General features: G+C 47.0%; 1 protein-coding gene across 3 annotated transcripts; it reads right to left on the reverse strand.

Annotated features, from left to right (window-relative positions):
- Positions 1-25913: 25913 nt before the first annotated feature.
- COLGALT1 (collagen beta(1-O)galactosyltransferase 1) lies at positions 25914-59752 on the reverse strand. Of its 3 annotated transcripts, XR_008328007.1 has the most exons (13): positions 59233-59752; positions 56036-56146; positions 54834-54951; positions 51658-51792; positions 50343-50547; positions 48423-48542; positions 40717-40793; positions 39881-39987; positions 38629-38761; positions 29303-29430; positions 28541-28747; positions 27569-27873; positions 26575-26679 (listed from the first exon to the last, which is right to left on the reverse strand). XR_008328007.1 is itself a non-coding variant. In XM_053368878.1 (12 exons), the coding sequence occupies exons 1-12, from the start codon at positions 59466-59468 to the stop codon at positions 26412-26414; spliced, it is 1845 nt and encodes a 614-aa protein (XP_053224853.1). In that variant the 5' UTR covers positions 59469-59483; the 3' UTR covers positions 25914-26411. The 3 variants fall into 3 exon arrangements, 2 of the variants coding, with proteins under 2 accessions (XP_053224853.1, XP_053224862.1); XM_053368878.1 differs by lacking the exon at positions 27569-27873 and having other exon boundaries at positions 25914-26679; positions 59233-59483; XM_053368887.1 differs by lacking the exons at positions 27569-27873; positions 51658-51792 and having other exon boundaries at positions 25914-26679; positions 59233-59483.
- Positions 59753-60948: the final 1196 nt, after the last annotated feature.

Consider the following 60948-nt stretch of genomic DNA (forward strand, 5'->3'; position numbering starts at 1 on the left):
ATCGGCTCCCTTTCTTGAATAAAGGGATGATGATTGCTAGTCCCCAGTCCTCAGGGAAAGTGGCCGATTGATCTATGCTGGTAAATAGGGCAGCTAGCACAGGGGCCCACCATTCAACATTAGCCTTAAGGAGTTCCGGTGTAATATTGTCTACGCCGGGTGCTTTTCCAGGTTTAAGGGACTGGATGAGCCTATAGATCTCTTCTGTTGCTACTGGGGGCCATTTGGTGCCAATATCACTCGGAGCTGGGGGCATGGCCTGCAGATGTTGATTTGATGTATATAAGGATAGAAAGTAAGCCTCCCAAATCCCAACTGGTATAGTATAATCAATTTCAATCGGGGAGTCTTGCCAACTTTTCGCGACTATTTTCCAAAAAGTGGCTGAGTCTTTCCTTCGAGAGGCCTCTAATAAACGTTGCCACTCCCCCCTTTGGGCCTGAAGCTTTTTCTTTTTAATCAGATCTTTATATTTACGTTCGGCTTCGAACCATTCCGCAGGAAGCAAGGGTAGGTTCGCTGCTTTGTAATTCCTGTACTTATCCAGCAAAGAACGCTTCGTAGCAATACATTCCTGATCAAACCAGGGTTTGGATTTGTTGGGGAATAAAGGTTGGCGTGATGTCTTTTTTTGGGTCAGGTGGGGTTGCAAAAGTGAGATCAGATCCTGGAACAAGATTATTCTGGAATCAGAACATGGTGAGTTTAAGAGATTATCTCTTCTCATGAGGAATATGTCCGAGTATAGCCTTTCAGATCTTTCGGCATTCAGCTTTTCGGACCATCTAATACGTGAGTATCTCAACTCCAAGTTGGAGGACCTGGGGGCTTCAAGTTTATCGTTGCAAAATAAATCTTTTCTTGCATCCAGGAGGAGGCAGAGCGGTAAGTGATCACTATCAACCCTCTCCTCCACTTTGCACTCAAGGGCTCTATTTAAGAGATTAAATGATACCATAACATAGTCAATAGTGGAAGCTCCTGCGTTTGATATAAAAGTAAATTCCCCACAAGTCTCCCCATTCTTGCGCCCATTTAGTATGACCAGGTCCAGCTTGTTAGAAAGATGCAATAGGCACAGACCTGCATAATTACAACCCTTATCTTTTGAGAGTCTGGTAGGTATAAGATGGTTTTCTTCCACGATGGGTGGCGAGTCGTGGAAGTGTGCATATAGTGCTTCGTCAGACTGGCCAATTCTGGCATTAAGATCACCAGCCACTAGCACTGAAGCTGCAGGGGTTTGAGTTATCAAACCATCAATGTATGTTTCCAGCCCATGCCAGGTGTTTTTAATCAGCTGCTTGCCTCTTTGGGGGGGAAGATAGCCATGTCTCCTGTAAAAATACTATGTCGTAGCCTTGGATAAATTTAGCAAAGGATGGATCAGCTGCCTTTTTTTGCCATCCTGCGATATTCCATGATAAAAAGCTAAGGTTGGCTTTACCAAGATCCACTCCTTGTCAATTATCTTCCAAGGTACTGTTGGAGTTTACCATTCCACATGGCAGCCGACTATCATCTTTACATGGAGAGCTGCCCAGGTATTCTATGGTGTCAGATGGTAAATATAGAGTGCTCACATTGGTAGAGACTGGGCCTTTGCTATACAAGGCCTCCTCCTGGGGGTACTCTACCTGGTTGTAGCCTAATTCCGCTTCATCTAAATATCTCATTTTGGACCAGAAGCCTGGTGAGGTTTCCTTAGGCATGTTTTTCCTTATAGGGAGCGATGCATTGTTCTCCTTTGTGAGTTGTACTTTCTTAATTGCAGGTAGATTAATCTCTGCCTTTATCTGAAGGTTACGTGGTCGACGAGCCGCTGAATCGGGTTCTTGTGAGATGATCGTTTTGGGAGGGCTCTTGCTCTTTCTTTGGACATCCACCTTAGTTTCCTTATATAAGTCTCTCCCGGCCAGCTTATTTCTTAGCGTTTCTAATCTTTCTAGGATTTCAGCTTGTATTAAAGGTGGGAATGTCCAGAATTGACTAATTAAGGTATTTTCTTCAAAGGAGAAGTTGTGTGGGGGTGTCCAGTTCGTGAGGCGACTGGTGGTTATTCTGATATTCAGCTTTATTGTTTTCCACCACCTTTGAGTAGATGTCTTTCTTATTTAATTTGATGAGTTGCGAGAGGGGGCCGGGCACTTCGAATAGGCGAGTCACTGTCAGGCCCACCCTTTGCAGCTTCTCCTTGTTAATTAATATTTGTTTTGCGGTCGAGTCATCTTTAAATGTCAGCATCACTCGATTATACTTATTGTCATTTGGAAGAAAATCTACATTGATAACTTTACCTTGTAGTAGGAGGCCTCTGAGTACTAAGTCAATTTTTTAAAATATATACGTTCTTTGTTGGTCCAGTGAATGTAATTCTGTACGGTTGTACATAGGGCAAATAACCAATCTGCTTCTGTTGAGGATCAGTGTTTGATTGTTCTGGGTTATCTTATTGCGAATGGGGGTAATAGTCTCCACAGTAGCGGAGGAGGTTTGCCGGTCTTTATCTAGTTGTTCGTTCCGATCTTTCGTTGATTGAGGGTTAGGGGATTGTGATGCGCTTGTCACTTTAGGTTGCTGGATAATGCTGTGTTTTGGGGTCACGGGTTTAGTATTCTTTGTATTTGATTCCTTTATTGTGAGATTCTCCAGGAGCTTGAATAGCTTGGAAAAATTCAATTTCTTAATTCGTGTATGACTCTTAGTCTGCCTTCCCACTTTTATGTTTTTAGACTTCTTCATGTGAAGTGGGTGTATTCTCTGGTGGCGATGCTTCTTTTTAGGTGAGGGGTGTGTGACTCGACTGTTGGTAGACATGGGAATGGCTCTCTTTGGGACCTTCTCTGGGCTACTGGGCTCTGTTGGAATTTCAGCCGCTGGAGTGGGGGTGCGTGAGATTGCTCCCTTCCTGATGAACTCAGTCAGGCTTACTAGCAAACCCACACATTCCGTAAGAAAGTTCCTAATTGGTCCTAATTCTTTACTTATGTGCATTTGGCATTCTTTCATCATTTCATTGAAAAGCCCAATCAGGATATAGATATTGCTATCTGTGTCCCAGCAGGCTCCTTTTAGCTGACTTGGATTTTCCTCTGTTCTCGTCGCACTTGAGGGTTCCATCCTAGCCTTTTCGCTGGGGCTGGCTGCATTGACTGATCCATCTAGTGTGACTTCCAGACGTATCAAATTTCGTTCTTGCTCATGTTCTACGAGAGTGTCGATGGCACTAGATTGGGAGACTATCTGAGCCATCTCCATTGCCAGACTGATCCCCTCTCTCTCCTCACCAATAACAGGTTCCTTCCCATACCATGTTCGGTCAATAGACCAATCGTGGCGAAGTGGGGACTCGGAGCATATGGGCATTTTTGTTTTAGGCTTAAAATAATGCCAAATTTTCGTCTGCGAGGTTACTGGTGGTGATTCAACTCTCTGCGTTGGGGAGATCCCCAAAGCTTTACATTTCTGTCTGGTGAGCACCATCTCCGTAGAGTATATGGAGCTATGTGGGAAATGTGGATGTGAAAATAGCACCGCTTAGTCCCAGTTAGACAAGCTGGAATTAGCACTCCTCTCGTTAAATAACGCTCTCCCCCAGAAGCTCCACGTCTAGTTAATTAATTAGAAGTGGCTGTGGTCCACTGCGTGCCAGACTTTCCAACAGTTCACGATCTAGCGGTCAGAGATAGAGGGGGATAGATGAAATAAATTTTTACAGCGGCATTACTTACAACGACCGTGGCAGATGAAACGTTGAGGGGAGGAGGGCGATGAAATCCTATCTGGCTTGAACCGCCATCTTACTTGCCGAAGAGACTATGTAGTGATACTTCCCGACGGCGTTGAAAGCCCTCCAGTGATGTTAACATTAATTTACTGCCCCCGCTGTGCCCTGCCAGCTGCGTGAAGTTCCGAAGTGTAAGTAAAGCTCAGTACTCTCTCTTCCTCCCTTCCTCTCTCTTCCTCTCTCCTCTATTATAGTTGCACTTGGAAAGATGTTTCGTTGTGGTAGGCAAACCTCCAGCAGCCAAATGCCAATAAGATAAGGAGGTAATAAATCACTCAGGCTGGAGTCGAAGTCGGTGTTAGCTAAAGCGTGGGGCTGCTGCTCCCTATGTTAGTCCAAGTTTTTAGCCAGGAATCAAAGCAGGCAATCAATCACAGAAGCCGCTCCTTTAGGCATTTGTTGATGGGGGTGCAGCTTGGTCAGTAGCACAGCAACAAGCCAATAAAACAATAAAACGTTAACTCGGAGAAACAGGGGCAGTGGTGAGGTGATAAAGCAGCCAATAAATCATTAAAACTGTAAAATTAGAGTCCAGGAAGGCTAAAAAACCTACTTAAAATCTTAATTGAAGGCAGACGAACCTGACTATGCTGCTATCTCCGACGCCATCTTACTGGAAGACCCTTCAATCGGAATGCACTTTGCACAGATTTTGTCACCTCTTCTATATCCATCTCCATCCATTGTGCAATTTCTTTTATTAATTTCTCTTTAATATTTTCTCCTTGCACCTCTGGGACAAGTTTCAATCTTAAATTCACTTCTCCTTGCCTGAGTTCATTCATAGAAATCACGTCCCAGACCTCCTCTTGAGTTTTATTAATTTCTGACATTCCCGCCCATATTCTCTCTTCTTCCTTCTTCATCTCCCTCATTTCCACTCTTGTCTTTTTCATTCCCTCTTCCAAGTTCTGTGTCCTCTTGCTCACGTCCTTCAGTTGCCCTTTCAGCTCATTAACTGTAACATCAATTTTTTTGTCCATTTGGCCCATTCTCTTATCCATTTGTTCCAATTTCGCTTCTATATTCTTTTCGCTCTGCTTGATGTTGGCGTTAACCTCTGGAAACATTTTCATAATCTCTCCTTTGAGATCCGATTCTTGTTTTGAACCTCTCCTCTCTGCCGGTGTTCCCCCATCACCCCCTTTCTTTTGTGTATGAGACATTATAATCAAAATCCAAACGCCTAATATGCAGTCAATAATAATAAAGTGTTCAATCCAAACATGCAATCATTAAGACATTTTTCCATAAATGATATGTAAGATAAAGAAAGACATAAAAAGATCCCCCTCCCAGATTCTCATACACTTAAGTTTATATATCAATTAACTTATATAAGCAAATTTTTACTGAGTAAATTTTTCCAATATAATTTCTACTTGTATGGCGGAACACCTATTAACCTATAAATTTAAACTTTGAAGAGGCCACTCGCACACCAAAGCTTTTCTTCCTTTCTTCCTTCTTCTTGCCACCACTTAGGCTAAATCCATATCGGTTTGTTATGAACAAATAAATCTCCCAATTATAGTGTTGCCCAAATTATTGTAATCCAATATCTGTATATTATCTGTATGCAATAAAATCCAATAGCTGTATATTGTAATGCAATAAAAATAATCCAATTAAATGGCCAAAATTACTGAGGGTATTGATAAGAGGATCCAAAAGTACCCAATATATCCAAAGAGAGGAAATAAGAGGAGATGTCCAGAAGAATCTATCCAAAAATAAATCCAAAAGTTGCCAAGGGCTCCCTGTTTAAAAATATCAAATTTAAGTTCAACTGTACAAAACAAGTAGAGGAGAGAAGAGAACAAAATATTTTTTTAATAGTCCAGACTGTTCCCCTATCAAAATAAAAATAAAAATGACGAGTAAAAATAGCAGGGAGTAGTTTGTTAGTTCAAATCCTGGTTCACTTAGCTCCAAATAAAAAGTCCTTCGTACAGCAGCTCTTTCTCATTTCCTTCCGCAGATACACATAAAAAGGAACCAATTACGAAGGTAAAACCTTCATTCAAACACAGTCCTTTCCCGTTGTGTTTAAACAGTTAAATTTGTTTGAAAGCAGGGGTAAAAAATAGTGAGACAGTAATTTATGCTGCCTAATATTGACTTTCCAAATTTTACTTATAGCTGGGTAACTCTATCTTTCCGTTAAAATGGAGGCACAAAAGTTCTACTTTGTTGCGCAGTTTTTTTGAAAGTGAAAGTACCGAGAAGTATCCTTTCTTTTTACTTCCTTCAGACCCTTCGTTATATCAAGAGCCTTTTAAAGTCATAAAATAGTTACCCTCTGCTCCCTCTTTTAGTTATTCCCTTCTTCTGCAACTCTTTGTTACTTTTTGCAACAGTTTATATCACTTTTAGCAAGTTTTTTAAGAGGGGGAAGTTCTAGCCGCTTGCTGCGTTACCAACCTCCTCTCCACGCTCCGCTCGTAGTCTTGCGTCATTCTCCGATTTCAGATAAGAACTGACCTCTTTTTCCACCTTCTTTCCCAAAGCCTTCCTTTTGCATGCTCCAATTATATTCCAAAGTCCAAATTTGGCTTTGATTCTTTATTTTTGAGAATCGATCACTCGCCCTGCAAGCCTGGGGCTGCGTTCTCGAGGGTGAGACAATGGCTTCCCCGGTGCCTGCTTTCTCCGCCCGCCGTTCTCTTCACTCCTGTTACGGAGTTACCTGACGGCCAGGCGATTTGCAGATGGCTCCGCTGGGCTCCTGACCCTCTGGTTTCCCTCCAGAGGGGTTTTGGGGGGCTACCGTGCCCTGTAGCACCCCCATTTACCCTCGAGAACCCGGACTTTCTCTCTCCTGAGAAAGTCCCGCTTGCGTCGGGTCCGTGGCTCAACCAGAAGTACTCCTTGCCTTTCTCAGGGCAGCAAGCGTCCTGAGAACAATTGTAATTCACAATTGTAATTCATAAGAGCCTCACACTTTGCAGCAATAACACATGACATCAAGCTTGCATGAATATATTAAGGGGATGCTCATTAAATTTGCAGATGACACCAAACTGGAAGGGGTAGTCAATGCCACAGAAAACAGAATTGGGATTCATAATGACCTTAACAGATTGGAGAACTGGACCCAAACTAACAAAATGAATCTCAATGGGGCAAATATAAGGTTCTACATTTAGGCAGGAAGAACCAGCTAAATAAATACAAGATGTGGGACACATGACTTGCCAGTAGTACATTGGAAAAGGATTTAGGGATTTTAGTTGACCACAAGCTGAACATGAGCCAACAGTGTGATGCAGTAGCAAAAAAAGCTAATGCTATTCTAGGCTACATCAGCAGAAGCTGTGGAATGCCCTCCCATCCCTTGTCAAAGAGAGAACCAAATACATGCCTTTTTGGAAAAAAATGAAGGTAGTTTTGGAAAGTTTTTAATGCGTTATGTTTTTTATGTTATGTTGGAAGGCTGGGGGTGGCTGGGGCAACCCAGTTCAATGGGTGGGGTTGTTGTTGTTGTTCCTGATCAAGGGAAATCATAGTCCCACTCTATTCTGCCTTGGTCAGACCACACCTGGAGTACCGTGTCCACTTCTAGGCACCACAAATTAAGAAGAACCTTGACAAGCTGGAACATGTGCAGAGGAGGGCGACCAGAATCATCAAGGGTCTAGGAACCAAACCTTATGAGGAACAGTTGAGGGAGCTGGATATGTTTAGCTTGGAGAAGACTGAGAGGAGATATGAGAGCCATCTTCCAATATCTCAAAGGCTGCCCCATGGAAGATACAGCAAGCTTGTTTTCTTCTGCTCTGAAGAGTAAGACTGAAACCAATGTCTTCAAGTTACAAGAAAGGAGATTTTGATTCAACATCAGGAAGAACTTTCTGACAGTAAGAGCTGTTTGATTGACTCCCATGAGAGGTGATCGACTCTCCTTCCTTGGAGGTTTTAAGTAGAGGTTGAATGGTCATCTGTCATGTATGATCTAGTTGAGATTCCTGCATTGCAGGAGGTTGGACTGGATGACTCTTGGGGTCCCTTCCAACTCTATAATTCTATTGAATGAATGAATGAATGAATGAACTTTATTAACGTCTCAGACCAGGATTAAAAAAGCATATAGATAAAATAGCAGTTAGGATTTTTTTAACCGATAATTGTTAGAGCAAATGAGGACAAGGAAACAGACATAGGATAAAACATATGGTTAAAATAAGATTAAACACGGATAATGGATGGATAAAAAACTGATAATTAAAACAGATAAGAACTAAAAACAAACAAGGACACGCAGTTAAAACAACTGTAAGAGCATAAGAACTAAAAGACTCGCAGTTAATTTTTTTTTTTATAAGATATTTATTAAGGTTTTACAAAAAAAACCAGAGTTTTACAGAATGAAAAAACAACAGAAAAGAATGAAAAAATAATAAAAGAATAGAAAAAATACAAAAATTCATAGAAAAAAATACAAAATACAAAAAACAAATAGATAAGAAAAAATTAAAAAGCAAATCCATTCTTTAGTATCTTTAAATTCATTTGCTTGTTTCCTTGACCTCCTCACACCTCCCCCTTTTGTGTTCCCGTTTACATAATCAATTCAGCAAATCCTTACCCTTTTTCATTTATCTTAATTCCATATCATAACATATTATAACTCCATATTTTCATCCATTTATCAATTCATTTTTTACATATTCTTGTTAACTTTTGTTGCTAATTACCACTTATTGCCAATCCAAACATAATTTTAACATTCATTAATTTTACAATATTTCTGAAGATAAACTTTGAATTTCTTCCAGTCTTCCTCCACCGCCTCTTCTCCCAGGTCTCGGATTCTGCCAGTCATTTCCGCCAGTTCCATATAGTCCATCATCTTCATCTGCCACTCTTCCAGGGTGGGTAGCTCTTGTGTCTTCCAATACTTTGCTATAAGTATTCTTGCTGCTGTTGTTGCATACATAAAGAAAGTTCTGTCCTTCTTTGGCACCAATTGGCCGACTATGCCCAAGAGAAAGGCCTCTGGCTTCTTCAAGAAGGTATATTTAAATACTTTTTTCATTTCATTATATATCATCTCCCAGAAAGCCTTAATCTTAGGGCACGTCCACCAAAGGTGAAAGAATGTACCTTCATTTTCTTTACATTTCCAACATTTGTTATCGGGCAAATGATATATTTTTGCAAGCTTGACTGGTGTCATGTACCACCTGTATATCATTTTCATAATATTCTAAAAGACTCGCAGTTAAAACAACTATAAGAGGCTGCAGAGTAGAAGCCTCTGAAATAGAGGACACTCAGAACATTAGAAACTGCTGTGCAGATGTGGTTAAAACAGACAATTAAAACAATGTACAACACTAAATTTAGCAACAATGTACAACAATAAACTGTCCCAGGGAGTTGACTCAGAATCACCCATGGATCCGTGTTTGGGGCTTTCCATGCCGGACTATTTTGAGTTGGGCGATGGTCTGCGCCTACAGATCTGTACACAGAATCTGGCGACCATCTAGGTCATCTTCTGATCTTTGCCTAAGAGCAAAAGGTCAAATTTTTGCTTTCGTGGGAGGTTGGCGAGCCTCACCAGTAGGGGATCCAATATCTTACTACGTGCCTCTTCATAAAAGGGACATCTAAAGAACAAGTGTTCTTGGCTTCCTATCTCTCCCAATGGGCAGGTGCAAAGTCTCTGAGCATACGGGACCCTTCTAAAGGCTCCATCCAGGACCAGCGAGGGAAGAGCCAAGCTTCTGGCGAGTGTAAAGGCCCTTCTTGCATCCCTAGATACGAGAAAGAAGAGATATACTGCCAGTGCGGCTATATATCTCTCGATTTCTCCAATTCTAAAGTTGAGGCACCTTGCACAGTCCTGCTGACTCTCGGTGTCTAATATTATTTGCCTGACCATAGCTTTTGCCTGGCCCAAGCCCCGACTTAGAAGGGCTTGAGGGGCAAAATCTAGTTTCTGGAGGGTGTTCAGGACTGCAGTCTGCCAGCCCAACTGGAATTGGTCACAGAGGATCAATGGGGGAGCAGGTTCAATGTCAGCCATTTGTTGATTGATGTTAGGCAGATGCTAGCCTCCACTCTCATCATCCCCGTTTCCAATCTCACCCATGCGTTTGAGACACATCTGGGGACTTGGAGAAGAGCTCTAAGAAATCTAGATTGAACTCTCTCAAGTGGGGAGAAAGCAGAGGAAGGCGGGCCCAAAAAGGAACCATAGAGGAGTTGTGCCAAAGATTTGGCCTTGTATAATTTTAGAGCTGCAGGGACGAAGAAGCCCCCTTGTGCTCTGAAGAATTTGAGGATACAATTTGCGTTTTTCCCCGCTGAACTCCCGATGGAGTTTATTTGTAGTTTGTTGGTTCCTGAGCCCTGTACCACCATTCCTAGATACTTGTAGTTTGTGACTTGTTCTAATTTATGGCCTTGGAGTTCCCAGCTTCTAAGCTTTGGTTTTTTCCCAAAAGCAAGTATCTTGGTCTTTTGATAGTTGATTTTGAGACATTCAGATTCACAGTATGTTGCAAGCTTTCTTAGTGCTCTTTTGAGTCCAATGGGGGTTCTGGATAGAATTACCGCATCATCGGCACATAGCAGGACCGAAATATGCTGATTTGTAAGCTTCGGCGGGTGGAGATCTGAGTCATTGAGTGCAGATACTAAGTTATTTAGATAGAAATTAAATAGTAGAGGGGCCAATAGGCACCCTTGCCTGACTCCTTTGAAGGTTTTAATAGGGTCCGTTAGGTGTCCTAGGCAGCTGCACCTGACTCTAAGAGCCGTGTTTGCATGCAGTACCTGAATTAAGAGCAGTAGCCTTCTATCTATATTGGTACCCTGTAGTCTGTCCCAGAGTCTGGTTCTGGAGACCGTATCAAAAGCTGCTTTTAGGTCGACAAAGGCAGCATATAGTGAGGCCTGCCCTCTAGATTTGTATTTGTCAATGAGATGTTGTAGCGTTAGGCAGTGATCTGTCGTGGACCTTCTGGGTCTAAAGCCCGCTTGTTCTATTGCCAGAATATCTTCATTCTCTAGCCATTCTGTAAACTTATTAAGGAGGTGCTTTGAGTAGAGTTTACTAATCACACTTAATAAGCTAATTGGCCTATAATTCATTGGGTCCCCTCTGTTGCCCTTTTCATTGATTGGGACTATTATGGCTGTTCCCCATTCCCTTGGGATGCGGCCAGTGTCATCTATGTAAGTGAAGAGGGTGGCTAAGAAAGGGTCCCACCAATCCGCCTGTGCTTTTATCATTTCTGGCGTAATGCCGTCTGAGCCTGGGGCTTTGGCCGTTTTCAGTTGGTTTATATATGCTTTCACTTCAGTTACTGAAACAGGCGGCCATTTAGCCAGTTGTTCTATATTATAATTCCGTAGTGGAGGTTCAGCGTCCTCGTACAAAGATTGGAAGAATGAGACCCACAGGCTAGGGGGAATTTGTAAGGTTAAGGGGGAAATAGCTTTATGGGTGCCAGAAGTTACCAGTTTCCAGAATAGTGTCTGATCTTTTGCTTTTGCCGCACTAATTAATTCTAGCCAACATTTTCTGGTATAGGCATTCTTTTGGTGGCGTATTAGGTCTTTATATTCTTTTTTTAGGGCACGGACGGCAAGATAGGCTTGGTGTCTGACAGAATTTTCGGCTGTCAGGGTGGCTTTGTAAGTATTTTGCAGGGCTTTCTTTGCCTCAGAGCAGGTGTGATCAAACCAGGGTTTGTTTGATGTTATTGGTTTAGTTGGCCTTTTCTCTGTGGTATTAAAAAGATGGGGTTTTAATTGTTGGAGCAGGCTCTCATACTTGGAAACTGGGTCCTCAGGCCTAGGATTATTCCCAAAGCCAGTTAAAATTGTACGGAGTTTTTCAGAGGTTAGAATCTTCTTCAGTTTGGGGTCAAGTGCAGGGGTCCATTTGACTCGGCAACCAGGTCGCTCTAATGCGGTGATCTCTGCAGGGTATACTGTTCTCAGGAAGGGTGACTCGTTTAACGAAGATACCTGGAGGTGCAAAGGGAAATGGTCCCCCTCTATGAATAGGAGCACTTTTAAATTCACTATTTTTGTTAGCAATTCACTGTCCGCCAACATATAATCAATTGTGCTGGATGTATATACATGAATGAATGTATATTCCCCAGGGATGTCGCCCCTGGTGCGACCATTTAGGATATGAAGACTTAGCTGCCTAGAGAATTTGAGGAGGCAGGCTCCAGCAAAATTTGAATGTTGATCCTTTGACTGCCTTGGTAGTTGCAAGGCCTCCGTGCCAAAGTCGCCAGGGTACCCTATTTTTGGCCTGTATTTGGTTTCTAAACTGGGGTCGTCAGGACCTAACCTTGCGTTTAGGTCGCCCACCAGCAGGACCTTTGCTCCTGACATAAGAGTCCAGTCTATTCCAGATACCCTCAATATCGTTTTTTTTATTATTATTATTATTTTGCTTGTTGGGGGGATATAAGCGTTGATAATTAGTAAACTGCAGTTTCCCCAGGATATGAGTAGGCCCATTGCTAGATGCTCTAGGGAGGACAGTTCCTTACAGGTGGTGTTTAGGCAGAGTGAGATTAGGATGCATAACCCTCGCCTGAGCCTCCTTGGTCCTCTGCCTGCAACTGCTCTCACTGCATATGTATAGTATCCTTCCAGTGATGGATTTTCAGCCGCCCACGTCTGCTGGAGAGCAATAATATTAAAGTTTTGACGGTAGAAGGGAATGTCTGTAGAATGGGAGAGGCATCTGGACCAGCCGGCAACATTCCAGGAGATGATGTTTAGGGCAGTAGTTGATTCTTGGGTTTTTAGATTCCAGGCACTCATAGCTGTTTTCTGCCGCTGATTCCTCGGGTCCTTTGAGTTTGGCTTGATTGAGCTGCGATGCGGAGGAATGGGGGAGCCTTTTGAGGGAAAGACTAATTTGGGGGTATTAATTTGTCTGTCCAGGCAGTCACCCGCTAAGACCTTATTTCATTCCTCTGCATGAATAGCTTCTAGGATTCCCCGGCAGTCCATGAAGATTGAGCCAATTCCTGGCCCTGGCACTACTAGTTCGACTTGTTGCGATTTGGACTGGGCTGTTGTAGGATGTAGGAAGGCCCATTTCTTCTGGAGACAGATATCGACAAGTTGTCCATTCCTCGTTGGTTAAAGGCTTTGATTTACAATTAAATTCCATGGGGGAAGGCGGGGCTAGAGGTGGAAGGGAGTTCCTTATGGTCGATAGTCTTTCAATTAGTGCATCCTGGGAAAGTAGAATCTGCTTGAGGTAGGTTGTTAGGAGTTGTTCATCCTTTGAGGAGAAATCCTTTTCTAGCTTATTTGGTGAGGGCCGGGTTTTGTACAGCCTGCCAGATTGTTTAAGATTGCCAGCCTCTGGGTAGAGCAGCTTACCATTTCCGGCACTGTTGGATTCTGCAGTGCTGGTTTTGGTTTTTGGTCTGGCTGGCCTATGTGCTCCTAGAAGTGGTAAAGGGTCTTCGATGTTTTCGAAGAAACGGTGCACAAGCAAGCCAGCCCTCAGGAAATTGTCTTTATTAGAAAGGGTCTGCTTAGTTGAGAGCCCGTCCTTAAAAGTCACTATAGCCCTATTTTGGGCCGTATCATGAGGGACGAATTTTACCTTGATGATATTTTCTGCTGTCACGAGGCCCCTGGTGACTATTCCGATTTTTTCGGGAATATTTACTTTTCTTTGAGCATATGATGGATGACCTCTGTTTGTGGGAAGTATTGTGAAGGCAAGTTTGTGTTTGTTTAGCGTTAGCTTCCAACAAGTCTGTGTTGTTTCATCTCGATCCTTTTTTGTTATATTGGGGTACACAGGATTTATTTGTGATGTCAAGAGAAGGGTTGGTTGCTTGGGAGCTGAAATTTCCTTTGGTTTTCCTATTTCCCCACTAGAGGGCGGTGTGTGATCTGCTGGGGCGTGGGGCTTTTCCTTAGTTTGTGATTTTCTTTTGGGTTGTAGAAGCAGAGTTCTTTGTTGTTATATTCTCCAGCACCTTAAAGAGCTTCTGGAAATTCATTTTTTTAGTCTGGCAGGTCGGCACTCCTTTTTGACCTCTCAATTTGATGTTTTTGGTCTTCTTCATTTTTTGTGTTGAGCATTTTCTCTTTAAGGTTGGTTTCTTGGGAGCAAGGGACCCTCCCTCCTGCACTGAATTGTTTCTGGGGTTTTTTTGTAATCGAGTCCTGGCTTGGTTTCACCTCCATTAGTCCTAGTCCCAGATGTCATGTGAGGGAAAGCGACCTCATGGCTCTTAATCAATTCAGTTAGGGTGGTAAGCAGGTTCAAGCTTTCCGAAAGGAAATTTTTAATTGGCTCAAGTTCTTTGCTTATCTGTGTGAAATGAGTTTTGAGTAACTCTTCAAACATCCCTGACAAGTAGAAGATAAAGTTGTCCGGGTACTGTAACCTTAAGCTGTTTGGCCATTTGTCTGTCTCAATCGGTTCAGTCAGGGAAGGGCACCTTAAATTCTCTCCTGATAGGGAGGAGAGGGGAGGCTTGTTTAACATGGCTTCTGGGTTTTCCAGGAATAGCTCCTGTTCTAAACTTGCTTCATGTCCCTCTTTGGCTAGCTCAGCTTGTTTTAGTTCTGTTGCCAGGTCCACTCCCTCACCTCCAACGTTAGTTTTTTCCTCCCTTCTAATCCAGGTGTGGTCAATAGACCACTCATGAGAATGGAGATTTCCTGGATTATTTGCTTCATCAGCCTTGGGATGGAAGTAGGTTGAAATTTTGACCTGTTTTTTCTTTGGGGGAGTTGTTGCAGGTTGTAAAGGTGAAATCCCCAGTTCTTTGCAACATTGTCTTGTAAGTACCATCTTTGTACTCGGAGATAAATAGGGCTATTTTATCCAGCCCACAGCTTTATGGGCTTTTCAATGGAGGCAGTTCAAAGTTGATTTAAGTAGCTTTGAAGGGGGGGTTAAAAGTTCACCCGACAGCTCCCAGAGTCTTTTACTGAGTCTTTTTACTGTTGTGGGTCCACACCATTTGGTAAGCAGAGATATGTTGCCTCTAAAGACAGAGGTTCTGTTCTTAGGTGTGGGTATTAGCCATTACAGATCTTCTCCAGCAATGCACTGCAACATTTTGAGTATCTTCCTTGAGGTGTCTTCTAAACTGATTACCAACCAGCTGTCATTATATGCTGTAATGGGTGGTATTCATCAGTGGAGTCCTCGCGCAAGGTCTTTTTATCCCCCTCCTCCCCAAAGTGTCTTCTGCACCCAAAATTGGCTGGGGGGGGGGAGACAGCTTGCAGGGGGAGCAGAGGGCTGACAGAACAATCAACTTTGCACAGCATTGAATTATCCCCAGTATCTCTCAGACTTGCTATGATGCTGAGTTCCTAATGCCACATTTAATCATTCATATTCAGTTCTACTGAGGATGGGGTTCTAAATTACTTTATACTTTGTACTCTGTTTAATAGTCCGTTGACCCTAGTAAACACTTGATTGATTGAGCTTCTCTAATCTAACACTTCCTTCCACCATCACACAGTGCCATGATTGCAGTTTGTAGGATGTATTCTTGGCAACATCCTGTTCATTGGGCGAACAGGTTGGCATATGTGTGCCTCGGGAGACAATGGAGGAGTGCGCCTTTGGCAATGAAGTCAAGCCTTGAAGTGTTACAGTGCCTGCTGTGGCTGTAGAGACCATTACGGGAGAGAAACATATTTTGTTGCAGCTGGGGCAGATGAAGGCAGCTGGTTTTGCTGCTACAGATGCCCCATGGTGTTTCTTCTCTCTGTGCTCCCCTCCCCCCATGGTCATTCTTCCACTGTTGTGAATATACAACCTGACTGTCTCTAGGAACTGTGGACATCGGCAAGGGATTCCCACATGGCAGGGTTGATGTTTTCAGTCTTCATGTCTTACTTGCAGACATCTTTGTAAGACAGAGTTGGTCTGCCAATGGGCCTAGTGCCTGAAGCCAGCTCCCTATAGAGCAGGTCCTTGAGTGAACACACTAACTGTTTTCAGTGAAGCCAAATAATCATGCAACAATGTTGGTGTCCAATAGCCATGGGTAGGCTCCAGATTTTAGTGCGTTCCTGAGAAAGAGGCCCTTGGAGGCTGCCTCCCCAAGCAGTCCCACGTCCATGTCCATGTCATCACTGTCACTCTGCTTTTCTGCCCACTTGACACCCGAATGGCACCGTTATCCAGGGAGAAGGCAGGTGAAAAGGCAGCCAGAGCAAATAGGAGCAAGAGCAGGGCCAGGAGGCTGTGCAGTTAGCCCCCTGCTGGACCATGGGCCTTTAAAGTGCCAGATGCTACTAAGTCCTGATGTTGACCCTACCAGTTCCTCACCCATGGCACCACTATCTGAGGTGGTTTTATGTGAAGTGTCCCTTAGTAAAAGACATCAGGGAGCTGTGGCTTTAGAGCAGGGATGGAGAACCAGATGTTGTTGGTTTACAACTCGCATCAGGTCCAGCCAGAATGGCCCATGGTGATGCGAGTTGTAGTCCAGCAACATCTGAAGGGCCACAGGTTCCCCACTCCTGCCAATGTGGTGCTCTCCAGATGTTTTGGACCACAACTCCCATCTGCCCCAGCCACTGTGGTCATCGGCTGGAGGGCAGTACATTGACTGCTCTTGGTTTATTCAGCCATAACTCTCCAACCAGCTCCATCAGAAAGCAGTAGTGTGTGGAAGTTTCTTGCACTTCATAACAAAAATAATTGCCTATCTAGGGTATTGCCGTTTGCAAAGTTTGCTAATGACAAGTTGCTTTAAAAAATATACTTTGCACAACAGCATATAGGGGCCTTATTAAAAGTCTGCAAAAGTTTATAATGCAGTGGGGACAGGGAGAAACCTATTTGCCAACTTATTTGTAGACTCCCTTACTGCAACGGAAGCTCGCGGGAGAGAGATGTGTTTTGGAAATAGGCAGCCAAGCCCCACAGGACACTAGAAAGGAGGCTAATTTAATGAGCTGGAAGAGTCACAATCCAAGAAACTTTTCTTTTTAGTAACAAAGATCTCTCATTTGCATTGACAAGAATGCAATTGCAAATAAATGAAACCAGTTCTCAAATTGGCACCCCAATCTGAAGTATCAAATTTCACTGATCTGCAGGTTAATAGGTTCCCAAAGAGCAACCACCTCCGGTTACTACTAACTCTATTAAACTGTAAACTTTTATTTGGTCCAGTATATATATATTTTAATAGGGAGTCTAATGCTGATATATTTGGAAAACACTGGGAATTAATTTCTTTCATCGGAAGCCAATCCCAATGGTTAATTCCCTTCCCCATTCCACATAGAGAGTTCATTTTATTTGTATTTTTTTTAAGAAACCCCACTGCCACATTTAATCATGTTCTTCTACCTCCTTCTGCTGGATTGAACAACCATATATAGCAAATTCTCTGGAAACAGACATCCCTGAGAAAATATGTAGAATAGCATTTGGTGTTATAGAATTTTTCAGGAAATTCTAATTCAATCAATTGTATAAATAATGGTCCACAGCTGAAAATAGCCAGAGGTCCACAGCCAGAGGGAGGAACCTCATGTCGGGGGTTGCCAAATGTGGCCCTCTAGGGTTCTCTATCCAGCCCTCTGGACTCTTCTGGTGCCACATCTCTTCCCCAGGGCAAAACCCTCGCCAGCCTCTTAATTATCACTGCTTTCCTGGTGCTGGAGGTTAAAGGTTAAATTGGAGAATGGAGACTGCATGGCTGGGACAGAGCTTATCAATACTTAGACCAATAAGAGTCACATCCATTGCAGTCAGCCCACCCAAAGCAGCATGAGGCCCCCGATCTCCACAAGGGAATGTGGCCTTGGGCTGGAAAAAAGGTTCCTCCCATCTGATATAAATAATGGAACCAATGCTAACCATTCCAGCTCCAGATTGGCCCATCGTTCCACTCTTAAATGGCAGCTTCTTAGAGGCACTAGAAGTCATGTCTGAGGCTTCATGGGGACATCAGAGGTGGTATCTGAATAAATAAATTATTATTATTATTATTATTATTATTATTATTATTATTATTATTATTTTCTACTCTGCCCATCTGGCTGGGTTTCCCTAGCCACTCTGGGCGGCTTCCAACAGAAGGTTAAAAATACATTAAAACATCAGTCATTAAAAACTTCTCTAAACAGATGTCTTCTAAATGTCCAAGGCCTTGTGGGGCCTCGTGTGCAACTTCATGATTTCATGATGTTATATTAGGTTGTGTGCCACTGGGCATCCATAATCTGGGGCCCAAGTCAGCACCCCTGTGTCCTGTTCTGGGTGCCATATTTTAAGGAGAAGATTTACTACTTTTAATACATCCAGAGGAAGTTGACCAAGAAGGTGAGTGGTCTTAAAACCAAGTCGTGTGATGATGAACAGTTCAAAGAGATAGATATGCTTAGCCGAGCGAAGTTTAAGGAAAAACTTGATAGCTTTCTTCACATATATGAAGGATTGAACATAGTTCCATGCGAGAGCAGAGCTAGAAACAATGAGTAGAAACAATGAGTAGAAACAGCAGGTTCATGGATGCTGTAGAAGCAGCCTGCATTGCCAATCCTACATTCAGGATGACCTCCCAAATCTCCTCCAGCTGTAAGATTTTACCATTCTTTTTCTCAGCATGGGCAACCAAATGGTTCAAGGATGACTGCAAGCAAGGCTTGTAGGGCAACGCCCCTCTCCTGCTGCTCCTCAACAACTGATATTCAGTGGCTTAGTGCCAATAATGTGTCTGGTAGCCACTTATAGACCTGCCCTTTGTGAATTTAGCTTATCATCAGATAGTGAACTCAATTCTCTGAGTGCCAGGTACTAAGCACAAGATGGTGGTAGCAGATTCAGGGGCAACTCCAAGGTGGGAAAGTCCTAAGAAGCAAAAGAAAAAAACAAAATACCACCTCATCACTCAAAAAAAGTCCAATGAGGACTCAGCATGTTCAGTGGGCAGGGAATGCTGTCTGATGGGGGAAAATATGATGGAATATCCTGCAAAAGAGCAGGAGAGACTATCTGGAAGCATGAACAGTCCGAGCATGAACATACCACTGTGGCGGGAAGGTAAACAGCATTTCCGTGCACTCTAGCACTCGTCACGATGTCCCGTTGTACCAGAAGTGGCTTAGTCAAGCTGGCCACATGACCCAGAAAAGCTCTGCAGACAAACACCAGCTCCCTTGGACTGCAAGTGAAGATGAGTGCTGCACTCCCTAGTTGATTTTGACAGGACTTAACTGCCCAGGGGTCCTTTACCTTTACCTAGTAGGTGTATGTCTAATTGCAAGACATGAGAGGAGCATGATGGAAAGGAAGCAGCAGTCACTGGTAATCTTATTGTCTTTCCTTCTTCCTACTGTTAGTCATGAAACAGCTGTTTCTTTATCATTTCCATCATGCTTTCTCCTTTGTTTGTCTTACAGTTAATCATAAATGAGCCAAGTCTTGGCCTCCCATAATGAAGCCCTTGCTCCAGGACTATACTAGAAGGCTATTACACATCATGGGGTGTGGGTGGCACTGTGGGTTAAACCACAGAGACCAGGGCTTGCTGATCAGAAGGTCGGCGGTTCGAATCCCTGCAACGGGGTGAGCTCCCGTTGCTCGGTCCCAGCTCCTGCCAACCTAGCAGTTTGAAGCACACCAAAGTGCAAGTAGATAAATAGGTACCGCTCTGGCGGGAAGGTAAATGGCATTTCCGTGCGCTGCTCTGGTTCACCAGAAGAGGCTTAGTCATGCTGGCCACATGACCCGGAAGCTGTACGCTGGCTCCCTCGGCCAATAAAGCAAGATGAGTGCCGCAACCCCAGAGTTGGTCACGACTGGACCTAATGGTCAGGGGTCCCTTTACCTTTACTCCTATTGTCTCGCTTCATTCAGGAGGGATGGTGGGGCAGTGAGGAATTATGCTCCAGTGTCCAAGGAGGAGAAACTCAAGCATCTCCTGCCCCTCTGCCACCATCTACCATGATAATAGAGTTTGGATTTGATATCCTGCTTTATCACTACCCTAAGGAGTCTCAAAGCAGCTAACATTCTCCTTTCCCTTCCGCCCCCACAACAAACTCTCTGTGAGGTAAGTGAGGCTGAGAGACTTCAGAGAAGTGTGACTAGCCCAAGGTCACCCAGCAGCTGCATGTGGAGGAGCGGGGAAGCGAACCCGGTTCACCAGATTACGAATCTACCGCTCTTAACCACTACAGCACACTGGCTCTAATGAGCTGTTGGCATCTGGGCACATAATACTGATAGCAAAATCCTTGAAAGGATAAATACAAATCTGCCTCTCACCATTCTATAATCCTTCTCCATTATTATTATAAACATTTAACTACAATACTAAGAATGATAGAACTTCTTTCTTCTTTGGTGATCACTCATAGCCGAATAAGATTGTCTTCCATAAACACGGTTTTAACAGTGAGTCCGTGAGTGACTGTGGAGGCCAATTCTGGATCCACACGTCCTTCCACAGTGGGGACATTGGTTACCAGGTGGGAGTTGATCAGGGTGAGGGTTTGCCAAGCGTGCCTTCCACTTGTGTCCTGAGTTCGAGCGTCTTCAAAGTTTGAGTGTCATGACACCTTTGGTAAAGGCTGTTCTCCAACTGGGGCGCTCGCAGGCCAGTGTTTCCCAGTTGTCAGTTTTAGATTTTTTTAGATTTCCCTTGAGACAGTCTTTAAACCTCTTTTGTTGACCACCAGCATGACGCTTTCCATTTTTAAGTTCGGAATAGAGTAGTTGCTTTGGAAGACGATCATCAGGCGTGACCAGTCCAACAAAGTTGATGTTGAAGAATCATTGCTTCAACACTGGTGATCTTTGCTTCTTCCAGTACACTGATATTAGTTCATCTGTCTTCCCAAGTGAAGTGTAAAATTTTTCGGAGACACCGTTGATGGAATCTTTCAAGGAGTTGGAGATGGCATTTATAAGTGGTCCACGTTTCACAAGCATATAGTAAGGTTGGCAGTACAATAGCTTTGTAAACAAGCATTTTGGTTTCCCTATGAATCCCTCAAACACTCTGCACTTCAATTGGGAGAAAGCTGCACTCGCACAGCTCAGGCGATGCTGGATTTCGGCATCAAAGTTGGCCCTTGTGGAAAGATAACTGCCTAGGTAGGAGAAGTGATCGACATTTTCCAACGTTACAACATTGAGTTGGATTTGTGGTGCTGCAGAGGGGTTATTTTGTACTTGTTGGTGCAGCACTTTGGTTTTTTGGATGTTGAGTGATAGGCCAAGCTTTTCGTAAGCCTCTGCAAAGATATTTAGGATGGTTTGGAGGTCATCCTCTGAGCGTGCACACACTACGTTGTGTGTTCTATGAAGTTCTATGACGGAAGTTACGGTAACCGTACTCTTTGCTTTCAGCCTGCTCAGATTGAAGAGCTTTCCATCTGTTTGATATATGATTTCTACTCCGATGGGGAGTTTGCCTTTGACAAAGTGTAGGATCATGGCAATGAAAATAATGAATAGAGTTGGGGCAATAACACAACCCTGTTTAACACCTGATCCCACTGTGAATGGTTCACTTTGAGAGCTATTGTTATCTGCAATGTTGCTGTCATGTTATCAGGGAGGAGCCGAATGATGTTTACAAATTTAACTACATTTAACAACAATACTAAGAATGATAGAATTTACTATAAGAAGGGGTAAACTTAGTGTGTGCTTGACTAGGACTAGGGGGAGATGGCTTTGAAATCACACACAGCCATAAGTTTCACTGATGTGGCTCAGTAACACAAACTCTCTCTACCTCAGCCTTGTAAGGATGTTATGGGGAAGGGAGGAAAAACCATGCAGAGCACCATGAGTTTCTTGGAAGAAAGAATATTAATTAAGATTAGAAAACAGAGTGTCAAAAAGGTGCTTATATGTTCTCAAATTACACCCTCTAACAAAAAACATTTAATATTGTACAATTTTCAGTCTCCTGTAAACAAAACATCACAAATCTCACTGAGTTTTTGAAGCACTAAAAAGGCTTTAGATGGTGCAATTTCTTTTAGATTGTCTTAAGAGCTTCAACTTTGGGGAAGCTTAATTAATACAGATTTTCTGAATGACAATTACCAAAACAAAACTAAGAATTAATGGACATGAATCAGGCTGTATCAAATGGGGAAGAAGTACCAGCCAGCCCCTTGTCACTTCTGAAATCTGCTTTGGGACTGGACCTTTTAGGCATTTTATGAGGCAAAATAGCAAGACACAAGATTTATGAATTAAGGAACAATGTTGCAAAATTAGTTGGTGTGTAGATGAAATAGTCATATATGAGCTGGAAAGCTTATGGAGCTTTAGGGAGACATAAAAGAGAAGCCATGAGAATAAATATGATGGCAAGAAAAGCAGCTGGTAGGAAACAGGTCAAGCATGCATATACCCTGGCTCCCAATTTCCCTCTCCCAGTTGCTGTTCCTAAGGCAAGCAGCCACCAGCGTGTTTGTTATCTCCATTTGTGCTGAAAATGCAGAAAAGTTCTGACTCAGCACCCAAAAAGAAGCAGCCTCAGGGGGTGGAGCGTGCAAAACAGGAAAGGGATGTATAAACTGCTCTGCACCAACACGTTATGAAAAGTTCGTGACACACATTTCTGCTCTAGACCAGCAGGGATTTATATTTGTGTAATAAATTTAGACACCCTCCGCCATCCGTAGCAGGAGTGACTCATAAGATGGCTATCTGCAGATGTTTTTGAAACGTGGGCTTATTTTTCACTTCCTTTTCTTTTTTGACTCTCTCAGCATGACAGTGGAACGGACTTCCTCAGAAGGTGGTGGACTCTCCTTCGTTGGAGGTTTTTAAGCAGAGGTTGGATGGCCATCTCTCATGGATGCTTTAGTTGAGACTCCTGCATTGCAGGGGGTTGGACTGGATGACCCTTGGGGTCCCTTCCCGCTCTACGATTCTATGAAAGAGCTTTCCATACTTTCCATGTTGATGACACACTTTTTAGACATGCATCATTTCACAACACAGTAATTCAGTTTTACTAGCTAACTGGAGGTAAACTAACCCTTTTCCAGTCCCAGGAGTGCAGGGAGTGTTTTTACAACACACCTGCACACTGCAACCAACACGCTAACATGTTGCAACACAGAGTTTGGAAAGCTCTGTTTTATGATATATGCTTAGCTCATGCAACAGACCAGCTTTCAATAATCTAGTGCTTTCCAGATACTTTGGACTAAAACTCTCCATCAGCCCCAGGCAGCATGGCCTGTGATCAGGGATGATAGGAGCTGAATACCAGCCACATCTGGATTGCACCAGATTGGGAAAGGCTTCAACACATGGTGGAGGCAGAGGTGACAATATTGAAATCCTTGCCTCTACATATGGGAAAGTGGGGCTTTTGCCTGCAGAGATCACCCAGGTTCAATCTCCAGCATCTGTCAAAAAGGATCTCAGGAAGCAGGGCTGGCAAAGAGCTCAGCCTGAAACCTAGGAGAGTCTCTGTTAACTGGGACTGCTCAAGCCACTGATCACTGTATGGCCCTTCTTCTTTCTAATGGAGCTAAAAATGTAGCATCGAAGGCAAAAATGAAAAACATAGGTCATGGCACGTGTGCATCTAATACAGCATTTTCAAACCTTTTACCTTCAATTAACTCTTTCCAAATTCCATTGTTTGTGAATCGAAACTAAGCCAATGACAGGGAACCTATGGCCCTCCTGACACCACAGTCAGCCTGGTCAATGGTCAGGGATGGGCACTGTGGTCCAGCAACATCCAGAAGGCCACTAGTCCTCATCCCTGCTCTAGGCAAACACTTCATTCATGCTGAGCAATGCTGATGCACCTCACTGGTGCCATGAACTAAGCATGCACCCTAAAACATATCCAATACTTTCCTGTGGCAACAGACTGCTAGAGAAGACCAATGATGCTGGACAAACTGACTTTCAAATAAGTACAGTATATAATGACCCCCCCCAAAAAAAAATCTCATCACCATCACAGACATATAATGAAGAAAAGGCAGATAGGGACTACACAACAGCCAAATCATTTTAGTGTACTGATTGCTCAAAGGAGATGAAACAAATAACATACAGCTCTATTTTAGTTGTATTAATATAACTTGTGCATCATTTCATGGTCACAAAAATAAAACCCTAATGTGTTAGTTCTTTTGCTTCAAGGTTCTGCACCTCAAACATGAGAACTTGAAAAAAAGCTTTGGTATACAGGTGTCATTAAGATGAACAGCAAAATGGAAGCGATGATTTCTTTACTTATGCCTATTTTTTTTGCCCTCATAAGTGTGTTGGTACAATCCAATTTGCAAACCCACCTCAGCCGTCATTGGCTGAGGTGGGTTTGCAAATTCACCCAGAAGTTCACCCAGGAAAGCTGATTCTAATAAGGCTTAAACAGGTACCAACAATATTGATCACTCTGGGCTGGTGCTGCTCTTGGACCTGTAGGAACTGGGTTCAAATCTCTGCTTGGCCAGCTTCATTTCTGCTTTTGCTTAACAGACATAATAGTCACTTGCATCTTTGAGGGTTTATTACTATTATTTAAGGGTACCATCTACTGTATTGCTAATCTTCTGTTTAAGCCCTACTGAAATTAATGGGAGCTTCAAACAAGCTTATGGCCCACTTGCTGGTGGATTGCAACCCAATTGTGCATCCAGAAGGGGGGGTGTGCTTTCTCACTGCATTTGATCCCCACAAGCCACATTCTACCTCTGGGCTGGTTCCATTTTTTGGCCTCCCTGTGCAACAGGGACAAGGGTGAGGTCAGCACATACTGCCCCATCCAAAATGACTCAAGAGGAAAGACCAGTATGAGGTTCTTCTCCACTCCATCACTGCCTTCCTCTCCAAGCAACATCTGTAGCATTTTGCTACACACCACATCCTAAATTATGTGTGTCCTATATACAACATCACACCAATCACAAGTCTGCCTATGGATATTAAATAAAGCTGCTCAAATTGCAACACAGGTGTAGTTCTGCCAATCCAACTCCAATCAGCAGAAGAAATGTGTAGTTCAAGGTTGTTCCAAGTACCATGTGCTGAAGAATATACACCTCTGAAAGAGGAGAGTATCAGATGCAAAATGCCTGCTGAGAAGTGGAGGGTGCAGTGAGAGAAATGCAGCTAACTATAGGGCTGTGCAGGAAATTCTCATGTAGTATAATCTCATGTAGCAAGAAGTAGCAAGGCACTTGATTTTGTGAATTGTTTTGATTTTGTGCATCTTGTGAGTGAATACACAGAGGTCTGGGGGCAGAACTTCCACAGTCTCGCCATCCTGATGTGATGGAAGAGCTCTGCTGGGGATCTCCCATCCCATCCAGCTGCAACCCCTCCACCTGGTGACATGATGCATCACACACCATCTGCTTCAGAGTTGGATGATGCTTGCTAGCATGCCACAACCATGCTTTCTGAGGCACCTCTGCTGTCACCAGAAGGGGCATCATGGTGGTATGTCCTTCCAGGATGGGTGAAACTGCAACAAGGCTGACACTGAGCTGTGTCTTTTAGAACCTTCCAATGTTCCTTACAGGATCGCTAACACTACCTTGCAAGCCTCTCCCTCCTCTCCCCTTTCTTCACCCCATTGACCTGTTCCAATGTTTCAGCAGAGAGTTCTCCAAACTTCAGGAGCCCTTGGACTAATAGTCTTTAGCATGCAGATCTGGGGCCCACCTTTTTAACTCTGATCTGCAACATGAGGCTCATTTTAATTAACTATATCTTACCCTCTCTTCCCCAGCCCCACATTTTTTATTTTGAAAACGAACAAAAATAATAATAATGGTGGAGTGCTGCAGGCACAACCCGCCTTGAAATGCTGCCCCACAAGTTGAAGGGCAATGCTTTATATTTGCTTGTCACAATGTATGAAGGGAAATGTGGTTCCAACTATGCCTCCCACGATGCATCTCTGACCACTGGGGAGTGAAAGCTACAACCTACCAAGGCACTTTGTGTCTCTACAGAGCAAATCAAGAGACATGGTAGGAAAAACATTCATCAGCCCAAGGGAAACAAGGACATTTCTGACTTTCCACATCGAAACTGGGCATTGCAATCTCAGCACAGACAAGGCACAAAGAAAGGGGAGGGGAGGGGAATCAGGATTCCACAAAAATGAGATCTGAAACTGTCACCAGTAAAAAAATTATATAAAAATAACTGGAAAGGTCTGAAACGTACACCAAGATAAATGGTTTGTCTGACACAGAGAATCATTGTGCTGTAGTCTGCAAGTCTGGCCTGCATTTTTTCAAGGACTAACCACTCTTGCTTCTTCCAGAACATATAGGGCTCCCTGTAGGAGCCAGTACCAATTCTTCAAAGAATAAAACTTCTCTTACACAACTGAGTATGGAAAGATCTCACCCACACCACTTCCAAAACAGAGGGTGGGAGAGGTGGGGGATGGCACAGCTATGTAAACCAAACGATTTCTGTTGCAGGCTCTGCATGGCAGAGGGAGTGGAGCTTGCCATTATTGCTTTGCCACAAGGTGTGATGAAAGATGTGGACCCCACAGTGAAAAGCGAGGGAAGCAACCCATAAACCCTGAGAAAGGGAAAAGCCCTCCCCGCCTCATGCCACACCATGCCCTCCTGCTCAGCCCCCTTCATCTGTGCCCCAGCAGGGTCATAGTTCATCACGGGCTGTGCTGTCCAGAGGGGACTGGAGCACATTAGAGTTCTTGGCTTCACTGCTCAGCTCCTGCTGCTCCTTCATCTTCTGGGACTTGGCCCGGTCCCAGTCAGTTTTGATGTTCTCATTGTTCCACACCACAGAGGTTTCCGTGTCACTGATGTAACCATCGTCTCCTGTGTAGTGCGTTGGGAAGACTAGCAGCGGTTCTACAGAGAAGGCCAGCAAGTTCCGGTTCTCAAAGTGCTCCATATACTCAGAACTGTAGGAGAACAAACATCACATGAAAAGAGCTGCTTCTGGAGATACATCTCTGCCACACGTGTAAATCCGTCAAACAACTAACTGCACAAAAGTATGACTCCTGGAGTTACATGAGGCAAACCATGAACCCCCTTTGAAGAGAAGGAATGCCTTCTCCTCACTAGCTAAGTTTGTCTTAGGTTTCTGACGAGCTAGAAAGATGAAACTTCATAATTTCACTTCTCGGTGTATACAAGGGTCTACTGTACAAATATCTTCTGCTAATATAACTTTCTCCACTCATCTTGCTTATTTGGACCAGGTTTCCTCAGTGTTAGATATTTTTTCACATTCTTGTCTTCCTGTGAGAGAATCAGCTCCTTGGGCAGCTGTTATGTTCTAGAACACTCTAGATTCTTCCAGCAGAAACATATTAGAAGCTGTGATATGAAAGCTAAGAGCTAAATTGCACCTTAAAGGTCAGTTATGAGCACAACAATGGAATGTCTAGGTGTGCTTTTTTATAACAAGAATACATAGCTGAAAATGAATGAACTGCAACTAAAATATTATGTTCATTTTTCACATGGTCTAGTCCTTCCCCTGCCCGCCCCCGCCCCCAATATTCTTAAGAGGGTCTCTTCGCCAGTGTTCAGAGAGTAGCTGGAAAGAGGGAGGCAGAAAAAGGTCCTCCTTTCCTTCCACTCTGCAGTTCTAATCTGAAATCTTAGGTGCAGTACTGTGCCCAGAGCTCAAAAACTGCTTGTGCTGATGAAATTCTGTATCTCAAAATGTGCCTAGAACAATGGGAGTTTTGAACATTGTTTAGAAGAGAGAGTGAACCCTACGTAGAGTGAAGGCTACCTAGGCAAAAGCTACATAAGATTCCACAGAGAATTGATTCCTACCTTCTCAAAGAGTACAATCATCTAGCCCAGGAGTTGCTAATGCAGTTGCTCTTCAGATGCTTGGACTCTGGCTCCCATCAGCCCCAGCCAGCCTGGCCAACAGTCAGGGACGATGGAAGTTGCAGTCCAGCAACCTCTTGAACTGGCTACCCCTGATCTAACCACACTGAGGGAAATCCACTTCAGCTGTCCAGTGTTCTTGGCTTCAGATAGATGGCATGGCCAAAGAAGATAGAAACCAACTTGGAACAAGGCAAGGGAGCAAAAACTATTTTCCAAGCAAGAAATACATGCCAGGACAGAACCTACAGATGAGACAAAAGCAAAGGTGTCCATGCCACAGGTGTGCGACAGGACTGTGGAAGGAAGCTCAGACACGGCCATCCTTCTGGCCCAACAGGCTGCCACTTAAAATCCTTCTGTAAATCAGGAGGGCCTACAACTATTACCTGTTGCCTTGTGATACATATTTGGGAGAAGAAAAGGCTCAGGAGTAAACCCTACACAAATCTGGAGTGGAGTGTACTGGATGGCGCCTTGTATGCCTCCTTCCAGCAACTACTGCAGTCCAGCTGGTGCCAAACGTCTTGATCTGCTTTACTTTGGACCACATCAGTGAGGCCAAGAGGTCTTGTTGCCTGGGCATCCCAGGTCCTTCATACACACTGCCCAGGTGTGTCCCAGGGAGGTCACTTCGGTGCTGCTAATATAGCAAAAGCAATGCAGGAGGCAGCAGTTACAAGTCACAAGAGTCTGCAGCTAGAGCAGGCCCTGGCCATTTGACTTCCATTGTCTTGAGACAGATGAATGCCAACAACTTCTATCCAACAGAAAACAGCAAGGGACTCCTCTCTATCTCCCTCTTTTAAGAAGCTACATCTCATGTGCCAAGGGTGTGTTAATAATCAAAGCACCCTGCTCCTTCCTGCCCAAGGCCACAGGCCCCTCTTCCCCTCCCAGCCCCAACCTTACACAGGGTGTTTGTCAAACATGACAGGTAGGAACTCGTCCACAGGCAGCATCTTGGAGAGGGGCTGGGCGTCCAGGAGCTTCTGGGCCCCCTGGAGGGAGATGACGTAGGCCAGGGTCCAGTAGGAATAGTCCGCTTCCACCAGATTACGGACGTGGGGCACGGCTTTCTCAGGATGCTCCACTTGCATGCGCTTCCGGCCAATGTAACTAAAGGCAAGCAGAGATTGAGATCATGACACTTCTTCCCTTTGAATCACATGGGGGCAGCCTGCAGGCAGACCTCCACTGCTCTCCATGCAGCCCACCAAGCCCCAGGGCACACACACCCCCGGCTGCTCAGCCACCAGCCATCAGCAGGGAAAAGGTTGCTGTCCCTGCACTGCTAATGGGGTTCCTGGCAGACAGTGCTGCAGAGATTAAAGTGTGAGTGTGTGAGGCAGGTGAACACGAGTGAAAGGCATGGGGGGAACTAGGTGCCTATGAGTGTGAATGGCAGGGCAGATATCATAGAATCTTAGAGTTGGAGGGGACCCTGAGGGACCAACCCCCTGCAATGCAGGAACCTCAACTTAAGCATCCATGACCCAACTCGTGTAAATGTGAAAGGGAGCAGGGAGGATGCTGGTCCCTTAACTCCCCGCTCCTGCCCACATGAATCCCCCAGAAGCAAAAATGTTGCCCAACTCTGCCATCCAAGATTCCCCACTGAAGGATGCTTTTGCCAAGACTTCCCGCTGCCTGAGTCAGCACTTCCGTACTTACATCAAATCCCAGTCCAGGCCCTCCTCTTCTAAGTCATAGATGAGGTTCATCATGCGTCGCTTAAAAAAGATCTCGAAGCGCAGGTCATCCTCAAACACCACTGACTTCTCCAGGCCTCTCTCAACAACCTAGCAAAAATCAGCACACGTCACTGTTTATTGATTCATTTATTTAGTGAAAATATTTCCATCCTGTTTTTCCACTAAGGTGCTCAAGGGGTTAAATCTGCTCTTTCTTGGACCAAGTTATTTTTGGCTGCTTGGCTTGAGTTTGATGGTCACAGAGAGGAGCAAGAAGTCATGCAGGGGACTGATGAGACCCCCCCCCCCAGCAACTGGTAGCTCTGCTGGGTCTGGACCAGCCTTTCCCAGCCTTTTGTCTTTCAGATACTTCAACTCTCATCAGTCCCATCAGCACAACACCTGGAAGACACAAGGATTGGGAAGCTGGTCTAGAAACTTGCTTTTTTATTTTTAAAAATGAAAGCTTGTATTCTCAGAAGGCGGATGGTATTCTCAATGCCACCTTCGGCACTCTTTTTCTGCAGTCTTTCAGAACCACAGCATGTACAAAGCCCTGTAAGATTGTATGTAGCTCTGCCTCCCAGAGCAGGGAAACAAAACTGGCATTCAGATTTTGAGTGGCAAATATCCCCTAAAGGTCCCTTTCCTTTCTAGATCATCACACCATGAATGTTTTCCATATTCTAGCTGATGTAATAATCCAATGTGTCCAAGAGGTGGCAGCACATACTAAAAATGCAGTGAAATCCGGTTCTGAGTGATTCCTTCCTGCTGCTTTGGAAGACTGCAAGCAAGCAAGGCCACACAGCAGACCCCAAGTCTGGCTCTTGTGCCAAAATAAGGCCAAGAGCCAGCACAATTCTGTGTAACACTAAAGCCCCCATGTTTCTCCACTGATGGAAATTGGTCCAATGCATATTGCTTCATCTCCTTTTATATCTGTACCTTGGGCCAATAATACAATAATACAATTGTTGCCTAAACTGAACCATTTTCACCCATTTCAAAAAAGATGAGGAGACCAATGGAAGGTTGCAGATCTGCATCTGTAGAAAGGCATTTCTGTTTCCAGATCTTAGTCACTTCCAGAAAGCTAATCTGCAGCATTCAATAGGCTCCACACAGAAGGAAGCCACTTACGTGAGCTCTTCAGTATCCAAGAAGGCCAGAGAAAGCACTGTGTTTACCAACTACCATTTTAAAACATCCACTCACTGAAATCCCGTGCCACATTAACCCACATTCTGCAACACAAAATGCTGAATTCTGCAACCTGTGTGAATTATGTAAATTAGGCATGGAATGGTACACAAGCCCCACACACTTTCTGGAAATCTTATAGTGGGGATGGGAAACCTGTGGCCCTCCAGATTCCCAGCAGTCCCAGTCAACATGAGGAAATGGATTATGGAACTTGTAGCCCATCATCACCCCAGAGCCACATGTTCCTCATCCCTGTCCTACAGAGAGATCTCTCAACCCCATGGGCCACAAACTTTGAAGCCTAGCTAGGAGGATTGGAAGCTTGCCTACTCCCCCAATGAAAGGGGAGATTATTTGGGAACTGGATTCTGTGCCAAGTACTGTGTCTTGCAGTCCTTAACTGCTTGTGCAGAACCACACATATACACCTGTCAGCGCTGCCCAAGGTCCCAGCTCACACAAGACCAACGCTGCTTCTTGCTCAAGTTCAAAAGTCTTTATTGAAGTTCAGTCTCATTTCCAGACGTGCAGCGCGCAACGCTACATCTATCCGTCAGATCATAGAAGTCCCATCTGAATCTCCGCCCCCCTGACACCAGCTTAAGATTCTAGCTTTACTCCACCTCTTCCTCTGTTCCTTCTTTCTCTGGGTCCTTCTGCTAGTCGGAGTCTCTGCCCTCCGAGATTCTTCTGACGCTGATTCTCCCGACTCCTCCTCCCCCCTCTTTCGGGCTTTAGGACCTGGCTCCCAATCCGGGTTTTCTGCTGTCCCGCGCTCCTCCACATTTGAACTTGGCGCGCGCGCGCAGCCTCCCACTTTCCTTCTGACCGTTACACTTGTGTCACTGCTCCCCCTTTCGGGGAGGCTAGCTGGACCTGCCCTTCCCTCCGTCTCCCCACTCCCCGATGGAGGAGACGCTGGTCCTGACTCCCATGCCTCTTCTCCCCCACTGTGCTCTGGTGGGGGAACTGGCCCTACTTCTCCGCTACTCCTTTGGGACTCCCCTCTGGTTCCCTGTTTATGGATCGTCCCCTCTGGGATTCGCCTCGCCCTTACCATAGGCGCCCCCTCCTGGGAATCTTCTGATTCGCTGGAGAAGCTCATGGAATCTCTCGGTCCACTGTCATATTCCCCTACGCTCCCCTCTGATTCCTCTCCTCCGCTCTCTATTTGCTCTCTCCCCTGCTCTTCTGCTCCTGAGCCTCTGACATCCATCCCCCCCTCGAAGCCCCCCCTTCCCCCCTCCCCCTCTTCGGGTGTGGGTTCCAGGTGCTCCAGCGCTGGGGGTGTGAGTGCTGGCTTCCGTTCTCTCTCCCTGGTGTGCAACCGTCCAGCGGGATCAGGCCCCCCCACGATGGGTTCGTCGACGTCGACTTCCTCTGCTTCCATGTCTCTGCTGTCGTGCTCAAAACCAAGATCCTCCCCCCACACGTCCATGTCCTCCTCTCCCCCCGGTCCCTCGGGTGAGGCTGTGTGCAAGGGCCCCCTCAGCAGTTCCCTGCTCCACCCCACTTCTGGTTGAGTGTCCCACCAATAGGAGCGGTCCGTGGCAAACCCCGAGAGCGACCCCTCCGGGGAGCTCATCCCCGGCGTCGGCTCCTCATCTGAGGAGAAACCTTGGAACGTGCTGGCTGACAGTGTGGGTGTGAAAAGCCAGTCGTCAAAATACTCCGCCGGCATGGGTCTGTGTGGGAAGATCGAATGGAACTCGTCTTTGAGATAGTGCTCCTCCACGGCGTAGCACGGCACCCACTCGTTGGCGCTGGCCGGAGTACCCTCCCTGGCGAGGAGATATTCAACTCCCTCTTCCCCCCATCTGGAGTCCAAAATCTCTGTGACCTCGTTGAGTGGCGTCGCCCTCTGTGGTCCCTCCCCTGCTGGCGATGGGCTACGTGGAGCTGGTGCGGTCCCTGGCGCCTGAAACCTGTGGGGCGCCTTGTAAGGCGTGAGCACTGACCTGTGAAAGACTGGGTGCATTCTGGAGCCCTCCGGGAGTGTCAACCGGTAGGCCACTGGATTGATTTGTGCCGCGACCTGGTAAGGTCCCAGCTGCTTGTGTCCTAGCTTCCTCTTAGCTAGCGTTCTGGCCGGCACTGCCTGAGCTGCTAACCAGACCCAGTCCCCTACCTGTATGTCTTCCCCAACCCTCCTGTGCCTGTCTGCCTGCATCTTGTAGGCGTGTTTAGCGAGTTCCAAGTGCCTTCGGAGTTGCTCATGGACCTCCTGTAACTCTGCGGCTAAGTGCTCTGCCCCCCGTGGCTCCCCCTCTGCCTCGGTCTCCAACCCCGGGAAGGTTCTGGGGTGGCGCCCATTGTTGGCGAAGAACGGTGTCACCCCTGTAGACCCGTGCTTCGTGTTGTTGTAGGCAAACTCGGCTAGCGGTAGGTAGTCCACCCAGGTCGAGGGCTGTTGATTGGCGTAGCATCGCAGGTACTGCTGCATGATGGCGTTGACCCTCTCCGCTTGTCCGTTGGTCTGCGGGTGTCGTGCCGACGCTAAGTTGATCTTGACGTTCAGGATGCCCAGCAGCTTCTGCCAAAAGTTCGAGATGAATTGGCGGCCCCGGTCGGACAGGATGGACCGCGGCAGGCCGTGAGCTTTGAACACGTGGTCTATGAACAGCTTGGCGGTCTGTTCCGCTGTGGCCACCTTCGCGCACGGAATGAAATGCGCCATTTTGGTGAAGAGGTCTACGACCACGAGTACTGCTGTTTTGCCGCGCGAACTGGGCAGATCTGTAACAAAGTCCAGGGCCACTTTCTCCCATGGTTCGAGCGGCGTCTGCAGCGGTTCCAGCAGACCCGCCGGCTTCCTGTGTACTGGCTTGGCCCTTTGGCAGGTGTCACACCTGGAAACGTAATCCGCAACTTCTCCCCGCACCTTGGGCCACCAAAAGTCCCTGGTGACTAATTCCGCCGTCTTGTCCTTGCCGAAGTGCCCAGCGCTGGGCGCGTCGTGCAGCTGCTGCAAGACTCTCGCGCGAAGGTCTTCTCCCGGTACGTAGAGAGCCCCTTTGCGGAGGAGTAGTCCGTCGCGTATCTGGAACTCGTCGTCCCTCGCTGTGCCGTTTCGCACCTCCTCCATCTTGGTTTGCGCAAACGAATCCGCCTGTAGCGCACGACGGACTGCGTCCAGGTCCACTGCGGCTGAAGCGCACGCCCACACCTCTGGTGCGAAAATGTGTTTGGCCGCTGCCGGTGCCGCTTCCTCGAGATACTGCGGCTTCCTGGATAGCGCATCCGCCATGACGTTGTTGTCTCCCGGGATGTATTCTATCCGGAAATCGAAATCTGCAAAGAACTCCGCCCAGCGGATGTGTCTCTGGTTCAGGAATTTCGCCGTGCGCCAGTACTCCAGGTTCTTGTGGTCCGTGCGAACCTGCACCGTGTGTCTGGCTCCGACGAGGAAGTGCCGCCACGCCTTGAAAGCTGCATGAATGGCCAGCAACTCCCTGTCCCAGATGGTGTAGTTCTGCTCCGACGTGCTGAGCTTCCTGGAGTAGAATGCGCACGGTCTCCAGTCCCCTTGCGGATCTTGCTGCAACAGGACCGCCCCCACCGCTCTGTCCGAGGCGTCCGTTTCAACCCTCATCGGTTTGCTGGGGTTTACGTGTAGCAGCTGTTCTTCGGACGCGAAGAGACGCTTGAGCCTCCGAAAGGACTGCTCCGCCTGGTCCGTCCAGGTGAACTTCTTCTTCTTGGAGCTGAGGGTGTCCGTGATGGCCGCTGTCTCCTTCGCGAACCCCTTGATGAACTTGCGATAAAAGTTGGCGAAACCGACGAACTTCTGGACCTCCTTCCGGTTGCGCGGGCTCTTCCAGTCCAACACTGAGCGGACCTTGGCGCTGTCCATGGCAAGTCCCTTGTCGGACAGCTTGTAGCCCAGGAAATCCACCTCTGTCGTGTCGAACTGGCACTTCTCCAGTTTGGCGTAAAGTCTGTGCTCCCGTAGTCTCTGCAGGACCTCCTTGACGTCCTCCTCGTGCGCCTCCTGCGAGTCCGAAAAGATCAGGATATCATCTAAAAAGCAGACGCACTTCTTGTAGAGGAGTCCCGCTAGCACGTGGTGCATGAAAGCTTGGAAACAATGGGAGCCATTTTGGAGACCAAACGGCATGACTCTGTATTCATAGGTTCCTAAAGGCGTAAACATGGCTGTCTTCCACTCGTCGCCCTCCCGCATGCGTATAAGGTTGTAGGCCCCTCGTAAATCCAACTTGGTGAAGATCCGTCCCTTCCTCACCGTCGCGAGCAGGTCGTCAATTTTGGGCATGGGGAATGCTGTGGGCTTTGTCCTGGAATTGATGATTCTATAATCCACTATGAGCCTCCGTTCGGGCGTGTCTCTCTTCTTCACGAAAAACACGGGACTGCCCCCCACTGCTTTGGATTCCCGGATGAATCCCCGCTTCAAATTGCGATCTATGAACTCCCTGAGTTCTTGCATTTCGTCTTCAGACATGGAGTACAGTTTCCCAGTTGGCAGCGTCGCCCCTGGCAGGAGGTCAATCTTGCAGTCGTAGGGTCTGTGGGGAGGCAGCTTGTCTGCTTCCTTCTCGCAGAAGACTTCCAAAAAGTCCTTGTACTTGTTGGGCACCGCTTGCACCACGCCTAGGTGTAGCTGCGGTGCATCCTCTTGCCCCTCTCCTTCCTGGCAGGTCTGGATGCAGTGCGCTGCGCAGTAGGAAGAGCAGAAGGTCAATTGCCGCTGGTACCACGCTAATGCCGGGCTGTGCCTATCCAGCCAACTCATGCCCAACACTATGGGCGTGTCCGACAGGTGGGTGACGTTGAAACTGATGACTTCGCGGTGGTTTCCAATTTGCATCACCAGAGGCGGTGTTTGCTGTACCACCTCTCCTCCCAGTATCTTCCTGCCATCTACCGTGACAACATTTAGGGGCATCGTGGCTGGCAGGAGTGCTATGCGATGCTGCTTGACGAAGTCCAACCCTACAAAGTCTGCGTTGCTACCAGAGTCAATGGTAATAGGGACCTCCAGGGTGAGCCCATCGGGCAGCTGGAGCGATGCAGTGAGTTGCACCACTGGTTTGGGTGGGAGGGGGTCTGTGGGCTGCAAAATCTCTGGGGACTGTTTCACTGACTCGCCTGGTTGAGCCCCAGAGCCTCCATCTCCAACCAGGCGTCGCCTTTTCCCTGCTGCTCAATTCCCTGCTGAATTCCTCCTTTAACAGTTGCTGAGGCTGCAGTGTGCTTCTGGAGCCTCTGGGGACACTCTTTCGCCATGTGCTGTGCACTGTCGCAGATGTAACACTTCCTGCTCCCTCTAGGAGCCTTCGCCTTGACTGCTCCTGGTGTCTGGGCTCTGCTTGCTGTCTGAGCCCTTGCACCTCCGATTTCCATTGGCTCCTCTCCACTTATGAGAGGAGGCGTGGACTGAGCGCGCTCTGTCTCTCTGGGTAGGAAGGGAGTCGTTCTAACTGACGTGTTTGCTCTTCGCCCCTCCTCCCTGCTCCACGGGCGTTCTTCCAGGCGCACCCCAATTGCAAGCGCCCTTTGGACTACTTCTGTTGTATTTTGGGGTCTCTCCCCCCTCGCCAGTTCATCTTTAACGGCTCCATTCAGCCCCTCCCAGAACAGATCCCTGACGGCAGCTGAGTCCTTCTGCCAGCCCAGCACATTTACTAACCCAAAAAAGCGGGAATGATACTGGCGCACCGTCGCTCTCCCTTGTCGCAATCCATGCATTTCCTTTCTAGCGACATCCACATCCACCGTTGATTTAAAGCAAGCGTCCATGGCTCCAATAAAAGCGCTTGAATCTTTGAGGGCGGGGTCATTTTCGCGTAGCAAAGTTCGCAGCCACGACTTAGCTTCCCCATGCAGATGAGTGATTATGAAACCCACTTTCTCCTCCTCATCTCTAAAATCTTTCCGAAGCAAATTGAGCGCGAAGACTACTTCTGCTCTGAAGTTAGGGTACTGCTGCAGGTTCCCGTCAAAATGGGTCACAAGGCTTGCCCCCCTTTTCCCGAGGCTAACTCCCTCCGGCTTGGCTCCCAGCTGCCCCTCCTTTCCCCATTTGTCCCACCTGGCTTGCAGATCCTGGCAGAGCGCAGCTGTGTCTTCTTCTTTTTTCCTAGACGCAGCTAATTCTGCGTAGAGCGTTGACACCGCTTCCTGCAATTGCTTGACTTTTTCCTCAGTCGTCATCTTTGCCTATCTCCGTGAGCTCGCAGAGTTTATTGGAGATGGGACTTACTGTCAGCGCTGCCCAAGGTCCCAGCTCACACAAGACCAACGCTGCTTCTTGCTCAAGTTCAAAAGTCTTTATTGAAGTTCAGTCTCATTTCCAGACGTGCAGCGCGCAACGCTACATCTATCCGTCAGATCATAGAAGTCCCATCTGAATCTCCGCCCCCCTGACACCAGCTTAAGATTCTAGCTTTACTCCACCTCTTCCTCTGTTCCTTCTTTCTCTGGGTCCTTCTGCTAGTCGGAGTCTCTGCCCTCCGAGATTCTTCTGACGCTGATTCTCCCGACTCCTCCTCCCCCCTCTTTCGGGCTTTAGGACCTGGCTCCCAATCCGGGTTTTCTGCTGTCCCGCGCTCCTCCACATTTGAACTTGGCGCGCGCGCGCAGCCTCCCACTTTCCTTCTGACCGTTACACTTGTGTCACTGCTCCCCCTTTCGGGGAGGCTAGCTGGACCTGCCCTTCCCTCCGTCTCCCCACTCCCCGATGGAGGAGACGCTGGTCCTGACTCCCATGCCTCTTCTCCCCCACTGTGCTCTGGTGGGGGAACTGGCCCTACTTCTCCGCTACTCCTTTGGGACTCCCCTCTGGTTCCCTGTTTATGGATCGTCCCCTCTGGGATTCGCCTCGCCCTTACCATAGGCGCCCCCTCCTGGGAATCTTCTGATTCGCTGGAGAAGCTCATGGAATCTCTCGGTCCACTGTCATATTCCCCTACGCTCCCCTCTGATTCCTCTCCTCCGCTCTCTATTTGCTCTCTCCCCTGCTCTTCTGCTCCTGAGCCTCTGACAACACCTGTTTTGAAAGTTTCATGGTTGGGAACAGATGACCTAATCTCCTGAAAAGACAGACTATGCCTTACTGTTTGACATAAACATAATTTTTGGATTTGATTTGTGGTATTCAAGAGTTCAGTCCCAACTAAGTCGATCTCATAAATGTCGTTTGGAACACTAGGCACCTTTCCAGTTAGGAGTTTGATCCGGCCTTCCACAAACTGTCATGCACATCTTTTTTGGTTGGAAGATTAAATAAGAAGAGTTTGTTTTAAGAGCCTCTGCGCGTTCTATGTCGAGCTTACTTCTTGTCGCCATTTCACTTTGGTACTTTGGTGTTCTGTTAGTGCCTGCTTGTTATTAACTGATAAACTGTGGACCTCTTTGGATAATTGGATTATTTGAGAGGCAATACCTCTAATTTGTTGAAAGATATGCTCAACCATTCTTGAATTTGGAGTTAATTGGGTGCTCTCCCTACTTGTTATTCTTTCCTCTCTTAGAGGCACAGGGTCAACTTGCCCCATTGTTGGATCCAGTATTCTCCCCATATTCATAATCATCTTTAAGGAGAGAAAATCGTTTTTTTGTTGGAACTGTAAAAGCAGATTTGTTAAAAAAAGTCCTCCAATTTAGATTGTTTGGAATCTAATTAGATTGGTGAGAGAGCTGCTTCCTCCGGGTCCCTGTAGCGTTTACTAGCAGGCATAGTGTTGCGGTGGGGAGTAAACAAGGAGAGGTTTCCTTAACCAAAGAAGAGAGAAAAAATAGAAAGTGCTCAGTTTGTTCAATTTAAGAGCTTCTCTGTGAGGTGACTGCCAGGAGTTCCAGGCCTGCCCAGGATGCTTCACAGAACTTGCCCAAGGTCTTTCTTATAGCATAGATAAGAGGGTGCTGATAGAATCCCAATAGGTTGGTAAGTTTAAAAGTAGAGAAGTAAAAAAAAAGAAAAAAGGAAATATTACTTCCCTGGGTAGCAACCAGCGCTAATTACAGTCCTGTTATCTGCGGAGCTTCGAAGCCCGCTTGCTAAGCTGTTGCCATCTTGGAACCGCCCCTGAATAAATAATTAAAAAATGGCCGCTGTTTGACATGATGAGCATCACTTACCTCTTGCCAAACCTTATAGTGGCTGAGGAAGCAACCCAATTCCCCCTTGGTGAGTGGACGCCCATGGTATGGGTCCTTGTAACCTGGCAACATCTTAATGCCCAAGGCTTCCACCTGGCTGGTGTTCATTGCTCTGAGGACAGACGGAATGAAAGAATAAAGGACAGTCAGTAGAACACAAGCTATTCATGAAGAGAGCGGCAGAGATACATGCCAAAGATATATGGCTGTGTGATCTAGGGTGAAAAATAATGCAGAAAGAAGAAAACAATTCTCTTTCCCTAGATCAACTTCTGTTGGTGCAGAAGCTTCCAGCCAGCGCAGAGTTCTTCACTGAACAGAACAGAAAAGCAGTCAAGCCCAAGAAGCAGGGTTGTGTGCCACTCAAAAGCTTGCCTACTTCTTTCTACAGCTGCTGAAGTTTCTCCAACACAAGATTTCACTTCCCCTATTATTTCTTACTTTCTGTGAGCAATTTGGCAGCAACATCTTTTGCTCTGTGCAAGCGAAGATTAAACAAGGAAGATAAAGAGCACAGGATGTTGTCTTTGGGCAGATTAGTTTCTGCTTTGGCCACGACCGGCCGGAGATCTTGGGGGTCCCAGGCAGAAGACCCTTCATGTCAAACCTGTTGCCCTAGAGCCTTTTTGACTGCAGATCCTATGGAGAGAGTCAGAACTTACAGGGTTAAGAAGTTCTGAGTGACGTCTCACATTCTTTGAGGCGTGGCATAGAACACTGAGAGAGGGAGTGTTCTACTACTCTGTCACACAGAGTGAGCTTAGCTCCGGTACGGAAGGGAGTGGAAAATGAGTTCTGTGTCAGCGGGAGATTTATGATCTGTTGAACTGTACGAGAATAAAGCTCTTTCTAAGATAAGAAAGACAGCCTGGATTTATTACGCACACACGGCAACATCGCTTCTGCTTCTACCGCTGTGCAACGCTCTGCTAAGTTGCAGCTGGAAACTGCCCAGAGGGAGCAGAGCCACGCAGAGGAAGCGTGTGGGCTCCGGGGGCAAGCAAAGCTGCAAATCAATTTCACCAAAGATCCAAGACCTTCTGCAGGATGCAAATCAGGGGCTCCAACCCCGAGCTACAGCCCCTCCTTTTAGATATGGTGAGTGTGAGCCCATTCCACTACAACACCATTGGGCCCCTAAGTACACAGGATATTGGCATGGCTAAGGTCAAGCACCCTATTCCACCCTGAACACTCGCCCTTTTTGTCTTTGTCCCAGGCGGGCACTCACTTGCCATCCACAGCTTCAACCACTTTGCAGTCTATCTCCTGCTCATAAAGCGCCCGCAGCATCCGCTCCCGGCGGTCGGTCCGACGCTTCAGGTTAATCATGAAGACCTGGGAAAGGAAGCATTGCGGCGTCAAGAATGCAGAGCGATGGCCCACCATGGCAGAAAGGCAGAGGAGGGAGCAAAGCAGCGCCCCAGGCTTTGCCATAGCTATGCAGGCAACCGAAGCACATAGCGGAGCTTTGAGGAGAGTGTCAGAATGGACTCTGCATTACTTCAGACTGTAGGCAGAAGATGCTGAGCTCCCTGCAAATGGCCAAGTAGCAAAGCAGGAAATAAGCTGGGCTGCAACCTTTTTGCTTGCAGGAAGTTTTCTTTTATGCAGGGGGCATTATAAAAGGGGGTCTTCCTCTCCACACTTGCAACACACACCTGTAGTCTGAAGTGGTACAGTCCACTCTCATCCCCTTGGGATTCTGGCACCAGCTCTCTCATGTCTAGACATTTCCCCTATGGCACTACACTCTAAGATCTATCTGCAGAGCTGAACAAAGAAAGCTCCAGAAGTCAAAGAACTAGGGAAGTCTGCAACTTGGCTTTCAGAAGGCAGGGTGACTGAAGGCAGCAGCATCACAGCCCACCAATGAAAAAGTCCCTCAAACTGCCCTCTACTAGGGCAAACCCAAAGGAAATCGCCCAGACCCCATGGAAGCAGATGTACATGATGGTGGAGATGATGACAATCAAGGGTCGGTCAAATTCTGTTCTCTGCTTAAATCTTGTGACTTAGATTATGCCATTCAAGCACATTCACACAGGTCTGCTTGTTTTTCCTCACCTCATCAAATCCCATCTTGTCCGGGATTTTAGGAGGCACAGATAGGTATTGAGAAGATTCCACTGGAGGGTTTTTAACTGTAGGGAAAGACAAAACTGGGTCATGCGGTGGGTCACGTGACCTGTCACCAGGTTTTCATTTAAGGAAAAGAAGAGCAGAGATGCATTTTATGACAAGCTCCCCCCAGATTCTTGGCCTCGTGTCAGATGCTGGGAAGGGCCATTGTTCGGCGGCAGAGCTTCTGTCTGACACACGGAAGATCCCAGGTTCAGTCCCTGCCATCTCCAAGTAGGGCTGGAAAAGACTCCCAGTCTGAATCCCCCAAGAGCCGCCTCTGGTCCGTGAAGACATTTCTAAGCCACATTAATAAATCTGCACCATAAATTTTGATGTGGAGGCACATACATGAATTGTTCCCCATGAATGCCCAGTGCACCACGTAGTCCTGCAGCACTGGGTCTCCCAAACTTTCAGGGGGGAAATTGCTCACACCACACTGATTTTTTTATTGATAAGAAATACATTGGAAAACAAAAAGGGCTTGCTTATAACATAGAACACAACTACTTTATAATATGATCAGGCGGAATCTAGAAAGCATAAAACAATGCAGCCACATAAGAACACAAATCATTCCCAAAATATAAGTATGGATAGAAACTCAAAGAGAGGTGTGAACTTGCTTTTGCCTGGTAAACTTATTTATATTGGATCTTATTTGATACAAACTAACTCTTATCTCCTCATCAGCACAAAGAAGCCTTTCTCTTTTCTGATCTTTCATATTTGTCAGAGCTGACAATCCCTGTTCACAACAATATGTTGCGGAGAACTGTAGAAAAACAGCTATACTCTTGAAGAGAGGCACGGATAGATATAAAAAATATTTTAATACTATACTATACTGAAATGTTTAACTCTTTCTTTCTTTGTCCTCGAATCTTCCTGCCACACTTGCCTTCCTCTCTGCCACACCCTCTGAGAACCACTAAGAGGTGTCTAGGTGGATTTTTAAAATGGATTTTCTTCTTAGCCCAAGGATGGGGATCTTGTGGCCCTCCAGATGTGGCCGGGCTAGAACCCCCTTCATCCCTGACCCCTGGCAGTGCTGGTAGAGGCTGAGCGGAATTGTAGTTCAGCAACATCTGGAGGGCCAGTCTAGCCTTATCAAAATGCAATTTTGACTTCTCAAGAGCCCTAGGAAGACAGTTCACTCCCTCTGAGTTTACACTAACTTTGTAAATAGATCTCCAGGAAACCAGGCAAGGACATTTCAGAAAGTCCCTGCCCCTTGCCCTCTGGCTGCAAATGACAAGCATATGGGGGTGGGGGGAGACTAAAGTCCTTTTAAATTTATTTCCTTACATTTCTAAGGTTTCATGGTTTTCTTTTCTCATCCCCTGGCCAATATTTTATCACTGTAGCTTGGGTTCAAGATTACCCCAAATATCTTCTAGTCAGATTCAAGGCTAAGTTGAAATGTGCCCTTGGCCGTTTCCTGGAGGGCGGGTGAGGGGGTTTGGGCACAAGGCTGGCTCTCAGTGTGGGCTAGAAGTTTCGATGACATATCTTCCTCTAACTCCAAGTTCTCCCTTTAAAAAAAAAAGAAAAATCTTCCTCCACACAACCTTTTTCAACCACTATTTTCAACAGACTTGACTGTCCCACGCCTCACAGATACATTCCACAAGGATGAAAGTGTGCCTGACAGCAAAGGCAAGGTCTTCTTCTTCTTACATGAATGTGCTTTTGCACATTTGCATTTCATGGAAGCACAGAAGACGAGATCCTGCCCTGCCAAAGGAAAAGATCTGAAGGAGCAGCTGGGTGGGAATTGGGGGGCAGGAATGTCTCTTTACCCTCCAAAGTCTTGTTTTTAGAAGGCTTCTATATTCAGACACCAGGCACTGCTATTTTGCCCATGAAATGACCAGTGCTGTGTTTTGCCAAACAAAAAACAAAAATCAACCCCCATGTTTCAACACAAAGAGGATGCAACTTTAAAGAACCAAAACCAGTTGTCCATAGCAGCAGAAACATGCCTGAAACAAATCCCACTCCACTGGTAAAGGCAAATGTTGAGAAACTAAACATTTTCTCCCCAACACAGTACCTTTCCACATGCAGAAAGGTTTTTGGCATGGCAGCCAAGCCATGTACATTCTGAGGTGGTACAGTCCACCTCAAAAGCAGCACCCTTGAATGGGCTCTTGGGGCCCACAAGCCATCTGCTACTTACAGAAGTTTTGCCTTCGAAGAAATCTCCCAAGGGAAGGTCAGCACAGAGAATGCCCCTTTCGGTTAGCGAAAAACAAGCAGTTATTAATGAAAAGAGGGTGCACACGGAACTCTCCTACCTTCCACCTCAGTCACCTTCTCAAAGAGTGACCATTTTGCCTTTAAGGGAAGTCAAATTTAGTGAAAGGACCTTTGTGTAGCTGCAGCCCTGTACAAAGAGCGACTGTGAATCATCCCCAAGGGACGGAGTCTAGCAAACTCCTCCAGAACCCAAAGGAGGGGCAACTGCTACACACAAGCACCATTGATGGCAGAGGCTGCTCTGAGAGGCTTCACACAGGCCATGCGGGGCTGGTCAGGCTGCCTTGAACTGGAGAAGCAGAAAGCATGAGCCAGGGCAGAAAGGCTCTGGTCCAATGTCCTGCAATTTCAGTGGCACTTTCTGCAGCATGGTCCTATGCATCCCTATGCAAAAGGAAGCCATGTTGATTATCATTGGAGGCCCTTCTTCATGTGCTCCTCTGCGAGAGGATGCTGGCCACATAAGAACAGGGTCTTTTCTGCAGTGGCTCCCCATTTGAGGAAGGCTGCCCCGGGGAGGTTTGCCTGGCACATTCGCTGCATATCTTTAGGCAACAAGTAAACTGTTCATCTATAACCAGGTTTTAGGCAGATTAAACAATTTGTGGCCTTTCAAACTTTGGGCTTTATACTTTTTTCTGTTTTTATACTGTAAACTGCCCTGTGATGCTCAGATGAAGGGCAGAATATAACTTTAATTAATTAATTATAACAACAACAACAACAACAACAACAACAACAACAACAATAGATTGATGATTTAGTGAGGTTTACTCCCAGCTATAGAACCTTAACCTTAAGTTGCTTTTGTACCTTTATATGCTGTCTTCACAGCGACCCCTGGAAGGTAGGCCAAATACATTTCCCCTTTGACGGCCAGTGAACACAGGCTGAGAAGCAAAGCTTTGCCCAAGGCAGCATCAGGAAGTACAGAGAGCCGGCTGGATCAGGCCAACAATGTCTAGTCCAGCATCCTAGTCTCACAGCAAGCCAACCAGATGCCCATTGAGGGAAACCAGGAAGCAGAACATGAGCTCAACTGCTATTTGGAAGTCTTGCTGCCTCCAGAATGGCCATCCTGGCTAGGAGCCAGCAACAGCCCTCTCCCCCCCCCTCCATGAATGGGCCTAATCCTCTTTCAAAGCCATCCAAGTCGGTGATATGGCTGTCTCTGGGAGTAGCAAGTTTGACAGTGTGTTGTGGGAAGAAGGACTTTCTTTTAGTTGCCCTAAACCTTCCAACATTCAGCTTCAACTTTCCTTTCTCCACGATAGGAGACTCACCTTTTCTCTAAAATAGGCATCCTCAAACTTTTAAAACAGGGGGCCAGTTCACTGTCCCTCAGACTCTGTTGGGGGCCGGACTATAGTTTGAAAAAAATGGTGCCTTCATTATACACCTTTAGGCGCCAGGCAAAAACATTTCATTTTAGCCAGGCTTTGGGTTGATTTGATTGACATCCTATGCCCTTTTTAAATGTGGTTCTTTTTTGGGGGGGAGATGTTATTGGGTTGTTTTTATTTTGCTTATATATATAATTGTGGTTTTAGATTATGTTCTGTGAACCGCCCTGAGACCTCTGAGTATAGGGCAGTATATAAAGTCAATAAATAAATAAATAAATAAATAAAACCTCAGTGGTAGTCCCAAATTCAACCCCTGGCATCCCCAGATGGCGTTGGGAGAGCCTCCTGCATGAAACCCCAGAGTGCTGCTGCCAGCCAGGGTAGGCAATACTGAGCAATGTTCTGGCTCGGTATAAGGCCTCTTTCTCCTCCTCCTCCTCCTGTTGCAAGAGCTGGCTGCTTGTTGGGAGAGGCTGCCCATTCGCTCCAGCTTCGCCTGGGGCCTCCGCCTCCAGCCCATGGAATCCTGCCCTGCGGGGAGGAGAGCGCTCTCAAGCTGCCATGGCGACCCAGGCACCATGCGGCCCCCCGCCTCTCCGAAAGGGGGCTCTGAGGACTAAGCGGCGTGGCTGCGCCTGCGAAATGGAGAGTCCAGAGCCAGAGGGTCCGCGGTACCATTCCCCGGCTGGCGCCTCTGCCTTAGCGGGGAGTGGGCAACTATAGGAAGGCGGAGGGGTCAGGAGCAAAGTTCCGCAGAACGCTTGAAATGCAGGAGGAGGGAGGGAGGGAGAGACACCTCTCTGCCTTAGCAGGTAACTACGAATCCCAGCATGCAATGCAGCCAGAGAGTATGATTAGGCCGAGCACGGAGTTGTAGCCAAATGCTTTCATTGCGTTCAGTCAGAACGCTTTGCCGCCGTTTTGCTGCTCGCTGTAGGCCGCCTCCCCCCTTTGTTTGCCCCTGCCAGGCAGGCTGAGTTCAGGACCCTGGCGGGCCGGATCTGGCCCTCGGACCATAGTTTGAGGACCCCTGCTCTAAAACATCCCCAATGCTGCAACCTTTCTTCCTCGGGGAGTCGCTCCATCCCCTGGATCACGTTGGCAGCTCTTTTCTGAATCTTTTCCAACTCTACAACATCCTTTTTGAGGTGATTCTGCAGAATGATTCTGCGTCAGAAGAGAGCTTCAGAAGAGCTCTTGCGTATGGCACTGAGGCCCATCAAGTCCAGGACTCCCAGCGACCTGCATCCAGCAATCGCCAGACAGACACCTCTGGAAAGCCCCTGCCCCACGGCCAGTGCCCACTTCCCCCAGCAGTCTCTGTCTCTGAACCCGGAGGGTCCGCTTAGCTACCAGACATAAGGAGGAAAAGGTAGTGGCACCCACCCTGTGGAACGCCCTCCCATCAGATGTCAAAGAGATAAACAACTACCTGACATTCAGAAGACATCTTAAGGCTTCAGGGAAGTTTTTAATATGTAACGCTGTACTGTTTTTAACACTTGATTGGGAGCCGCCCAGAGTGGCTGGGGAAACTCAGCCAGATGGGCGGGGTATAAATAATAAATTATTATTATTATTATTATTATTATTATTATTATTATTATTATTATTATGCCAGGCTCTTAAACTGCAAGTTGGTTTTGTACTCCCCACAAATGGATGACATCACCCCCAGGTTTCATTATGCATCTACATAAACTTTCCTCTACTCTTAGAAATGTGCACAACAGATCAGATGACCAAACCAAATAGCCACATGGCTTAGGAGCTGAGGGTCCTGTTCAGCCCTTCAGTCTCTCCGTGATTGTCCAAGGCAGAATTGCAAAACAGGAAAAAGCATGCCACTTTGCTCAAAGTGCATACATGTATCTGGGTCACATAACTTTGCCTTTATCAGCCCACAACCAGGGATTGCCCAGGTGCCAAAATTAATTGATTAACTGATTGCCCAGAAGCATGCAGAGCCCTTCCTATAGCAAACCACCAGTGAAGATGTCAAAAGCTCTGCCAAAAGTAAGCCCTCCTCGCTGTCCCCTAAGTAGGGCTGGGTGATATCTGGTTTTCAACATCACAATATATCACCAGCTAAATATCACAATATCTCAATATATCTGCGGCGGCAGAGGGCCTTGCTGGGGGGCCCCGGAACAGTGGAGGGTGCACCTCACTTCCCCCACAGCCGCCGAGGGCCTTGAGGTTCCCAGCAGCGGTGGAGGGCCTTAAAATGCAAGGAAGTAGTAGATGAAAATATGAAATAAACTTCCATTTAATATATTTAATATATTTTCAACCAATTTAAAGAGTAGTTTGTGATTTATTAGTCAAGTTGCATCTGCTTTCCCACTCAGAGGTCTAAGTGGAATATTTGCATGCATAAGCCCCACTGAATTCAACTAAACTTACTTTTCCTTTCCTGGGAGTAAGCCTCATTGAATTCAGTAGGACTTATTTGTGAGTAGACACACATTTGCTTGCACTGCTTACCAACAAACACCCTTAGCATCATGCTCACATAGTACCCAACCTCCCATTTCAGCATAAGGCAGCCAGCTAAATCTTCTCCCCTCCACCCCCCAGGAGGGCCCCCCAAAAGCCCTCATCCCACCAATCTCTCTCTCTTTTTATCAAAGGCAGGGAGGGAGGGCAAACAAGCAAAAAGATAGTCTCCTTAAAAACAAAAAAACCCTTCCTTTTTAATATGGTGGAAAGCTATTTAGGGGGAACCAACAACATAAACACCCCCAGAAAATAAAAACGAAAACTCTTTCCCCTCTTTTTTTCCACAGGTGGGGGTGAGTGTGAGGAAGAAAGAAGAGCTTTCCAATGCTTTATTTATATTCTTTGTATATTTTGCCACTGAATCACTGGAAAGACTCCAGTGAAGCCGATAGAGTTCCTAAGCTCAACAATTCCAGTGATTTCCTAAAAAAAAAAAAAAAAGCTCAGAAACTTTTGGGGTGTCCTGGTCTTTGTTTTTTGAAATATGGTAACCCTAGATCTGCTTAGGAGGGAGGAGGGAGAGAGCAAACAAAGCAGGAAACACAGTGCCTTGCTGAAACTCTTATCATGATGTATTCAATGATATGCACAGCCCCCACCCCCAGGGTAGTTTTCTAACCCTCCTCCTAACCCTTACACAAGGTAAAATCTGGTGTCTGTTTATAAAAATTTCCTAGAATCATAGAGTTGGAAGAGACCACAAGGGCCATCGAGTCCAACCCCCTGCCAAGCAGGAAACACCATCAGAGCACTCCTGACATATGGTTGTCAAGCCTCTGCTTAAAGACCTCCAAAGAAGGAGACTCCACCACACTCCTTGGCAGCCAATTCCACTGTCGAACAGCTCTTACTGTCAGGAAGTTCTTCCTAATGTTTAGGTGGAATCTTCTTTCTTGTAGTTTGGATCCATTGCTCCGTGTCCGCTTCTCTGGAGCAGCAGAAAACAACCTTTCTCCCTCCTCTATGTGACATTCTTTTATATATTTGAACATGGCTATCATATCACCCCTTAACCTCCTCTTCTCCAGGCTAAACATGCCCAGCTCCCTTAGCCGTTCCTCATAAGGCATCATTTCCAGGCCTTTGACCATTTTGGTTGCCCTCCTCTGGACACGTTCCAGTTTGTCAGTGTCCTTCTTGAACTGTGGTGCCCAGAACTGGACACAGTACTCCAGGTGAGGTCTGACCAGAGCAGAATACAGTGGCACTATTACTTCCCTTGATCTAGATGCTATACTCCTATTGATGCAGCCCAGAATTGCATTGGCTTTTTTAGCTGCCGCGTCACACTGTTGGCTCATGTCAAGTTTGTGGTCAACCAAGACTCCTAGATCCTTTTCACATGTACTGCTCTCAAGCCAGGTGTCACCCATCTTGTATTTGTGCCTCTCATTTTTTTTGCCCAAGTGCAATACTTTACATTTCTCCCTGTTAAAATTCATCTTGTTTGTTTTGGCCCAGTTCTCTAATCTCTTTGGTTTAAAACAACAACTTGCAAAGGCCTTGCTAACTTTTGGCCAAGAGTCACATAGAACTCACCCATCACCTCCAACTGCACGTGCATGAAACTCTCCACCTCGTCGCGGAGGGTGCTGTGGGATCGCAGAGGCACGGGAAGGAAGCCATACACCTCTTTGTTGCACACGTACATCTGAACTTCTAAACAAAGCGGGGAGGAACCACAAAAGGGAGCACATAAGATCAAGATGTCATTGGGCAGCAGAAGACAGACCCCTCTCTGTATCCTTTCCAAGTCAAGGAGTCATGGCCATTGTTACGTTTCACCTCCATATGCATGAAGTTGGGCTAATTGGTGATTAAAATAAATTCTGATGGTACACTTGGCAGCCCACAAAACGCTCCAGTACCCTGTTCAAAGATTTAAAACTAGGTGGAGAACCAGCCCAAGGAATCTGCACTATTTGGGCTACATGCAATTCTACAGGAGCTCAAAATGTAGGAAGGGGTGCTGAAGTCAGCTTCCCAGGACTCTCGGGAAGCTTTTCTTCTTTTTCAAAGCCTCTAGCCCTTATGTTAATTCTCAATAGCAAAAGAGGTGCCTGAACGAAATTTTCTGTGGTTGGGGCACAGCTTCAGCACCCTTGCCTCTCCCATGACCAACAAACCCAGAACAAAAAATTCAAAATATTAAAACACAGAAGAACAAAGTATGCAAAATAAGACCAATTTATGATTCCCCCCCCCTCAAGATGCACCATTTATATAGCTTGCTGAAATCCACATCTATTTTTTGTTTTTTGTTGTTGCTAGCAAGGAAAACATAGCATTAGTTATGGTGAGGAGCAAAGATCAAAGTAGAACTGGTTGTGCCTGGAAATCCCAGGAATGCCTCCTTGGATTCATGGATTTGTGTTTCTGTTCAGAAGGCACTTGCCTCAGCTGAACTGAACTGGCCCCAAGCAAGCAGGCAGGTAGCAAAGTAGATCTGCTTCTCCTTGCCCATGCTGCCACCTGGTTGCCCATTCCATGGCAACACTATCCTAGGTGCAGCAATATTTAAAGTGGAGATGGGGAACCTGTGGTCCTCCAGATGTTGTGGGAGTACAATTCCCATCCATTCCATCATGACAGCCAACAGTCCGGGATGAAGGGAACTGGAGTCCAGCACAATCCCCACCCCTCCTGTTTTGAGTCCCACGTGCAGGCAATGGGCCTTTTGGAAACAGAAGCTGCCTGGGAGAGACATCCCTTGAACTCCACACTCTTGTCCCTTGCCACGAGTGATGCCAGCTGATTGATCAGAGGGTGTGGTTGGGGGGGAAATGGCCTCATGGGCCAAACTGCATCCCCAGGGAAGGTAAGACTGACCCCCTGGCCAGATGTTCCCCACCTCTGGAGTAATAATTTCCACAGGGTGCTATTTCCTAACAGCAGGGAGCAGCATGGGGCTATCCAATCTTCTCCTGGCTTCAAAGAGCAGCAGTTGTATGTGATGAGAATGGAGTGTTTCTAGCAGGCAACAAGTTGGGGACTGAAGAAATACTGTGGCTCAATAGTGGAGGACGTGTCTTGCAAGCAAAAACCCTGAGGTCCAATCCTGGGTGTTTCCAGGCAGGGCTACGAGGGACTTTTGCCTGAAACCTCGGAGAGCTGTAGCCAGTCACTATTGATAATGCTGAATTAGACTGGTGAACAGTTTCATAGAATCATAGAGACGCAATGTTGGGAGGGACCACAAGGGCCATCTGCTCCAACCTCCTGCAATGATGAAATCACAGTATGACTAGGCATATGGCAGCTTCCTGCATCCCTATTTTCCAAGGCAAAATAAGGGAAAGTATGCAGCTATGCTGAAGAATTGTCTGCAAGGCAGCTCAACAAAGAAAAACCATCTCAATTAATCTTGTTGATCCTCACAAACAGATGCCTCTGCGAGGCCAACACACACAAACCAAGATGGCATCCTTCTCTGTGAGCAAAGATAGGGCTTTGACTCACCTGCCTGCCTGCAGGCAAAGGCAAAGACGATGATGTCATCAAATGCCCAGGTGTAATCCGGATGGGGTGGGTAGAAGACAAGGCTCCGAGTGGCCTCTTTCTGCAGGTTGATAAGAAAGGTGGAGTGCACCATGGGAACAGCAAAGCAGCCCTGGCGGTCTCGCTTCCTGATGGGGATGTAAGCAGGCGTGCGCTTGTAATAGCCCTAGGAGAAGCAGAATGGAAATTCCACATGAGATTTCCTGCAAAGAGAAGCAGGAATAGAGCCCAGCCTAGGAAAACTTGCAACACTTCAGCGTCATGTGCAAAATGAGTCTTTGTGCTGAATTATATGAACAGTAAGGCAGGAGAAACGGCGTTTCCGTGTGCTGCTCTGGTTCGCCAGAAGTGACTTAGTCATGCTGGCCACATGACCCAGAAGCTGTCTGCAGACAAACGCCGGCTCCCTCGGCCTATAGAGCAAGATAAGCACCACAAGACAAGAGTTGTCTGCAACTGGACTTAACGGTCAGGGGTCCCTTTACCTTTAAGGCAGGAGCATAAAAAAACAGTCTCATACATGATGACAGCACTTAAGAGCTCTAGCTGCACGGTTTTTAAAAGACTTGCCTCAATAGTTAAACTAACTCATTATTTTAGAGAAAACACATTGTATTAGATCTAAAGAAAAAAGATAGCAAAATTAATTCAGAAGGTATTGGTCCTCTTTTACCATGTACTGTAAAAAGAAGCCACTGTTTCCAAAAACACACCATAGACACACAATGTTTTGAAATCAATTGATGTTTACACTTTTCCAATAGGGTAAAGTCAGAACTTGCTTTCTTGGTTCATGTCATAGCTGTTGCAACAAAATGCATAACCTCATTATCTTGCATATCTATAGCAGAGAATATTTCAAGGAAATGTGCAAGCATGGATTTTAACTTGTGTTTAAATACCTCGTTATCTTTTTATGGCTCTAGGTGCTTGATTCTTAATTTGAAGAACATAACCTTTTCTTAAATAAACATTTTTTCAATGAATGAATGCAGATGCTCATCATCCTTGATCCACACACAAAGAGAGATTCTGAAAAAGTGAGAACTGTATTGGCTAGGAGGCAAGGAAGTTGCAGAGAATATGCCTGGTAGATATTTCTCTGTGTTGAATTTGTTGAAGGACAGAAGATCGTTGAGGTCATGTCAGCTGACAATGTGCTTAGCCATGGATATACCAAGTCCTTCATGCCTACTGCCTCAATCATAGTCTTTGGCTGTGGTCTCAAGCACACATGGCAAGAACAGAGTTAAACCAGAGGCTGGGATCCACCTACCTGAGAGGTCATCCCACACCAAAAGTTTGAATAGGCTGCCCGTGAGTCCAGCATCGGAGCCACCACAGTCTTGTTCTCAGCTATCAAAAGGCCCAGAGTGTCAGGGTTCGTCAGGAGATTGTCTGCATCCACAAACTGCAGAATTATGCAGCAAGAAAAAGAAGAGAAAAGTCAGTTCTACAGCAGCTGTTCCAGTTTAAATGTTGTGAATCCCCAAGGTCCAAGGTTGCTGGTGAGCAAGAAACCTTAGCCAACAAATTACTGTGCCCCTGTCTTAGGACCTCAACTTCTAACCTGTGCTTATGATACGCCAACATTTTAAAACTGGCAGCTGCTGGGCCAAATCTGGACCCAGGAGATTTTGGTCCAGCAGATGCAGCCTTGAGATCCAATTGCCAGAAAAATAACTTTTCAGAAAGGAAGGACAGGTATGAAAATGAGAGGCGACAGCTGTGATGTCAGTGAAAGGGAAAAATAAGGATGGTGAGGAGTCAGCCATCTGCTTGGCAAAGGAAAGACATGTTGCCCCCCCACCTTTCTTATTGCCCCCTATACCTTCTCAGAAGGAAGGGGACGCCAAACTTGGATGGCAGCTGCTTTTCCAAGGGGCATTATATGTACCTTCTCATGGTCACTATTTAGTAGGGACCAAGGCTTTGATATTCTGGTACCTGTTCCTGGTAAATTCTTGTCCGTATTTTGCTTGCAAGGGCAGCTTTGGGGATAACCACCATTGTAGCACAAGAAGCTAGAACATTCAAGCTACTAGTCATTCCTATGCAGGAGGCAGAGACGTGAATGTGTGAGCACAAGAGCACTAAGGCTCCGTGGAATTCACAGCCTGCCATTTTCCAGCTGGCAATATTTCTTTTGGTCTGCAGTGCGAGGCACCCGTTTGCTTTTCCTTTTAACTAAAAGCACCAGCACCATCTTAGCTTCTAAAACAGCATAGGACAGTATATTGTGAGGCCATTAAAATACAGAAAGTGGAGGAGGCCCTTTTCTGCACATGTAACACAAGGAGGACGCCACTCAGATTGCTGTAAAAACAAATGGCAGAGTGTGTCCCTTTTTTCATCTGTGAAACAGAAGGAGGTATGCTTGGCGGACAACTACAAGAAAAGCCAGCTTAAGCATGCGAGGACACTCCTTCCATAAGAAATCCTTTGAGGAACTGTGCAGGAACTGAGGTCCATTGTGGGCTTATCTCCTAAGAGCCAAGGTACTGCTAGGATTAAAAGAAACTTGATGACGTCTCCACAAACAAACAGGTGCCTCTGCTTTTCATGAGCAGGGCAGCTCCCTCCAGCCCTAGCAAGAAGCACAGAGACACACAAATCACTCCCTGCCAGCAATTCTGGGCTGCAGGCCAGCACCTAATTCCAGAACAGAAGTACAAGGCATGACAAGCCAAGGGGGCTGGCTCCCAGTGAGAACAGCTGGACTTCTACCACTCCATCCCAAAATCCCACCCCAGTTGTGCTTGCCCAGGACTGAAAAGCACCAAGGGAAAGAGCAGCCCACATAAGAATGTCAGCTGCGCCCCCAGCGAGGCGAGGCTGAGGAGGTCAGGGGGCACGAAGGGGCATTGGAGACAGGGAAGTGGCATCATCGCCCCCAAAGATATTCCACTCTGTACTAGAAGAATCAGGTGAGGCAAGGCAGGGCATCACCTACTGTGATCTGCATTGGATAGTTTCCTTTTAATGCCAGATTTGGCAGTATTTGCAGAACAGCAAAGTGGCAGAAGAAAAGAGCTGGATAAGATCAATGGACAAGGCACTGCCGAGGCAAAGCCAGTCTCACCCCAGAAATGAAGGGCCAGCCGTGAGCTCTCTTCTTCTGTTACTTTTGTTCTCAACCAAAATCTTATTACAAGAAATTGAGGGTTCTGACCAAATACCACATTTGGTTTTGAGAAGAGGTCTTTCCCCACTGCAGGGCTGGGGCAGGGGGCAGAAAGGCTGCCTTTCCCTATGGAGAGTCCAAGGGCTGTGACTTGAGATCTCTAATGGAGGGACCACCAAGCTTTTCGGCCAGTGGTCACAATAACTGTTCCCCCACCCCCCGCACTTCACTTCTCTCCCTTCCCCCAGGGAAAGGAAGAGAGAAAAGTGCAAACATACATGCTTCATTTTCCCAAGGGATCTGGTTAAAAGTCAGATCCAGCAGAATTATCCAGAGGTTTGGGAGGCCCTCAGGGCTGAAAGAGGAAATGAAGTAAAGTGTTGCTCCACCAACTTCCGCTTTCAGTTCTATGTACTTTTCTGAGGAGAGATGGGTGACCTCATCACTTCATGACTCAGGAGGAAGACCACGGTGGGGGGCTCAGAGGCTTGGTAGGAACAGGGGAAATGCCGTGAGGGCACCTTTGCACCCACAGGCGTCATCTTAGCAACCTCTGCCCTAGGGCCCTTGGTGGCACACGCATCCTTCCCTTCTCTGTGCAACGTCAGGGGCCCTTGGCTTGGCCAAAGCTACTTCCCAGGTCAAAGGGGAGGCCCTGGTTCAGAATGTATTGAAAGCTTGGAAACAAGTCTGCTCACTTCTCCCAAATTTCCTTGGGAGGTAGGGGATGTAACAAAAACAATCCTTAGCGCTTAGGCAAATTATTCTCAAAGAGCTTCACATCATTCTCCGTAATCCCTACAACAACCCTATAAAGCTAAGTCAGAATTATCATCCTCAGATTTCCGCTTTGCCTGGGGTGGGGTGAAGAGGGATTATCACGGCAAAGGTGATAATGAAGTCACCTGAAGTCCAAAATCCAAAAACATCCTACAATTAACGCAGGGAATGAACCACAGGGAAAGGAACAGCTGCACAATCTGACAGAAGCAAAAAGTGGGGCTGGTTTGAAAGGAGGCATTCCCAGCCCAAACACTATAACCATTAAATGACACAGTTGTTTACTGAAGTATCCCTAGAAAAGTCAGGCTTGTTTCCCAGCCATGGGAATTAAAACTGCGCAGCCCACACTGGTCTCCAGATTATCTCTCTCAGCTGTGCGGCTGAGCAGGGCACTAGCATGCGCTGAAAGCCCTCCTGGATGTGCAGACTGCTGGGCTACCACACAGCATACAGTGATGCCCTAAATCAAGGTCCCTGGAAGTCAGTCATCAGATCTTAGAAATGCAGCTCCCCCACCCTGGCTTCCCTCCCAAGCCTCTCCTTACCAAGATGTAGTCAGCCCACATGTCCCGGGCAGACTGCAGCGCTGCCTGGCGAAGCTTCATGACATGTTCATAACGGGAATTGGACCAGTGCTTGGGACCTTCCTCATCCAGATAGGACCTGCCAGGGACAGCGAGGCTCAAGGTGAGGTCACATAAAGAAATCACCTTCTTCCCCACCCTACCTGCCCCAACAGAGGAATCTAGATGCGCTAAATGCTAACGGATGGGGGCTACCCAACAAAGTGCTTCAGCCAGCACAAGGTTTTCTACAGAACGTCTCCCTCTCCCATGCATCCCCATGCCCTCTCCAGATCTGCTCTGGAGGGTTGAGAGAGCCCCCCAGAACAGATGGGGGGAGTGCCATTGCACTAGTGGAAGCATTTTGCTACCCGAAGGGATTTTGTGACCTTCATCAGTTGGCTCTTATCCTTATGACACAGATAAGCTTGAAAAACAGGGAGAGTAGGTGCTGAAAGCAGAAGAGGCTACTAAGGTCCTTTACACACTTACCTGTGAGCAAGTGCCATGGAATCTGGTAGGACTTATTTCTGAGTAGACGTAGACTGGATTACAGTGTAAAGGTTTCCAGTGTCTTGGCACTGCAAAGAATCTTGCCTTTCCTCCCAACTAGTAAAATAGATTTAGTTCAAATTGCAGAATTGTGTAAAACAAGAGGAAACTACACAACTCTGTTCAATTTGCATAGTTTATACTAGAAGCAGAAGCTGCTTTTCCTTGCACAGAATTTGAATTCATTTTATTTTTAAATGCAGAGTAAACACAGCCTGGCCACAGGGTATCATTCGCCAGAAGCCTCGTTTGGGCCATTCATCCGTGGCCACAATGTGCAGTTTTGATGTGCCTGTGGTACAGTGTCCGAGGTGCATGCCCTGCCTTGCTGAACAGAGCCATCCAGGGGAACGGGGTGGGGGTGGGGCTACCCAAGTTGACTCGCTTATGCAATCCACCCACCGTTTTCTACAAGCTGCCCATCAACAAGTCTATGTCTGCAAAACATAAGGCAAAAAAACAAGTTTGTGGAACTCAACCACAGAGCAGTCTCTGTGTTCTCACTCTCTCCTTGGGAATTGGATCCCTCTTCAAATCAAGTTTCTGTTTTCTTTTCCCTTCTCTTCACCTCTCCCCACAAATACTGGAGCCCCCTTTCTCTCCTCCCTTCCCCACAATGCTGGTTTGCTCACCTGGGTTGCTCCATGGGCCGCCACTCCACCGAGTGATACATGTTCTGTACATTCATCAGCCATTCCCGAAGCACAGCTGTCGTGTTGTCCACGTTGTGATCAGTTGCCACCCTAAAAGACACGCAAGGCAATGGATTTGGAAGCTTCATTCCTCCCCACCTCACACTTCCAGGCTTGCAAACAGCCACTTGCCAAGGTTACCCAAAATGTAGGACACCAGTATTTTAGCATCTGCACAGGTTTCTAACTGGGCACAAACTTCATTTGAAAATGTATACCCCACACTTTGAATAATTTCTTCCAGAGCACAGCTTACAGTCTCCAAGAACCAACCCCAGTTGATGATTTAAAAAATGTACAAAATTACAGTTCAGCTAAAGAAAAAACAAGCATAGAAAGTGAAGTACAAGAAACAGAACATAAAACAGTGAAAGAAAAACTCAAGCTGCAGGAACAGAGCTGACGTAACTTGGGGAAGTTTGGAAGAAACACTTTTGACAAATGTAAAAACACAACAAAGTTGGGGTCTGCTTCACTCAGGGGAGGATCTCAGAGAACTGGTGCTGCAACGTCAAAAGCAGATGCTCGAGTCACAGCATGCAGGGATGTGCAGCACCATCAAGAGCCCTTCCTGGCTTAGGAAAGCAATTCCCTTCAGAGAAGAAAAGGCCCACACAAGGGCAAGTTTCCAGAAATGGCTCTAGAGTTCCCACGCCTTCTCCAGAAGACTCTGCCTCCCTCCCACTGTGCCAGTCTCACGCCGTGGAGCCTGGTCCTCTCCCTTCCCCCTGCATCCATTCCCCCACGTGGATTTTATCTGTGGGTCAGCAAATCTGCTGCCTCTTTGGACAGCCCTGTCCTGAAGGCCCAAAGAAGCAATGGGAATCCTGCGGCCCAATAACTGCACTTGGCTCCATGCGGCCGGGGGGGGGGGCAAGAGAACAAAGGATGTCCTGCCCAGCTCCAGCTCCCACCCACCACCCGTGAGTGCCCCAGCTATGATTACCCCACCATATTTTTAAAAGATCAGACAGCACTCCTCATTCCGAGCCAGGATGAGACATCCTAAGCCCATAGCATCTGATATTTTAGAAACTCCTGTCAGCCCCAGTCAGTGTGGAGATCTGTGTGAGCCGACCTCACAGTTCTTCAGGCCATGTATGTTGAGGATCACGTTTCTTGCAGATTAATTTGTTGACTGTAACTAACCTCCTCCCAAACCTTGCTACTTACAATGAGTATGTTTCTTATTCTTATGTGCATCATGATCCTTACATCTCCCTAAACCTGACAAATTGCCACCTATTACTCTGCCTCCATTCTTCATTAGGATGAGCCGCCGCCCCATCAGATCAGGGCCTCTTGGGGCTGTCAAGCCACTCAGATCCTCCTGGCCAGCTGCCAGAACAGGAGAGGGGGAGACAGAAGGCGGCCAGTGTTTCCTTTTACCACACTTTCCATAGCTGCAAGATGTTCCAGTAATGAAATGTTGCTGCCTTTGGGGGGGGCACTTTGCACATGTTCTGAGGTATCATATTACATCTTTTTGAAATGGATTCTGACTTAGGCTGCCAGCCATTATGGAGAGCAATGTTGGTGCCCAAAGGCTTGCAAACCAATTTCACAGTGAATGACGATTTTGGGTCCACTGAACATCAACCAAAAACTAGGCACGGCCTCAAAAACCACACAAAATTAATATATGATATTAAACGTATCTACTTGCTTTAAAACGTATCAAAGCAGACAAGGAAGGGGAAAATTAACCCTGCCCTTCCTTACTGTGATACAGTATCTGTCTGAGTGGGGGGCATTTTGGTGCCAAAGTGACTGTCAGCTTCAGAAGAGGGATTTTATTCAAGACCACCATCAAGGGAGGGATCAATTATCAGCCACTACTGCTGATATAATTCACATTTTTTTTAAAGCTGCTTATTAAATCCAAAGAAATGCAGTATTTTGATAAATATTGAAAATAAAATGAAAATTCACTTTTGAATTCCAGCCTGCGGATGGAATTGGCTGCAAAACAACTTCAGTCCAAGCCACTCATGTACAGTAATCTTGGCAAACAGGCAGGCAAACTTTTGTAAACTGTCCTGTACTGACATTTCCTCTCCCCTTCCTCCAGCTGGCTACTCTGTGCGCAAACCGTTTTTGCTCTGTTTTTTGAAGACTAGTAATTTTCATGTGCTCATTCCCAAAGCTGCTTTCTAATCTTTCATGGAGTAGACGGGAAGGCGAAGTTCTGCAGCCTCAAGCCACTTTCTGAGTCACAAGCGGGGAGCTGCTCTTGCACCCGAGTTCTGCTTCCACTGGATGCCGGACTACATGGGCCAAAGCCCGCCAAATGCACGCATGCACAGAGGCATACTGGGTGGTGGCTGGAGGTGGCTGTTTTCTTCCCCGAGTATGGACTCAATCGTCGCAGCAACACGGCTCTACCCATATTTACTGGGAACTAAAAAAGCATGGGACGTGGGTGGCGCTGTGGGTTAAACCACAGAGCCTAGGACTAGCCGATCAGAAGGTTGGCGGTTCGAATCCCTGCGACGGGGTGAGCTCCCGTTGCTCGGCTCCTGCCAACCTAGCAGTTCAAAAGCACGTCAAAGTGCAAGTAGATAAATAGGTACTGCTCCGGCGGGAAGGTAAACGGCGTTTCCGTGCGCAGCTCTGGTTCACCAGAAGCGGCTTAGTGATGCTGGCCACATGACCCGAAAGCTGTACGCCGGCTCCCTCGGCCAATAAAGCGAGATGAGCGCTGCAACCCCAGAGTTGGTAACGACTGGACCTAATGGTCAGGGGTCCCTTTACCTTTACCCTAAAAGGGGGGGGTCTCACTCTGTTGCAAGTGGGGTGTGGAGCGTGGACGCGCCGCTCCACAAGTTCCGGATGGCCATTTGCCCTGCTTGCTCGAGCTGAGTTTCCTGCATGGCATGGGGTTGGACTAGATGACCCTCGGTGCCCTCCCCCCTCTACACTGCTAGGATTCCGGGCGAAACATGCGCGTGGCAGCCGCACAGCCATCATCCGGGTGCCGCGGCTCGGAGCGGCCTCCTCGCGAGCAAGCTGCGCGGCGAGCGCGCTGGGCTTTCGGCGGCGAGCGAGGCTGCGCGGGAACTGCGCGATGGGAAGCGGCTTGGGAAGCGGCTCCTGGGCCTGGGCCGCCCGGCAAGGCCGGCCCCTCGCTCACTCACCAAAGCGCCAGGCGGTCCTTGGGATGGCGCAGCCTCTCCAGGCAGCCGAGCGCGGCGGGCAGCGAGTGCGCCGCGTTGCGCGCCAGCAGGGCCAGCAGGACGCGCGGCGGCCGCGCCGGAGACTCGGGCACCCAGCGCTCCTCCGGGAAGTAGCCGCGCGCCCGCCCGCCGCTCCACGCCAGCAGCGCCGCCAGCGCCAGCCACGCACCCCGGCGCGCCGCCGCCGCCGCCGCCATCGCCTCGCCCGGAGCACCAAGCGCCGCCTTCCCGGCAGGAAGCCGCCGCCCCCGAAGGCGGCCCTCCGACACCAACGCCAGGCCGGCGGGGCGGCGGCGCGCCTCGCTCCTTCCAGGACGGACGCGCCCGGGCTGCGCGCTCCCAGCAGCGAGCGAGCCACGCGGCCGGCGAAGGCATCCCCCGGCCGCAGAGGCGCTTCGCAGAAGGGAGCTGCTTTGCTTAGGCGGGCAGAGACGTTTTGGGGACAACGGCTTTTGGTTTTTTGAATACTGGATCTTCCTCCGCAAGGGCAAATCCGGATTACATAGCGGGGGCGGGGCGGTATATTTATAGAGACAGATTTATAAACCACTTAAGCAACTCTCTACAACAGTGCATAAAATTAAAATGTAAATAAAAACAACTTAAAGACACTCCCCAAAAAAAAATCCCACAAAGGAATGAATACACTTAAAATTAATTAAAACGCAGATGAAATCAGTACGGCACTTCTGGGTGCTACATATTAAGTACAGCATACAAGGAAGCTGAGAGCAGTAAAGATAGACAGGGATAAGGTGAGAAAGTCCCATGAGAAAAGGATCAAAGGACTGGCGTTGGGGATGCGATGATGCTCTTCAACTCTCTGCAGGATGGCCACACAGAACCAGTGACATAGTGTGGGTTGCCAGTGCCCAGGGCCACGTGGAGGGAGGGAAACGGATGGAGTGTGTATGCACATTCAACTAAGAGCATCATCCAAAAGATCCGCAGGTGCAGAGATAAGAAGAATTGTTGCATTGTCAGGAGAGGTGACTTCTTGGTTCACATGGAGACACCATTTTCAATGGATCCCTGTGACAGAAGCGCAAAGCTGTATTGAGACAGCACCAAGCATTGAAACTTTGCGCCCCCAACAATTTTGCGCCTGGGGCAGCCGCCCTGTGGTCCCTCCCACACTACACCACCACACAGTTCAAGGCAAAGACATGTTCTCTGCTGTCCCAGAGGGCAGGACTGGATCTCATGGGCTGAGGTGACAGGAGTATACAGTATTTCAGTTGATCATTGGGAGAAAGGAGCAACTGGACAATCAACCTAGAGGGGGGTCAGGTGTCTCTCTCTAGCTCTGGGTTGATGAGATTACCTGCAAGGCTCCCACCAACACTATGAAAAAATGTTGACACAGCGTCCTCCTATCAGCCATTTTGGGCGTCTTCCAGCATCTGGCCTGTCCAGATTTGCCAGCTGGACACTCACAAGATCCAGGTTTGTTTCTTGGAATTATTTAGTGGAGTGGCAGGAAGTGCAGCTGCAGCTCTGTGTCCCAAGATAACCTCCCCACCAGCAGCCCCCCCCCACACACACACTCCTTGCAGCCAGGGATGCTGCAAATGCATCTGCACATAGTATGTTCTGTAGGAAATAGTCACAGCCAGCTGCATTAGAACATCTGGAGTTGCATCAGAACAAGACTGTGATCCAAGCACACATCTTCTG

The sequence above is a fragment of the Podarcis raffonei genome, chromosome 2 (genome assembly GCF_027172205.1).
Source record: "Podarcis raffonei isolate rPodRaf1 chromosome 2, rPodRaf1.pri, whole genome shotgun sequence".
NCBI classification, from domain to species: Eukaryota; Metazoa; Chordata; class Lepidosauria; order Squamata; family Lacertidae; genus Podarcis; species Podarcis raffonei.

Bases quoted from the DNA above. Each gene is read 5' to 3' on its own strand.
- COLGALT1 (XM_053368878.1), bottom strand. From the start codon at position 59,468: ATGGCGGCGGCGGCGGCGGCGCGCCGGGGTGCGTGGCTGGCGCTGGCG. The intron at 51,793-54,833 runs GTAAGGAGAGGC...ATAATTCTGCAG, and splicing joins TGTGGGCTGACTACATCTTG to TTTGTGGATGCAGACAATCT. The intron at 40,794-48,422 runs GTGAGTTCTATG...CTTTCCCTACAG, and splicing joins CGTGCAGTTGGAGGTGATGG to TTAAAAACCCTCCAGTGGAA.